The sequence below is a fragment of the Coregonus lavaretus genome (genome assembly GCF_964263955.1).
Source record: "Coregonus lavaretus genome assembly, chromosome: 23".
NCBI lineage: Eukaryota > Metazoa > Chordata > Actinopteri > Salmoniformes > Salmonidae > Coregonus > Coregonus lavaretus.
Genome location: NC_140010.1, coordinates 22,250,674 through 22,322,762, shown reverse-complemented (window position 1 = coordinate 22,322,762; position 72,089 = coordinate 22,250,674). Strand labels below are relative to the sequence as shown.

The 72,089-nt window shown below is 45.5% G+C and overlaps 1 protein-coding gene across 2 annotated transcripts; it reads left to right on the top strand.

Moving 5' to 3' along the window:
* Positions 1-16,213: 16,213 nt before the first annotated feature.
* Positions 16,214-70,119, top strand: LOC311150642 (zinc finger SWIM domain-containing protein 5-like). Of its 2 annotated transcripts, none has more exons than XM_084188133.1 (13): positions 16,214-16,774; positions 57,903-58,259; positions 59,237-59,385; positions 59,481-59,631; positions 61,234-61,410; positions 62,019-62,195; positions 62,668-62,814; positions 63,098-63,235; positions 64,888-65,145; positions 65,892-66,027; positions 67,172-67,329; positions 67,499-67,662; positions 67,810-70,119. In XM_084188133.1, the coding sequence occupies exons 1-13, from the start codon at positions 16,276-16,278 to the stop codon at positions 68,752-68,754; spliced, it is 3,456 nt and encodes a 1,151-aa protein (XP_084044259.1). In that variant the 5' UTR covers positions 16,214-16,275; the 3' UTR covers positions 68,755-70,119. The 2 variants fall into 2 exon arrangements, with proteins under 2 accessions (XP_084044259.1, XP_084044260.1); XM_084188134.1 differs by having other exon boundaries at positions 16,220-16,774; positions 61,234-61,359.
* The last annotated feature ends 1,970 nt before the right edge of the window (positions 70,120-72,089 follow it).

Below are 72,089 nucleotides of genomic sequence, written 5' to 3'. Positions count from 1 at the left end.
GATCCTAGCGACGTGTGGCACCATTCCATCAGTTGAGGTCGAAGCGGAGCTGGTACAAACACCTTTGACTCCGGGGTTTCTGGAGGGGCTGGTTCCGATTGTAGGCTCTCCTGAATAGTGTCATCGATAGCCCACCTCACAGGACCAGCACGGCAACTCCTGGGAAGGATAGGTTCTGGTTCCACGGGTCTTTCCGCAGCGCTCGAACCGTCGGGAAAGCGCGTCCGCCTTACCATTCTTGGACCCGGGGATATAAGAGACAGTGAATCGGAAACGGTTGAAGAATAAAGACCACCTTGCCTGTCGGGAGTTCAGTCGTTTAGCACTGTGAAGATACTCCAGGTTGCGGTGGTCCGTGAGCACTTGGAACGGATGCTCTGCTCCCTCCAACCAATGTCTCCACTCCTCCAGTGCTAACTTCACCGCCAGTAGTTCACGATTACCCACGTCGTAGTTCTGCTCGGCCGAATTCAGTTTCCTTGAAAAGAAAGCACAGGGTCGTGATTTAGGCGGCTCACCTTGGCGTTGGGATAACACGGCTCCCACTCCAACCTCCGAGGCGTCCACTTCCACGATAAACGGCAAGGTAGGGTCCGGCTGACATAAAATAGGAGCGGTGGTAAAGCGTTGCTTCAACGTCTCAAATGCACGCACTGCCCCCTCCATCCAGTTCAGACCGCGACCCTTGTAGCTGGTCATCACCGACAGGGGAGCTGCGGTGGTGCTGAAATTACGCACGAACCGTCTATAGTAATTGGCGAACACCAAGAATCTCTGGAGCTCTTTCACCGTCTGGGGTTGAGGCCAGTCTTGTACCGCTTGTACCTTGGATTCATCCAGTTTAACCCCGTCGGGAGTGAGTATGGCCCCAAGGAAGGAAATCGTGGTGACATGGAATTCACTCTTTTCTGCCTTCACGAACAGATAGTGGTGTAGGAGCCGATCCAGAACCTGTCGTACATGGGACACATGTTCACTCAGAGAGTTAGAATAGATGAGGATGTCATCAATGTACACTATCACAAAGCGATCAATCATGTCCCTGAAAATGTCATTCATGAACGCCTGGAATACTGAGGGCGCGTTGGTAAGTCCATAGGGCATGACACAATATTCATAGTGTCCTCGATGTGTGATGAAGGCGGTCTTCCATTCATCCCCTTCTCTAATGCGCACCAGATTGTACGCACTCCTGAGGTCCAGTTTACTGTAGATAGAGGCCTGCCCCACCTGCTCGAGGGCTGCTGGGATCAAAGGAAGAGGGTAGCGATTTTTTATGGTGATATCGTTCAAACCTCGATAGTCTATACAAGGACGCAGTCCGCCATCCTTTTTCTTCACGAAGAAAAAACTGGATGCGGCAGGAGACGTAGATGGGCGAATGGCCCCTTGCTGTAGCGCCTCATCAATATACTTGCTCATCGATTCTCGTTCTGGCTGTGACAACGGGTAGATTCTTCCACGAGGAGGTGTAGCCCCGGATAGCAGATCAATCGCACAGTCCCAGGCCCGATGAGGTGGTAATACGGTAGCCCTCTCCTTGGAGAACACCTGCGCGTAATCCTGGTATTCTGTTGGAACAACAGTAGACACCGCACCCTGCGCATCCTCCACAGTAGACGTTTTGCAAGGTAAATTGAGGCACTCTGCCCTACATACCTCACTCCAAGCAGTGATATCGCCAGATTTCCAGGAGATGACCGGATCATGGGTGACGAGCCAGGGGTGGCCGAGAACTAGCGGCTACCGTGGAGCGGAGATGACGAACAAAATGATGTCCTCATGGTGTATGGAGCCCACTTGTAACTTGATTACCTCTGTACGGTGCGTAATGAACCCAGTGCCCATGGGCTCACCGTCTCGCGCGTTGACTCGCAGGGGAGGTTGAATTGGGATAAGTTGAACTCCCAATTCCTCAGCGAGACCCATATCCAGAAAACTGGCAGCCGCTCCGGAATCAATAAGACCCTCCAATCTGCGCACTTTCTCTCCGACAGATAGGGTAACTGGCACATACATTTGTTTAAATGTAATGTTGAACACTTGAGTCTCACTAACCGGTTTGGGAGTTCCGAGGCGATATCCTGGGTTACGGTTTGGGCGTACCGGACATTGACGAACTAAATGACCCGACTGACCACAATACAGGCATAGTCCGTCTTGCCGACGTTGTTGTCTCACCGAATCTTGTAGGGGTGACCGTCCCAGTTGCATAGGTTCCTCCTCAGATTCTCTCCTCCGCTCTGTCGATTGCGTAAGACCAGTGACCGAGGGCTCCCGGACGGTGAATACCTTATGTTGCACTATCAGATTATCAATAGAGATGGCTATTTTGATAAACTCATGTAGCACAGTGATATCTCCTCGACAAGCCAACTCAGTCTGTACGTCTTTGCGCAGCCCTCTTTGGAAAACGGTGAGCAAAGCAGTCTCGCTCCATCCGCTACCGGCTGCTATAGTACGGAACTCCAAAGCGTAGTCGGCTACTGTGCGACGGCCCTGCTGAAGTTCGCATAGTTGGTCTCCCACACTACGCCCAGATACTGGGTGGTCGAACACCTCTTGGAACAGTCTTTTGAACTGAACTTCCGCATTCAACTCGGGGACCTCAACTGCCCAAAGCGCAGTAGCCCAATCCAGTGCTCTTCCCGTTAGCAGAGAAATCATGAAATCCACCCTGCTACGGTCATCGGGAAACATAGTACGATTATACGACATATACAGGGACGTCTGGAGTAGAAACCCCTGATATTTGCCAGGTTCCCCGTCGTACCTTGTCGGTAGAGAAATCGGAGGTGCATGACGAGGACTGACCGTGCTCGGGGTGGTGCCTTCAGCCGCACCAGCGTTGAGTAGTTGCAGGAGTTCATCCATCCGTTTCTCCTGTATCTCCCATCGCCTCTGTAATTCCGCTGGATCCATGGTAATGGCGAGGTATTCTGTAATGAATACTCGGACAGAGTGGTAAGATCCAATCGCAGAGTTGCGATGCTTTATTAGAGTACAGACAAGGGAATAGCTTAATCGTAGTCGGGCGGGCTGTGGTCAAAACCAGGCCAGGCAGAGACAGGCAGAGGTACCAAGGGAGCGGGCGTAGTCGTAGTCGAGGGCACAGGCACAGGGTCAGAGTACGGTAATCACTGGGATAAACAAGCAGAGGATTAAGCAATACGGGGAGTCAAACAACAAGGCACAGGTCGGGTACACGGGTAATCAAAAACAACAAACTCTCTCTCTCTTTCGGAACAAAACGCTTAGCAAGTCACAATGGAACAATACCTCGCACCGACTGAGCTTCTGAGCACACCTTATATCCTACACTAATTACTGACAGGTGTGCTCAGAACTCAGGTGAACCAGATCGAGTCTGATGACTCCCCCTCTCAGTAGATCGGGGAAGTGTCAGACTCTGTCTAGACCCAGCCAACCCCCGATCCCTTACAGTTACCTCTGCTGCAGAGGATAAGTTCATTAAAGTTACCAGCCTCAGAAATTGCAGCCCAAATAGACTGTTGGAAAAGAATTCCAGGTGAAGCTGGTTGAGAGAATGCCAAGAGTGTGAAAAGCTGTCATCAAGGCAAAGGGTGGCTATTTGAAGAATCTCAAATATAAAATATATTTTGATTTGTTTAACACTTTTTTGGTTACCACATGATTCCATATTTGTTATGAAATAGTTTTGATGTCTTCACTATTATTATACAATGTAAGAAATGGTAAAAATAAAGAAAAACCCTTGAATGAGTAGGTGTGAAACAGTCTTCCTCACCTCAAGTTCAACTGTCGGAGTTAGTGGGAGCGCCGGGGCATATTTGCCTTCATATCATAGGCCTGCAGTAGCTAAAGCTTAGTAAAAGCCACACCATAACAAACCTTCACAAACCTTTCTAAACTGTATTAGGGTAATATCAAAAGTAAGTCAAGCCATTGTTTATAGGGAAAATACGAGCAGAAGAGCAAATGTAAAGCAGGGAAAAAACGCACTACCCTCCCCTGTGCCCCCCCCAAAAAAACACACAACCGTCCCCAAAGCATTTTGGACCACCCCTCTCCCCCAGTACATTTTGATCTGTCCCCTATTAAAATCAGTTTTCCAGAATGGCCGCCAACCAGCTCCACGGGGCCAAACAGGACAGGTTTCACATGTCAGTATTTCCAGAAATAATTTGTATTGTCAGAAATGGCAGTAACAACCTCTTCCTCAACATGATCAAGACAAAGGAGATGATTGTGGACTACAGGAAAAGGAGGACCGAGCACGCCCCCATTCTCATTGACGGGGCTGTAGTGGATCAGGTTGAGAGCTTCAAGTTCCTTGGTGTCCACATCACCAACAAACTATCATGGTCCAAACACACCAAGACAGTCGTGAAGAGGGCACGACAAAGCCTATTTCCCCTCAGGAGACTGAAAAGATTTGGCATGGGTCCTCAGAACCTCAAAAAGTTATACAGCTGCACCATTGAGAGCATCCTGACTGGTTGCATCACTGCCTAGTATGGCAACTGCTCAGCCTCCGACCGCAAGGCACTACAGAGGGTAGTGCGTACGGCCCAGTACATCACTGGGGCCAAGCTTCCTGCCATCCAGGACCTCTATACCAGGCGGTGTCAGAGAAAGGCCCTAAAAATGGTCAAAGACTCCAGCCACCCTAGTCATAGACTGTTCTCTCTGCTACCGCACGGCAAGTGGTACCAGAGCACCAAGTTTAGGTCCAAAACGCTTCTTAACAGCTTCTACCCCCAAGCCATAAGACTCCTGAATAGCTAATCAAATGGCTACCCGGACAATTTGCATTGTCATCGTCCCCCCCCACCACCTCTTTTACGCTGCTGCCACTCTCTGTTTATTATCTATGCATAGTCACTTTATCTCTACCTACATGTTCATATTACCTGAATAACCTCGACTAACCTGTGCCTCCGCACATTGACTCTGTACCGGTACCCCCTGTATATAGCCTCGTTACTATTACTTTACTGCTGCTCTCTAATTATTATTATTTTTATTTGTATCTATCTATAATTTTACTTAACACCTATTTTTCATAAAACTGCATTATTGGTTAAGGGCTTGTAAGTAAGCATTTCACTGGAAGGTTTACACCTGTTGTATTCGACGCATGTAACAAATACAATTTGATCTGATAAATGAGCTTTTGTTCATGAGCTTTTGTTCAACACGAGAAAATTATACGTGTGCTTCAATGTGAAAGTGAGCAATTCTCAAGATCATACAGTATACTGGACTATTAAGTTAAATCAATGATATACAGTATCAAGACCTTGAGACTGTAAGGTTAAATCTGTGCAAAACATAGTTCTGAGATATTGATCATTAAAGTTTTCACATCCCAGATCTCAGAACTGTTTTGTAGTGAATTCTTCTTTCATAACACATTAAGGTCCTCATCTTAAAGGTACCTAAAGTGCAGAGTATCAAAATCTTAAGACATTTGTAAAAAAAAAATTGTTATGGTGGTGCAATCGCAGCTAGAAAGTTCTATCTGGCACAGAATTGTAAGGGTTGGTGTGAGGTGTGACCCAGGTGCGGTGCAGGATATACAGTAGGCAGTAGGCAGAGATGGTGAAACAAGGATCTTTACTGGTGGTCCTGAAGCCAGGATACAAAATAATGGACTTATCACAATAAAAGAAAGGCGGAGCAAATAAGTCTCAAAAAACAGGCTGACAGACAAAATACGAAATACTACCTACGACTGAAACAAATAAAGAAACAGGGAGAACACTTCTCAAGTACCTGTACATAGGTCTCCGATCAGACACTGAGTAGTACTGCTGGGCATAGAGAAACTAGCAGAGAAAACTGAGCAAGGGAACACAAGGAAGTGAGGGCATAAATACACAGGTGAACAGGTAGACACAAGTGACACCAATAGGATAATGATTAGTTCAGAATGTGAGTGAGGAGGTGCCTAAGGTTGTCGGAGGACCCCCTCCTGTAACACAGAATGTTACAATTATTACAATTTCAATAAACATTTACAGACATTTAATGATTAAATAAAGAGATTACCCTAACTTTCTAATCACATCATCAAATACGTATATTAATTCATGTTCATCACACATTTGTTACAGCGATAGTTCCCTAAAATGACAATTACACTATATCCTATGGATAACTAGCAACATTGCTAAACCTTAGCTCTGGATGAGTAAACTCATGTGTGGGGTAATTTTTATTTATTTCAAAAAACATAATTCCACTTTGACATTATGGGTTACAATTCCTTCAACCTCATGGCTTGGATTTTGCTCGGACATGCACTGTCAACTGTGGGACCTTATATATACTTGCCTTCGGAAAGTATTCAGACCCCTTTTTCCACATTTTGTTACATTACAGCCTTATTTTAAAATGGATTAAATAAATAAAAATCCTCAGCAATCTAAACACAATACCCCATAATGATAAAGCGAAAACATGCATTGTCTGCATCATAGGCCTATACAGTATATTTATCACTTTTAACAATTTATTTTCCATTATCTCTGGGACCCTTTTGACGGTAAACTGAGGGTTACTTTCAATGCCACATCAGGATGGTAACTGCATTTAGTTCATGTAAATGTCCAAATGTTATCACATACATACCTGGGAGAAATCCAATTGTTTTGCCCAACAGAACTTTGCAGCTACCTGTTGACCGACCTGTTGGGGGTTTCCGTGAAAGTTATTTTCTAATTTGATTGTCTTTAAACAGAGCTCAAAAAACAGTAGACTAGAGCATGAAATTTGTTCCTTCAAAACAGTTTTTTGAGACTTCGTACCAACATCAATGTCTTTTAATGTTCAATGTTAATGACTCTGGAGGTTAATTAGGGCTATTCACTTCGAAAGCAACTGCCACCAAAAGCAAAAGGACACAGAATCCTGTGGGCCTATTTAAGTTATGGTACACATTCAAAATGTTGCCTATTCATCTGATAAAGAATAGCCTTTCGCTTTCAGATGCTATAAAAAAAAAGATTCCGAATAGAACACTATAGAAAGCATTGCCTACACCAAACAGATGTGTCATGCTGTGGGTGGGAACAAGTCAAACAGGCATATTTGGGGAATTGTCTCCCTGCAGCAAACATTCTCCTCTTGGGGGCGCTCTTAAACCCAACCCTCCTTGTCCTTCCTATCCCTAACCAGTGGGTGGACCCATATCAGTCACGCCTCCCATATCACCACCTCCACCATCAGGATAAACCAAGGGCCTCAGAAAGCTAACTTGTGGCCACGTTCCAGACCGAGTACATTGCATATGCACGCCACGTCTACAATGTAGTTGGCATGGAACATGACCTGTGTATTAGTCATCACATGGTAACAGTGGCCAGGGCCGTGGTCGGCTGCAGTCTGCTTGTGTAATGTCTACGCATATCAATGGCTATTGCATGGTTACTGAGGGACAAACACGTTGCAAACACTGGAGCAAGTACATCAGCAATACTGAGCATTATACTAAAATGAGCAATAAAAGCAAACTGGTTGCAATCATGTCAAATTGTGAGGAAATGTGAAAACACAGTACCTATGGGAGGGTGAAGGGTCAAATAAACCTTTTACATTTTAGTCATTTAGCAGACGCTCTTATCCAGAGCGACTTACATGAGCAATTAGGGTTAAGTGCCTTGCTCAAGGGCACATCGACAGATTTTTCACCTAGTCGGCTTGGGGATTAGAACCAGCGACCTTTCGGTTACTGGCACAACGCTCTTAACAACTAAGCTACATGCCACACATTCTATTATTTCTCTGTCATTGCACTGCCAAATATGGAGGGGAAACCAGTCTAAATTGCAATGCAATGTTCTCCAAGATGATGCCTTATCTACATTGCTAATCTCGTCTATTTGTCTACTTTAAAGGGTGGTATTTATTTCAGTTGATTTCAATATACTTAATCTTGTTTGGACATGCAAATATTTGATCTGGGCATCAGCCTTGATCAAATACACACATCTTGCCTATCACCATAAAGGGGGGCTCCCCCCCCCCCTTTCCACATCCCAACATCAGCACTATTCACATAGGCCACTTTGCCAGCATGGAAGCTGATGGGGCCCGGAGGCCTGCTGGGTGTGAAATCACCTCCTAACACCATTAGAGACATCCCACCAATCAGCCTGAGACAGACAACAGCCATTTCAACACGTAATTTTAGTCCAATTCAGCCGATGCGATGTGGAATGCTGCATTTTAGACAAGAACAGAGGGGGGACTGGTCATTTCCTGCTTCTTCAGTTCAGAGCAGAGGGAGAGGGAGAGAGAACAGAGAGACACATTGAGAGCATCTCATAACAGATGGATTGCAGGGAAAGATATTACTGGAGAGAGAATTCAAGTAAATGGCCTCAATTTGTACACATTTCCCCCTTTTTCTTAAATTGCTGCTGAGGATTCTGCTGCCGTAACCATAGAGCCTCTCGGTCATCTTACTGGAATCCCAAAATAAAAGCCAGTGTCCTTTAGATAACACCCATCACTCAAGCCAGATCAGTGGCCGATCACTCCCTGTGTTTGTGTTTAGGCCTCTCTCATCGTCCTGCTAGAAATACCCTCTGGGACGCAACAATAGAGAAGGGCCTCAAGAAAAGAGAGGAGAGAGAATGAAAGGGAGAGAGAAAAGAGAGGGACAGAGAAGAGACTGAGGGGTGGGGATTAGGAGAGAGGAAGAGTACAATACAGAGTAAAAAGTGGACAGGGGAGAGCCACTGCAGTGAAGTGGACAGAGCCATTGCAGTGAAGTGGACAGAGCCATTGCAGTGAAGTGGACAGATCCACTGCAGTGAAATGGACAGAGCCATTGCAGTGAAGTGGACAGAGCCACCGCAGTGAAGTGGACAGAGCCATTGCAGTGAAGTGGACAAAGCCACTGCAGTGAAGTGGACAGAGCCATTGCTTGCAGTAGTAAGGGTGCAGACCAGGGGGACGGAGACTCTTGAAGGGCTGCTAAGAGCTTCTACCCGCTTTGGTGTTAAGGGGGACATGAGGGGCACACTGCCATGGAGGAGGGGGTAGTCTATTTTCTACTTCCACTAATTAACTTCTCATCAACCAACCAGGACTAGGGAAGTATGGCTAGTTGGGGGGGGGCAAAGGGAGGAAGTCCTCCAAGGTGAGCGAGGCACACTTGAGAAGAGCTATCTGTTGTAAAAATCACCTCCATGTCTTGTGCCTTTATGGGGCTGTGTCTTGCCAATACGCAAACACCTAATTGACACCTCAGCTTTAATCATCACACTGTCAGGCCAACAAATGCTTAGTCTGGGGCCAGAGCTCACCCGGACACAGATCAAATAAACATGTCTTATATAAACAGTAGAGGACGAAAAAGACATGTTCCTTCCCATAGACAAACATATTTTATGGCAACACTAGCCCATTCCAGAGCTACCTTCCCTTCTAGTCGAGGCATTGTGAAACAAAAGGTTGTATGGGTAATTCCCTATTCACACCGGGTGAGTAGTTGTGTTGTGCCCCTCAGTGTCCACTTAACTCTGACTCACATGGTCGTATTGATGGCTGTCTGGGCCTTCCTGATAGGTTGCTGACAGCTCTGGCCCTGAGGATGGGGTTGAGGAGGGCCTCTCTCTGCTGCCTTTGGATAAAAATCAGGCCCTACAGGTAGTGCTGGGTCCTCTATCAACACAGCCATTGTTTGCTGTACACCAACCGCCGCTGTGCAAAGCCACAACCTGCCCACAAACTGCTGACGTCACCGGGCAGAGGCCGAGGGGCTATCAAGATGGGATACGTATGGCCCCCACCGTCCTCCACCCCAACGTCCCAGGAGAATTCTCTGATGTTTCTTTCCATATACACTACCAGTCAAAAGTTTGGAAACACCTATTCATTCAAGGGTTTTTCTTTATTTTTACATTTTTTTACATTGTAGAATAATAGTGAAGACATCAAAACTCTGAATTAACACATATGGAATCATGTAGTAATATTAGGATGATTTTAGAGTTAAATGGTGTAGCTACTGTGCCTGGTTTTGCTGAGGGTACAGACCATAGAAATAGAATGGATTCTAGTTATATATTACAGACGGGCTCCTGAGTGGCGCAGTGGTCTAAGGCACTGCATCGCAGTGCTAACTGTGCCACTAGAGATCCTGGTTCGAATCCAGGCTCTGTCGCAGCCGGCCGCGACCGGGAGACTCATGGGCGGCGCACAATTTGTCCAGGTTAGGGGAGGGAATGGCCGGCAGGGATGTAGCTCAGTTGATAGAGCATGGCGTTTGCAACGCCAGGGTTGTGGGTTTGATTCCCACGGGGGGCCAGTATAAAAAAATATGTATTCACTAACTGTAAGTCGCTCTGGATAAGAGCGTCTGCTAAATGACTAAAATGTAAATGTAGTAACCAAAAAAGTGTTAAACAAATCTAAATATATTTGAGATTCTTGAAATAGCCACCCTTTGCTAGTCCATATTATGGCCATATTATGGCAAGAACAGCTCAAATAAGCAAAGAGAAATGACAGTCCATCATTACCTCAAGACATGAAGGTCAGTCAATACGGAACATTTCAAGAACTTTGAAAGTTTCTTCAAGTGCAGTCGCAAAAACCATCAAGCGCTATGATGAAACTGGCTCTCATGAGGACCGCCACAGGAATGGAAGACCCAGAGTCACCTCTGCTGCAGAGGATAAGTTCATTAGAGTTACCAGCCTCAGAAATTGCAGCCCAAATAAATGCTTCACAGAGTTCAAGTCACAGACACATCTCAACATCAACTGTTCAGAGGGGACTGTGTGAATCAGGAGGCCAAATCTAAACTGAACCTACCAAGAGGAGGAGGAAACTATATCTGCATTTCTCTCTCTCTCTCTCTCTCTCTCCCTCTCTCCCTCTCTCTCTTTATCTTGCAAGTATGAAAGAGGAAATAGTGGTCTGAAAAAAAGAATGGAATTACAAAAAAGGGGATTGAATAAGACTATACATCAATACAGATGTCATGTATTGTCGATACATCTGTAGAATACAACACAATGCTGTGGTTAGTGCATTACACACTAACCACACCATAATAACACATCCACCTGCCTGAGAGATCACTTGTATCTCAAACCATGATTTGAATATTCCTTGTTTGCCATTGAGTCATCAAACAACACTAAGCCTATATCTGTGGATGTCAATATATCAGGAGGATGACAAAGAGAGCAGTTCTGGCCTTTATCTTGTGGCAGACGAACGAGGGCCTATCGGCTTGGAAGAAGAGAAGCCCCGTCATTATGCAATTGTAATTCTCTCTGAGATATCCTTTGATAGGCTTTTTCCACTTCCTTGTCCCCTATCAATCTTTTTCCAATTACTTGTCTTGTCTCCCCTAAATGTATCATAATCGTTGCCTTGGTAACTGGTTGCATCCACCATTGGGTTTGGTCCATTGTTCTATGTAATTATGCGCCAAAAGGGGATTCTTTGAGACAGGGGACACAGAAGTATACAAAGAGAGCAGGGATGTGGTGGAGGGCGATAGAGGCTGAGGAGGTTCCAAGTACTTGTTCTAACAATGTTTAGGTAGAAATGGAGTACACGGACAAAACATCTGTTTTTTTGTCATTCAATTGTATCAATATCATAATCGAACACTGCAAGGAATAGTGTCCTGACAGAACAAAGATGAAGGGAGGATTATGGAAGAGCTGTGCAAGCGGGCACACACACACACAAACAGAGCATTAGATGGCTGGTGTCCTGTCTCTGTGGTGGGCTGTCATCCTGTCATCGTTCCCTCTATGCACTCGACTGGACCACAGGCATGCTGGGAGTCCTGTCATTACTTACTCTCATACCTGCTGTTTGCTCTGTCTAAGAGCACACCAACAAACACACATTTACATTTTAGTCATTTAGCAGACGCTCTTATCCAGAGCGACTTACAGTTAGTGAGTGCATACATTTTCATACTGGCCCCCCGTGGGAAACGAACCCACAACCCTGGCGTTGCAAGTGCCATGCTCTACCAACTGAGCTACACTGTGTTTACCCAAAACATCCTCCTGTATCACTGTCACCTCAATTATCATTGCTGTGGAAAGAGCTGTCATCGTTTTCCCCATTCAAACGCCACAAAATATCTGATCTCCCTCATGAACTATCACGATCCAGCCAGGTAAGCCTGTGCTAAAACATTATCTTCACTATACAAGGATGCCCCATATGTAGTATCTGTGGGTGTTTGCCCTTGTGAAACAAGCAAGGAGCAACACCAGTGCGTCAGTCAGCGAGCTGGTGAGAGTTGCAGCAGGCTGGAAGGACTGCTGGGGGCCACCCATGATGGGAGAAGCTTTCTGATTCCCTTTTCACACCCTTCACACAGCTCTCAGCTGGACTCCAGAACTGGCAGTCTTTAAGATAGAAAGGCTTTTATAGATCCCTGTGAGCTTTGAAGGACAATGAGGCCAGGCAATCTCATCTTCACTGACTGACAAAACAGCTCCTTGGCTGGGAGCCTCAAAGAGACACAACCTCCTCAAAGAAAAGAGAGGAGAGAGAAAAGGGAGAGAGAAAAGAGAGAGAAGGGACAACAGCAGCTTCCAGGAGTGTCCCTGTCCCTGCAGGGGAATAAGGTGAGGGGCCGGGGCCTCAAAACACACACACACACACAATTGCATCTTCTGCCTTTTGTGTGTGTGTGACATTGTGAACTAGTGAAAACGTTTCAGAAACGTTATTATATTTCATCACAACCAGTCAGGGGGAGGAGAGGAGCTGCTATCGCCTGACGACAGACATTGAGTTGCTAGCTAACAGAGTCCTCCTAATGCCAATCTCCTATTTTTTTGTTGCTGTTGTAAAAGTCTAACCTCTCTCTTCACAGAGAGGCCTGTCTGATTCTGATCCCTCTCACCCTTATTTATATTTTTCAAGGTCTGGAAAGGATCCCAAGGACATCTATGCTTTTCATCACTGACATTGATGAAGAATAATAACTCGACTTTCACAGTTTTATGTAAAATATTTATGGGAAAGGCTGGCAGAACATTTTTATGGGTGAAAATCCAGAATAGTATTAGAGTGACTATTTTTCAGGTACACAGAATGACAAAATAGGTGGTTGATCAAACATAAACCAACTGTAAATTCATGATTCCCTATTCCCTATTCACCTAGTTAGTCCTGGGTGACTAAAATGACGACTGTAAAGAAAAAAGTATATCATTGTGACAAGCCAAGCTTATGAATCTCTCAAACACACACTGCCTCATTTTGTGTGTACAGTTTGTGAATTCCCCTCGTATTAATTATTCATAACAATGTTAATTGGAGCAAATACCACTCAGTCAGTCAGTCTGGGTGTAATCGAGCATTGACAATGTTTGTCACTGTCTCTATTGATCAGAGACACTGGCTGATTTAAACTTCAATACTGGAGATAATGTGTGTGCTTATTCAGGGCTTCTAATTATATACCAGTTCTCAAAGAAATTAGTGCACAAGAGGTAGTCCTAAATGATCCATGTATTAGTTAGGTTATTTTTTACATTGGTAGTTACTCACGCCACACACGGTATTGACTATAATGTGCCAGTTGTATATACAAAATGAGTATTTTACATACAGTGTATTCGGAAAGTACCCCTTCACTTTTTTCCACATTTTGTTATGTTACAGCCTTTTTCTAAAATTGATTTAAAAAAATGTTTTCCCTCATCAATCTACACACAATACCCCATAATGACAAAGCGAAAACAGTTTTATTTTGTGCAAATGTATACAAAAAATAAAAACAGAAATACCTTATACATAAGTATTCAGACGCTTTGCTATGAGACCTCAAATTGAGCTCAGGTGCATCCTGTTTCCATTGATAATCCTTGAGATGTTTCTACAACTTTGATTGGAGTCCACCTGTGGTAAATTCAATTGATTGGACATGATTTGGAAAGGCACACACCTGTCTATATAAGGTCCCACAGTTGACAGTGCATGCCAGAGCAAAAATCAAGCCATGAGGTCGAAGGAATTGTCCATAGAGCTCCGAGACAGGATTGTGTCAAGGCACAGATCTGGGGAAGGGTACCAAAACAATTCTGCAGCATTGAAGGTCCCCAAGAACACGTTGGCCTGCGTCATTCTTAAATGGAAGAAGTTTGGAACCACCAAGACTCTTCCTAGAGCTGGCCGCAAGGCCAAACTGAGCAATCGGGGGAGAAGGGCTTTGGTCAGGGAGGTGATCAAGAACACAATGGTCACTCTGACAGAGCTCCAGAGTTCCTCTGTGGAGATGGGAGAACCTTCGAGAAGGACAACCTTCTCTGCAGCACTCCACCAATCTGGCCTTTATGGTAGAGTGGCCAGACGGAAGCCACTCCTCAGTAAAAGGCACATGACAGCCCGCTTGGGAGTTTGCCAAAAGGACTCTAAAGGACTCTCAGATCATGAGAAACAAGATTCTCTGGTCTGATGAAACCAAGATTGAACTCTTTGGCCTGAATGCCAAGCATCACGTCTGGAGGAAACCTGGCACCATCCCTACGGTGATGCATTGTGGTGGCAGCATCATGTTGTGGGGATGTTTTTCAGCGGCAGGGACTGGGAACACTAGTCAGGATCGAGGGAAAGATGAACGGAGCAAAGTACAGAGCGATCCTTGATGAAAACCTGCTCCAGAGCACTCAGGACCTCAGACTGGAGCGAAGGTTCACCTTCCAACAGGACAACGACCCTAAGCACACAGCCAAGACAACGCAGGAGTGGCTTCGGGACAAGTCTCTGAATGTCCTTGAGTGGCCCAGCCAGAGCCTGGACTTGAACCCGATCGAACATCTCTGGAGAGACCTGAAAATAGCTGTGCAGTGCTTGAGAGGATCTGCAGAGAAGAATGGGAGAAACTCCCCAAATACATGTGTGCCAAGCTTGTAGCGTCATACCCGAGAAGACTTGAGGCTGTAATCACTGCCAAAGGTGCTCAACAAAGGACTGAGTAAAGGGTCTGAATACTTATATATCCGTTTATTCATTTTTTATAAGCTGTTTTTGCTTTGTCATTATGGGGCATTGTGTGTAGATTGATGAGGGGGGAAAAACTATTCAATCAATTTTAGAATAAGGCTGTAACGTAACAAAATGTGAAAAAAGTCAAGGGGTCTGAATACTTTCCGAATGCACTGTATCTTGGTGAATATTATTATTGATATTATTTAATAAACTCAAATGTTTGAATATATGTCCTGTACTCAGTCCTGGCATATCTGTAAATGTTTGTGAATATGGTCTGTCAACTCACCAGATCTGACACTGAATGAGTATTCTGAGGATATGTATTTGTTGCATTAGAAACAGTGACATGTAAATGGTAAATGGTGTAAATTTAATTTGCAAGTCAGTACTTGTAATTCATCTCAGTCAAAGATCCCTATTAGTAAAATAGGCCTATACAGCATTGGCAGGGATTACTGGAGGGAAGAGTTTTCACTACTTAGATGTGTTCATTTTATTTCCATAATGTAATGTTTATTTCAGAACATTCTTTATGATTTATTGGACACTAATGTGGTTATTTTGGTTGTCATTCATAATTTCAATATATAGGCTAAGGTTGAAGTTGAGGTGAGCATGATATGTCTGTCTTGTTGCAGACCACACACACACAGTGCCGCCTCTTCCTATACACCGACCCAACCAACCGCAGACTACGCGCTGCGTCTGGTTTATGAACTCAGTCAGCGTCTCAGCTTACTCTTGAGAGTTAGAAAAGTATAAATACACAGGGTGCAATTTCGAAATTTGCTAGTGCATCAGCAGTTGTCCACTTGTTATGTTAGTCACTCAATTAGCCCGTGTCAGCTAATTATTTTAGATTGCTAGGTAAGGTAGTCTAGCCAGCTATCTAAATCTTGTAGTAGGCCTAATCATTACCAAATTACCGACCGGGGTTCACATGTGCTCAGGGGCCCTGACCTCCAGGGGGCCCCCATTGATTTTGTTAGTCACTCTCACACAGATATCATATGAACATGGCATAAGTCATGGCAAAATGTGTAGAATGAAATGCATGAAATTAGCTTTAAAACAGCTAAACTTTATCACCACTACACACACACGCACACACACACACACACACACTAAGAGGTCGGTAGCGGTGATGCGTTGTCAGTGCAGTATTGCAATTGGGGAGTGTTTGTTATTGATGGTGACGTATAAACCCCCTCAACCCCACTCCCTCCTCTCCCGGTGTGCAGTGGCTCATTTGTGCAATTCTGAAGCTGGTCGTCTGTTCTCAGTGTTTATCTGGACGTCATGGCGGAGGGACGTGGAGAGCTACCGCCTCAGCCGCCGCTTCATCTATCTTTACCCCCGGCCAGCAAGCGACCGTGCTTGCGCCCGGCTCCCCGAGGGCCTGGTCCGGGGCCTGGTCCAGGTTTTCCGAACTCTCGGTTTCGCTGCCCGGAATCTCTGTTAGACTGTGCCGCGAAGGCTGTAGCAGAGAAATGGGCCTTTGAGAGGGTGGAGGAGCGCTTCGAGCGGATCCCAGAGCCAGTACAGCGCCGTATAGTGTACTGGTCCTTTCCGAGGAACGAAAGGGAAATATGTATGTATTCGTCGTTTCAGTGCCGCGTCGCCGGCGAAGAGGTTCCGGCGGTGGGCACGGTGGCTCCCGCTGGATCCGGGTCTGTCCCTGGAGGGATTACCAGTACTACGGGCGCCGCCGGGGCAGCGGGCACTGGAGATGGACTGCCTTTCCGCCGGGGTATCCGACTTTTGGAGACTGGTTGTGTGGAAAATGTCTTACAAGTCGGTAAGTGGAACAAACGCAGCACTTTGCCCTTGTCCCTCTTCTCCGCTTACACGGCTTTTCATATTAAAATGTTCCAGCTAACTCGATCAAGGAAGGGTAGGGTGGCTTCTAGGAATTACATAAGTTTTTCCATACGAACAAAAGTATTGAAAACCTGGTCTATGTTGAAGCAATTTTAGCATAAACCGATATTAATTTGGTTCGGATCGAATTAAGTGACCAGAATGATCTACATTCTATTTGCAAATTCAGATGTCTGGCTAGGCTACTCTGTTTCAGTGGGAAGCAGGATACGTTGATCTGTATCAGTTTAGCTGTTAATAAATGAAAGGGCTGTCAGTTGAGGAGCCTTTATTGTACCTGCTCGTTAAATTGTGACGATTCATGTGGTTTTATTCACACGAATTGAGACAAAGTATCATTTCCGTAGCCTCGATATAGCACTGACTCACTTCACATTACGTTGTTGAGTCGATTGAGCCGACCCAGCTATGTGTTGGCAACATTCAGCACTTTTTTCGTCGTCGAGGGCTATTGTATGGAAGGCTACCCTTTCCGTGCGCGGGGCTGGCCACGGAGGGGATCTAACATACGCGGATAAAATAGATCACCATTAGTCCGTTTTACATTTTATTCTGTTACAACTCGATTCTATGTATTTTTGATAAAGGGTAGTTTATGTGTTAGACAAAGGCGGTTATTAAGTATCTTACTATAATCAAGCCAACATAAGCCGCTTTGATCCAAATCCTATATATTTTGTTTATTTGGTAGTTGGACAAGACAAAGGACTCGTATCAAATCTAGTATGGAAATGTTTTTGCAATTTAAACCAAGCATCGGACGCAAGTTTGGAAGTATTAAAATAGACCCTGATGCTTTAAATTTTACAAAATCATATTAGTGCTGGGAAAATGTATCTCAGGGTAGCCCCTCTGCTACACAATAGCTTTCCAGTTGAGATTATCAATATCCGTCTCGCATTTCCAAGGCGATCACTGCAAAATAGCCACCACTGAGGGTGATTTTAGACAAAGGGACACTTCAGAGGCCCCTCTCTCCAACGAAATATTGTTTTATTCATGCATCTGCCTCCATAAAATGTTAGACTTATCAAATCCTCATTATTATCTAAACCAATGGAGGGTTTGATTTAAACTTTTGTTAGGGGCTAGGCCTAGGAGCCATATCAACGTGGGTTTACGCATCACAACAACTGGAAACGGAATAGGCCTAGAACACGTTTTTATAGGTTACAGCAAATATTGGGCTATTGGCCTATTTGGAAATGCTTTGATTTCATATTGTTTCTCTACAATATTACTTGAAAATAATAAAAAGCACACCATATTCATATTTCCATTCTAAAACATAATAAATCATAATGTTAATTAAGGCATAAGGAAATATGAGCCTGTAGAAATATAAAATCCACATAAATTATGCAGATGTATGTCCAACAAGAGACAGTCAAATTGTGAACTCAAGTGATTTCGCTATGGAAATGTGTGGCTGAGTATGAAAAAACAACCAACATCAGCACAGTGGAGTCTGAGTTGTCCCTTGAAATAGGCTATAATGTGCCTCAAAAGAGAAGCTTACCAAAGTTAGCCATATAAAACCTCCGGGTCAATACAGGCCTGTGTTTACCTTTTTATGAGCAAAATAGAAAGCAGGTAAATGTTCACCGATGGGTCCCTGAGATTTCTATAAAGTAGAAATGAAAGTTTGCTGTCCTTGTTTTTTGGTGCATCTTGTCTCTTCGACATGATATACTTGTCTAACAACTAATACCCCAACGATTTGGGGTACATTAACTTTGTTTACACTACCAATTCTTTCTACAATGTGCATGCATTCCTATGGTATAAACCAGCTACAGATGAGGGTTGCTTGTGCCTTCAATATTTAGGATAGTTTTCTACTTACTCTCTGTGACTGCCAGAACCAACCAGCTCCCTGTATCCTAACCATGCTGTGGGACTCGTGGCATGTGATTTTTTTTATTTAGAGGGTTCTGCCTGGTGCTCCAGGCCAGCCTCAGCCTGCGAAGCAGATGGGATGTTTATAAACTAACCGCTTATATGAAGCTGTGGAGAAACCCAGAAACATGTCATCTTTGGGAATGCAGCCCATTTTCTGTTCTACCTTTTGGTATCCTCGGTGAGTCTAGATTTGACGACTGGCACTTCTTCTGACTTCTTCCTTGCTTGTTTGATAGTTCAGACAGAACATGCCACTCCTAGTCATCCAAAACCTTGTTACCTGCCTTGAGACGTTTAGCCAACTGTCAGAACAGGACAGGAGCAGACCTGTTGCTAGCTCTCTCTCCGTTGCCTCATGTCTGGATGGGCCCACCACTTATTTTCACCAGAATTGTAATTCACATGCTGCAACAGTAAGCACAAAAGTCCTTACTCAGCGCTTTTTATTTGTGTCAATGGGTGCAAACTCATCTGCAGTCAGGACAGTTTGCATGCAGTGGCTCATAAATAAATTACCAGTGTTTTGGATTTTTGAAATTAATTAGTATAGGTGTGTAATCAGTTGATGACAAGAATACCAGTTTGGTCCAGATACATGCCTTTGTCTGGTATGCTTAACGGTAAAGTCCCTTATTGCACGTGAGCTCATCATATTGCACATATTGGCCTGTGCTCATAATCAGGGCTTTAGTCATAATTAGAATAATCAAAGCTAGTTGTAGTTGTGTGTGTGTGTAATCCCCCCATCCCCCACACATGCCTAGCAGCCCCCCACGCCAGGCAGAATCTTATCAAGTCCTCAGAGAGGAGGTTCCAGCTTTGAGTCAGGCTTCAGGATTATTGGGTCATGCTTTGTTACCCAGCTGTAGAAAAAGCCCTTGTTCACAGAAGGGGGAGGAGGAGGGTCTGTGTGTGTGGTGGGGGGTGAACCTCACCACGTTGTTTCATAAAGCCGTAATAGGTCCCCCTCTTTGAAGCTTCACTGACTTCCACTAGAGACGAAGCAACGTTTATGCTGGATTATGCTTCAACAATTTAGCTCTTGAGATTCCTGCGACAATGTTTGGGGGGTTTTCTAGTCATGTGTGGCTTCTGCTCTGAAGAGAGGGTTTAAGGGCGGTAGATAGCCTAGTGGTTAAGACTGTTGGGCCTGTTGGGTTCGAATCCCCGAGTCGACTAGGTGAAAAAATCTGTCTGTGCCCTTGAGTAAGGCACGTAACCCTAATTGCTACTGTCACTAAATGACTCAAATGTAAAAAGGAAGTGGTTGAGCTTAGCCAGGTTCATTCCTAGTCATCGATGATTCACCTCAGCCGTACAGGAGTCACCCACCTCTTGGATTTTTGTGTGGCAGGGTGCGGCCTAGTACGATCATGCCTTTTTAGTTTTTCCATCTTGGCATCTCATTTGTAATGCCTGCATTGTGGAAGGCATTTTTGGGTGTTTTGTGGTTTCTTTAGAAATGACACATGACAAAATAAGTAGTGTTTAAACTAGCTGATGCCATGTTAATGCTGCGGGTAGACAGCTGTTTAATTGTCTGTTTCTCTCCTCCCATTCTGTTACATGTTGCCGCTTCTACTTCCCTACTACAAAATGAAAACGACCCATTTACTCATGACTAACCCATAGTCTACATTATAAAAAGTTAGTAAATCTGTGCATGTACTAATGGACTTATTACTTAAGCTATCAATTATTTGTTTTTGATGCAGACCCCTTCTATTTATTTTCGTGCCCTTACTGTATGTTTTCCCAAAGTGAGTTTGGAGGTTGTTTCTTGGCTGAATCCTGAATTTTCCCTGACAGTTAATTTGCTGTAGGCCTGTTTTACATGCAGCAATCAGCAAGAGCAAGTCTGCTTCTTTCCCTGACGAGGCTATTAGGCCTAGTATAAAGAAATGTCCTATAGCTTTTGTAGCCTATAGCCTATTGCGCACAGGAACAGAGAGGCTAGTGATGTGTAACCCAAGTAAGAAGCGAAATATTAGGCCATTCATTAGCTAAATATTAGGGCTATAGGCTAAATATTTAGGCCTGTCAAAGTGCAATACATTATTTTTTACAGATTAAGAAATGGCAGATCTGTTCGTTCCTCCAGCTGCGCTTTGTGGTCCCAGAGCACGCAAAGCTCCACTATCGGGGCCAGCATTATGGACGGGCCCTACGGGGCCTGGCCCGCCCTACTGTACCTCCTTGCCCGTCCAAATAAAATATTGAAATATTGATCATTTATTTGACCGAGACGCACGCCGACAAAGACTCATCAATCTCAGATAAAGCATCCGAGCGAGCGAAACAGTGCCCTTCTGTCTCAGTATGTGTAGACCACAGGAGGTTGGTGGCACCTTAATTGGGGAGCACCGGCTCGTGGAAATGGTTGGAGTGGTATAAGTGGAATGGTAACAATTGATGCCATTCCATTCGCTCTTTTCCAGCCATTATTATGAGCTGTCCACCCCTCCTCAGCCTCCACTGGTGTAGACCATGTATTGTATCTGATGCTGTCTGGACAAAAGGAGTATGGCATGTCATACTTTTTCTGGCCAGACAGAATCGGATACATGGGCTACATATAGGAAGACAGAGGGGCGCTGTTTTGCTCTCCAGTTTCAGCAGAGAGGAAGAGGCGAAGAGAGCCCACTCTCGCCAAAGTCTGTCCTGAATAAGCCCAATGCGTTTCTATGGGCATAATATGCAGACCTAAGCTTGTCGCCTGCAGACTCACATTGTTAGGGCGGAGACATGATCATCTCGTCATTATATATAGATCTCTGGTTTCAGCCACTTGCGAATTACAAAGGAAAGTTGGCGTGGTGGTATTAGGCCTAGCTGATTATTGAGTTGCGGCTGTCAGCGAAAGCATCTAAAATATGTGAAAATAATGTGTCTTGCGTATAATTTAAAATGTTGAGACAAGAAGAAGGGGAGGGTTGTGTGGTGAAGAAATCGGCTTCTTTCTCCAGAATGCATGCAATCAGCTCTCCAGAATGTGCTCCGCTGTCTCCCGCCAATTCTTGTACATTCATTGTTTCATTTGGTGAATTGTTTACCCTTTTGATTGTTTATTTTTTTATCAATTCCCCATTACATATGTAACTAGTAGGCCTAGTAAATGTATCGTTAATCCCCGTCATTTGGTTAAATTCATTACTGTTAATGCATACATTACAGTCATTTGCCGTTCTCATTCTCGGAGTGGAAACGTTGTTTGCAGAGTTCACAACCTGCTACACTTGTGAGAAACAAGTTTAGGTTTATTTCATAACCACCATTTAGGAGTTTTGTCAATTTTGTCTTTTTGTTTTGTGTTCGATGTGAGCAATGAGCGTCTGTCAAGACCGATCGAAAGGGAGGCACACAGGCGGAGTAGAGATATTTAATGCGATTGAAAGAACCTGCATTTTCATCAGGATATTTTCTACCATTTTTATTTGTCGGTTTTAGGCCTATGTATTTTACTTAGTTGAAGATGGAAGTTATAGGCCTACTGCTGCATCTATGCATTAATGTACTTAGCTGCCAATAGATCACGGTGTATCAATGTGTCCATATGGCAAAGGCTGGTGCTCTTGGATTTTTATCATTTTAATTAAGATTTGTATGATTAACCACGTGACAATAATTTTGAGAAACAAAAAGTTCTTATTGAAATGAAACTGTTTAATGAAAATGCGCATAGAACAATAATCATAACTGGCACGCAGATAGGTAGAAGTGGTAGGATAAATTGTAAGTGTCCCCAAACTTGAAACTTACGAGCTGCCTATGGTCTTTATTATAGCACACCATTAACATAATTCGTGCACGCGCAAGCGTGGTCCTGTGAAAAAAACGGGCCTGCCTATAGAAATCAATGCCCATCCAACTGATTTGTTCTGGCGCTGGCCCTGTCCACTATTGATTAGCCCTAGGCCTACATTTTTAGACAAGAAAATGATTATTTCTACCTGGGCTACAACAACAGAGTGCAATGAGGAATTTATTATTGTTGTGAAGTGAGTACACAATTAATGTCTATAGGCTGTAAACTGCTAGCCTGGCTGACTCGCAACCCACGTGACTACACAGTGAGGCTGTTGTTAGCAAGACTAGTAAACTGCAGTGATGTAGGCTAATTTGAATAACCGCTCAAACATTCTGTTTTGTTTCATTCCCAAATAACTGCAAAGCCTACAGCCTAGGCCTGATTATGCAACTATTTGGATCAGTTTGGGTCTATTCTCGACAGTTTAGAAAGTCCAGAAAGGTACATTAGCAGCCCGCTCATGGTGTATTTTGTCAGGATGTAGCCTATCAGTGTTAAGATAGGCAGCCTACTATAGGAATATATGGCCTTATCCTTTCCAACACCCAGCCGGTTCTTAATGCTGTAGCCTATTTTACATTCAGCAAGCGTGCATCTCTCCTCCAATAGACTATCAGTAAATAAAATATATCGAAATAAGTGTCCAACAAGCTTTTGTAGTCTGGCTTTTCCTGGGACCAAAATATTTAAGAGGAATAGCCTAGGCAGCAGAGAGGCCAGGTGCGTATTTGCGCAACAGAACAATGAAGACAGACAGGCTTGAGACGTATAACCTAAGTTAGAAGCGTATGGATATTAACCCATAATTTATAAACAGAATATATCCAGTCAAAAAAAAAAGTGATCAGATAATGAAATCATAAGTAGCCTATGTGCGCTCCCAGTCCCGGGGCACGCAGCTCGAAAAGCTACCCTATTGATTCCGTTTTTTAGGGACAATAAATGTATCCTACCTAGGCTACAACAACACAATGTAATGAAGAATGTTATTGTTTTCAATGGAGTAGAAAATTCTAGTCTAGGCTGTAAATCACAGTGAATAACCGCTCAAAAGCCCCGCGTTTTGAATGCATATTAATTTCAAAATAACTGCATCTAGCCTGCCTGATTGGACAACCATTTGGATCAGTTATGGGTCTTTTTATAGTCAATTTAGTCTACAAGGTCCAGGCACATTAGCAGGCCGGTAATGTGGTTTATTTTGTCAGGATCTATCGGCTAACAGGAACATGCTAATGCAGGGATTTATAGTGGCACGCATATGAATTATGACAATGGGAGAGCACGGAGGAAGTTGTTGCATAGTTTCCCTGTTTGGCTTACATGTTTATAAAAGCGTTCGAAAATTAGGTGGATATTTCTGAAGCTCTTTGTCTTTAGAGTAGTAACTCTCATTATGGTCTTTGTATTCTGGGTCAAATCTTACTGAGAACCTATACAAGTTTAACAAGGGACCACTAATTCTGCTCTCTCTCATCGCCCAGACAGACAATATTTAATCAAGACAATTAATTCCATGCCTGCAAGCCTTAAAGAAAATCAGTAAAACAAATCTTCTCTTCACACTTATTAGAACTCTCAGGTTTGAAGGGCACAGCCATTAAAAGCCTTTTCTGTCTCTATCAAAGGAGGGAAATTAATTTGGTCAGGGGAGGTTAGTGGGGATGGGGGTGCTTAAGAATGCAAAAGCCTTCATCAGGGGAGAGTACAAAATGCTCCTTCTGATAGAGCAAGGTGAACACACACACAGACACAACACGCCTACACAATGTTGCTGTGAAGTTGTGGGAATGTGTTATGCAAGCTTTAGTGACTGACACTGAGGACAGCCATGCTGACTGACTGACTGTATAGCCATGCTTCTTCCTCTCATGTGCCACATGTATTCTGATTCAGTCCCCAGTTACTGCTGCTTGTTTTCATGTTTACACTGGAACAAGATGATAACCAGCTACAGCACCGTTCACATTCCACCCCTCTCGTATACCATGTGTTGTCTGTAGCGGTTTCATAACAATGATTTACCGTGGGTTCGGTACATTCTCAAATATTGAAAATCAATAAGTGACTTTGCCCCCTTTGCATTTGATGCCCGCCGCCTGCCCAGTAATACCATCTGATTGACTTTATCAGTAATACACACTGCTCAGCCCAAATCCCACGTCTTTACAGAACTGACTTGTGTGGTAGAATATGCTGCTTGTTCTACAGGGAGTAATGGGTTTATTCATTCCACTGTCTATCACTGATCTCTAGCTTCCACCACATTGATAGGCTGGGCCCAGGGGCAATGTTTAGGTTCCTCCTCCTCTCCATTCCCTGGCTGGCGCGGAGGGCCCCATGCACATACCTACTGGTGTGTCATGTGCGTCAGTCACTAAACATGCCGCCTTTTATCTGTGTTTTATTGGAGCTAACAGCTTGCTGTAGCACACACATACACTGTTCCCTGCTCAAACACATAACACAGGGTCAAGGAAATAACTGCAAAAGTTAGTTCCTATTGAAGTCATCATGCCTCAGTGGTGAGTTATCCTGTTAGTCCTCACACCAGCAGGTATATATTATACAGTTGTTATCACAAGGTGGCTGCTGCTGCAATGCGACTCATTGTGACCAGCTTGGAGATTATTATTGGACAACATGTAACCTCAATCGCTGGGCATGTTTACTATATCTATATGGAGCCAATATGCTTTCTATCTGTTCCTGGACCAGAGACAAATGTGTAATGTTCTAGGTGGAGTTTTGTACGTCTGGCTGCGGCCCATCTATATGTCATTGTAAGATGAGCAGAGAGCAGAGCGAGGAAAGCTGCGCTACTTGAAAGAGAAGGCCCCCAGACAGGCCTATTATGGCCTCATTTGGTTGTAATTGCCTAACATGCTATGCTTGCTTCTGTGGCAAGCAACACTGAACCATGCGTGAGAGCACCAGATGTTCTGGACGACTGTGTGATCGCGCTCTCCGTAGCTGATCGGAGTAAGACCTTTTAAACAGGTTAACATTCACAAGGCCACAGGGCCAGACGGATTACCAGGACGCGTTCTCAGAGCATGCGCTGACCAGCCGGCAAGTATCTTCACTGACATTTTCAACCTCTCCTTGACCCAGTCTGTAATACCTACACATTTCAAGCAGACCACCATACTCCCTGTGCACAAAAACGCCAAGGTAACCTGTCTAAATGACTAGTGCCCCATAGCACTCACATCTGTAGCCATGAAATGCTTTGAAGGGCTGGTCCTGGCTCACATCAATGCCATCATCCCAGACACCCTGGAACCACTCCAATTCACATATCACTCCAACAGATACACAGATGACGCAATCTCTATTGCACTCCACACTGCCCTTTCCCACATGGACAAAAGGAACACCTACATGAGAAGGCTGTTCATTGACTACAGCTCAGTGTTCAACACCATAGTGTCCTCCAAGCTCATCACCAAGCTAAGGACCCTGGGGCTGAACACCTCCCTCTACAACTGCATCCTGGACTTCCCGATGGGACGCCCCCAGGTGGTGAGGATAGGCAACAACACATCCACCATGCTGATCCTCAACATAGGGGCCACTCAGGGGTGCGTGCTTAATCCCCTCCTGTACTCCCTGTTCAATCACGACTACGTGGCTGTGCACAACTCCAACGCCATCATTAAGTTTGCAGAGGTGGTAGGCCTGATCGACGATGAGACAGCCTATAGGAAGGAGGTCAGAGACCTGGCAGTGTGGTGCCAGGACAACAACCTCTCCCTCAACGCCAGCAAGACAAAGGATCTGATTGTGGACTTTAAGAAACGGAGGGGATGTGCACGCCCCCATTCACATTAATGGGGTTGTAATGGAGCGGGTCGAGAGCTTCAAGTTCCTCTGTGTCCCCATCACTAAGGATCTAACATGGTCCAAATACACCAACACAGTCGTGAAGAGGGCACGACAACACCTCTTCCCCCACTGGAGGGTCGATCCATGTCATTTCAGCAAGCCATGACACCAAACATCTCAGATTGTTCTGGAATCATTTCTGTAGTTAGAAACAGATAAGATTAGCATTCCTGCAGCATTATTTTGTTTGAATATAATTTAATCTCTAAAAAATTAAGCTAATTGATTGCACTCAAATTGGCCATTTTAATTTATAGGATTAATATAATATTCAATACAAATATTACCTAACATCCGATTTGGACCAAACTTTTATTTAATAATGAGTAAGACATGAGGAATCCAAAGAAATTGTCAAAAGTCACCCACAGACGTCCCCACACCAATCCCACCCCACCAACAAGTATACAGTATCAGCTCTCTATGTCTGACAAGTAGTATGGCGCTGCAGCTCAGAGTATGGTTTCTTCATCTTATGTAATGTATTCTCAGTGAATTTGGTCATGTTTATTTCCCCTGTTCAGAGAAATTAGTATTTGAAGCATGGGTTGCTGTCATACAGTACCTTATCCATAAACTGCTTACAGGGAACGGAAACCGATATGTAATTTTGTAATTTGGGTGAACTATCCCTTTTTAACGGTGGGGGTGGGGGGAGATAATAGAAAATCAACTAACAGCAGGAACAGCACCATCTAGTGGTCAGATCCTGGTAATATCAGGATGTAGGATGGACATAAACCTAACTACTAAATTACTAATTTCTCTGAACGGGGGGGAAATTCACTGAGATTACATTACATAGGATGAAGACACAATACTCCGAGCCGCAGCTCCATACTACTTGTCAGACATAGGGAGCTGATACTGTATACTGGTTGCTGGGGTGGGATTGGCGTGGGGTGTGGGAGGTCCGTGGGTGGCCTTTTACCATTTCTTTGGATTCCTTCGTGTCTTACTCATTGTTAGAAAAATGTTTGGACCAAATAGGATGTTAGGTACTATATTTATAGAAATATTATATGAATCCTATAAATTAAAATGACCAATTTGGGTGCAATCAATTAACTTAATTTCTAAGAGATCAAATTATATTTCAACAAAATAATGTTGCAGGAATGCTAATCTTATCTGTTTCTAACCACAGAAACAATTTCAGAACAATCTGAGATGGTGGGGATCGAAATCATCTTTCTTGTGCTTTTCGGGGTGGAATGACTCTGAAGAGATTTGTCATGGGCCCTCAGATCCTCGAAAATGTATACAGCCGCACCATTGAGAGCATTTTGACTGGCTGCATCACCTCTTGGTATGGCAACTGCTTGGCATCCGACCGCAAGGCGCTACAGAGGGTAATGCAAACGGCCCAGTACATCACTGGGGCCGAGCTCCCTGCCATCCAGGACCTCTATACCAGGCGGTGACAGAGGAAAGCCCTAAAAATTGTCAGACTCCAGCCACCCAAGTCATAGACTGTTATTTCTGCTACCACACGTCAAGCGGTACCGATGCACCAAGTCTGGAACCAACAGGACCCTGAACAGCTTCTACCCCCAAGCCATAAGACTGCTAAATAGTTAGTCCAAGTATCTATTTTGTTCACTATTTAACTATCTGCATTTACATGTACTAACTTCTTTTGACTCATCATGCTGTCCCTTTATTCCTAGCTATATGTACACATCTACCTCAATTACCTCAAACCTCTGCACATTAACTCGGTACTGGTACCCCTTGTATATAAGTTATCCTTCCTCATTTTATTTTATATTAGTTCTCTATTTTCTTTCTCTTTGCGTGGTTGGGAAGGGCCCATAAGCATTTCACTGTTAGTCTACACCTGTTGTTTACCAAGCATGTGGCGAATACAATTTAATTTGATTTGAAATGCAAAAGATCACCAGGGGTAACAAAAAGGCCATGGAAATGGAAGGCAAATCAGCCAAAGGAATGGAAAAAGTGGTTGGGATACACAAATTGAATAGAGAGTAGGGAGAGATCAATCAACCCATATCCTGGGCTGCTAAAGGATTGTGCGTAGGCAAGCAAAAAGTCCTCTGACTTCCCTTCTGTCCCAGTCTTCAAATTTAGAGAGAGTGGCATTGGCACTGGGAATGTAACATAAAACTGTGAGAGGAGGAAGTGCAGCCACAGAGCAACCAGCCTCTCCCATACAAGCCTTTTATCCAGCTGAGTTTTTGTGAGCTGGGAGTTTTGTGGCCAGTTCACATGGAAACTTAATTTTCTCCATCTGGACTGCAGGAAAGGATAATGTGTTGAAGGGGTCAAATATCCTGCCAGAGGGTAGAAGACAGGACAAAGGGAGAAAGAGAATGAGAGAGTGGCCTCTGTGGCAGTCAGCTATGTGTGAAACAATATGCACATTTCTAATGGGGAGACAGAGATTGTTAAGATGTTTCAGTTATGTGAAAATCCTCTCTTATACGGTACATGCTCTTCTTTTTGCTTGCTGGTCAAGTGACCAGTCTGGCATTGATTACCAAGGGATCCTTTTGGTGCAGTGCACTTTAAGATCCTTTCTTAATTTGATTGACAAAAATAAAGAAATATCTTCAGCCAATATTTGCCAGTGTTTCATTGAATGAATGGGCTACATCTGTTTTAACATCTCTGAATATCGATCTAAACTAAACGATTCAACCACAGCACGTCTCTGCGATAACATGCTTGGTATGGCCACAAAGTGGAGGTCGCAGTTGCACACGTTTTTTTCCGAATCCACTTGATGCCCATTTTTCTGTCTGGGATATCTTGTGTAATGGCTGTCCATATAAATGTTAAACTATCGCCCTCTCTGTACTTTGACTGCTCTAGAGACTGAGGCTGCGTCCCAAATGGCACCCTATACTCTATAGTTTACTACTTTTGACCATAGTGCACTATGTAGGGAATAGGGTGCCATTTGGGGCGCAGCCTGGGATGAGGTAGAGATTGCAAGATGAGCATCAAGGATTTTTTGAGCCAATTAGATTTGGCCTTTTAACTCTGTCCATTAGAGCTGTGTTTGGTCACCATTGTTTGTTCTGTGTTTCTGTGTGGAACAGCAAATGTCAATGTCACAGGCCGTTACAGTGCTAACTCTTCAACCTTTCCATAGAAATGAAACTATTTCCCCCCAGACCTGAAAGCCAATGGGTAATGCTATTTGTAGTAATTTCAACAGATTTTGGTCAGAAAGTCAGTTTCCCTTTCACATTTTATAAAAAAACGGGCAGTTACTATTGCAATGGTCACGTGGTGCACTGGAGGCCTTGACAATGGGATGCTATTACTATAAACAAGACAGAAACTGCAGCCCATAGCTCCTCATTGTGGAGTACATAATATAATAATATGCCATTTAGCAGACGCTTTTATCCAAAGCGACTTACAGTCATGTGTGCATAGATTTTTACGTATGGGTGGTCCCGGGGATCGAACCCACTACCCTGGCGTTACAAGCGCCATGCTCTACCAATTGAGCTACAGAGGACCACATTAGCATGACGTTCTGTAAAGCCATTTCCAGTTGTCATAGAAAATGTCTATTAGGTCCTTCAGTATGACAATTGCTGATAGTTAAGCGAGAGGAGGGAATAAAATGACCATGTGCACTATGGATTTCACCTCTGTCGTCTTGTGTTTAATGGTAATTTGTCCACCTTTGTCGTCTCTGAGTTTATAGGTGTCCATGTAAGTGAGGTGTTTTCACAGATGAAAACAGCTTATTATTGTCAGAGCATTAGGGTCTGCTAGCAACTCGATTTAGAAACACAAAGAAACAGAAGCAACACAATATAACAACACAACCACAACACCCGATACACACCACAACATGCCTACACCTGTCCATGAACGCACAAAAACACACAGTAACTCTACGCCAGCATCGCTCAATTGTCAGTTATTAGGCCTACGCCAGAGACGGGGGAGTGAAAATCTAGGTCTAAGTTATTCAAAGCAGTTAAAGCCAGTCCCTGTTTTTGCATTGAAAAATTGTACTCCCTGTTAAATATTGATAGCCTCCTCAAGCTAAAGCCTGGCCAAGTAGAAATGGTGCATAATTGTATTGTGGGGCTGCTACTCATTACTCAGGCTTGTCTATTAAATGAACACAATATAAATACCAATTGCTCTGGTCTATCTCGCGCTCTCTCTCTCTCTCTCTCCTTCTGCCTACCGGCTCTCTTTTTCAATATGGGCTAATGACAGGCCTGTGTTTCCCTGCAGTGGTTCTGCTGATACGGCCCATTAGGCACTTGGTTCTCACAGCCAGGCAGCTGAATGAACAGATGACTGCAGGAAAAAGGGGTGGACGGTAGAGGAGGAGTGGGGAGAGAGGGGGGGAGGAAAAAAGAACTAAAAGGTAAATATGAAAGGCAGAGTAAATAAGCAACCTGTCACCTCCTAAACCAGCGGTGACATAAAAGCTACGGCGCCCCGGCGAAGGAAGCTGGCATCAGAGACACCTCATTAGTCTCCCCCAGACCTGACCGAGAGAGCGAGGCAGCGGCAGACAGACATGCAGAGAGAGAGAGAGGGGACATGGACAGAACAGCCAGTCCGTCTCCTGCCCCACCCTGCAACATGATTAATGTGGGCAACAGCCGCGGGGCTGTGGGCTGCGTCTAAACTCCTAGCCCCCACGCTCTCTTTCACAGCCCCCTAACCCCAAGCTGCACCTCCTCCTCCCGGCTTTCCCCAGTCGCTCGGCTCACTAACAAAGGTGGTGCCGCTGAAGACGCAGTCTGGAAATGGAATCCAACATGGCCTCTGACTGACTGCAGCCTGGCTGCCCTGCACTGGAAGGAGACGGAGGTGGAACTCACTGGATGCGTCTAAATGGCACCCTATTCCCTACATAATACACTACTTTTGACCAGGACCTTTATGGCTCTGGTCAAAAGTAGTGCACTTTAATAGGGAATAGGGTGCAATTTCAGAAACAGCCATCGGCTTGGCTCAGTTCAGCCACTTCAGATTAAGTACACCTCTTGTTCCCCCACAAATACTGTGAAACCAAACCACAAGGTTGGCTGTATAAATTGAGCTCAGGAAGTGTAGTGACTCCTCTGGACATTTATAAATGGTACTGGTATTCCCCTGTCATTTATACCGAACCGGTACTTGAGAACTCCCAATGTGTCTAGTTTCCTGTCCTACATTTTACACTGCATTTACAGAGTTTCTGCGCTGTACAGAAGTCATGTATGTGGAGTAAGGGGGTAGACAACCTTGAAAAGCCCCGGCATGCCTGCCCAGCGCTGCTGACGGCCAGAGGTGAAGGGGAAGGGGGGCGACCCACCCGGGTGAGTATGTGGTTGAATGGAGGGATCCTGGTAGATGTCATGGTGTAACAGGATCAGGCTGTAGAAACATTTGAACAATGAGGTTACGCAGGCCGTTTGAATCGATGGTGCCATGTGAGCACTGAGCGGCCTGTTTATGTTTCGGGGCGTGTAAGTAGCTAGCTAAAAACAGTGGTCCAATTTGTTCTGTTGACACTGTTGCTGTGGTGGGTTTGAGGGTAGAAGAGAAGCAATATCTTCTCTTTGGCATCCTATCTGACTTCCCCCTCCCCCATCTATTTTCATGCAGTCCCCATACAGTCCCAAACTCTATCCCTCCACCACCACTTGATTTTAAATTCAAATTTTTACCTAGTTTAATTTTGCCTCAGAAAAGAGGGGGAGTGGCGCGCTAAGCACTTTTTGTGCTGTGGCAGCAGAAAGAAGCAGCCAGTGTGCGTCTGGAAAATGTAAATCAGTGTTGAAAGTGTTGTGCGTTATCTTGGATGAAACTGCCTGCTTCAACAATGGGATTAAAGCACAACAGATGAAAGAAGCAATTAAACATGATCTGATAAGATTACCTCTGATCTGAAGTTCCCCCTCTTCTTATAAGGTGTTCCACATCCTCTTGAGCGGTAGCGGGGAGAGTTTCTGACAGGTAAAACACGTGCAGGGTTTGAGCTCTGGAACATATTTCATACAATAGTAATGCAGTGATCAAGAGAATACACAAATGTCAATTCACACACTAAGTCTGAACCAATCATTTACCCTTTCTCTGAGTTTCTCTGATGCTGTGAAGGCCAGATCAGAACTTTCAATGTGAAGGGCTAGTGTGTGTGTGTGCGACTGTGCTTGCGTGTGTGTGTGTGTTTTTAGAATTGTTCTGCAATCTCTTACCTTTATGTCCAAGTGAAAAATCATTACTTTGAATCAAATGTGATATTAGTCCTCATGGAAACCTATAAAGAGAACATTTCAGAATGATAGATTTCCATGGCAGTACATTCAGTACATTGAGGTGATCCATCTGGGTATGCATTGAAGCAGCCCATACACATTTTGTTTTCATAAACAGTAAATGGCGGATTACCCTAGAGCCACACAAAGGCTGGCTAATGAAAGGCTATGGCTGTGGCCTTGCTCATCACACACACAACTAAACCTGGCTGAAAACAGGTGTTCCTCTCCGACCGATCGTGGCTGCATGGGGCTGGGGAGAGGAGTTTTCACACTGAAGGATATATATATATTTTTTAGCTAATATTCATGACCGCTACCTTTCATCATTTTTCATCTCTTGATTCCGGGAGCTGTGAAAAGAAAGGAGGAGAAAGAGGGGAAAAAACAAACCTCAGCAAGTAAATCAGTGGGTGATTTTCAAGAGGCCTTTCCTGGATAATTCCGTTTGATTGGAGACTCAGGCTCTCATTACTGGCCCTGCCCAACAGCGAGATGAGAAGGAAGGCCCATGCCTAAATGGCCCTCTCTCTCTCTCCTACACACCGCTGCCCTAGCCCCTTTGTCCTCTCCTCTGCTCGTCACCACAGTATTATGTCCATCACGACTGGGCTCTGACAGAGTTAGCAGGAATACACTTCCGGATGCATGCTGATGATAAAGCTCACCTTGGGCAGAATGGTTGCAGTTAGAGTTGATTAGGGTTTGTTTTCAGTTCTTTCCTGCTTTCAGAATTAACGGTTTCCGATTTGTCTTCTGTGAACGGCATTTTGACCATATTAACAGAAGCCATGCATATTGAAGTGTGACTTCCTCTGTGGCTGTGTCTCACCTGGTGCTTACGTAATCTGTTTCCAGTCTACTTCTGTCCTGTTTGTCACATAAACCCATACACTTGAGGAAACAGGCGATTTATGATCCATTTTGAGTTGTTTATCTCCTCATTACATTATATTCAAATTGCATTAACACGCTCAACAACAAGCAAAACAACAACACGTCTGTTCATCTAATTATGGCTGGTCCAGTCCTATTTTAGTGTGGTGTCCTTTTGTGTGTCAGAATAGTCATCCTCCCATGGCAACTGATGTGCACTAGTTACATTTACATTTTAGTCATTTAGCAGACGCTCTTATCCAGAGCGACTTACAGGAGCAATTAGGGTTAAGTGCCTTGCTCAAGGGCACATCGACAGATTTTTCACCTAGTCGGCTCGGGGATTAGAACCAGCGACCTTTCGGTTACTGGCACAACGCTCTTAACCACTAAGCTAGTGCCTCTAGGCTGGTCCAGTATTGCAGCTGAAATAGCTGTGATGACTGAGGCTTTGAAAGTTAAGTTGTGCCATGCTATCCACTCCTGGAACAAAAGCAGTCATGCTGGGAACTCCCCCAGGGAACTCAGTCTGCAGTCTGGGGTCAATAGTGAAGCTTTGTGGGAAACCTTGAACTATCATCTGACCTGCTCAATTGTCCAGTCCCGCCCCTTCCTCCCTCCCTCCCTGCCTTTCTGTCAAGTCCAACATAATTGGGCCAGCCAGCCAAACACATAGCTAATTGTGGTACTAACCTTGCCTTTTCTTGAACAAATGTAGTTATAGCTACTGGAAACTGCCTAGTGAAATATAATAGTCTTTGTCTGTTGCTAGGTGCCTTTGCTAGGCCACTACTAGTGAAAAGAGAGCTGTCCTGCTACTGCTAGCCTTGACTATGTGATTCAAGCCTTGAAGAATGCATTTGACATCGACTACAACCAGCTCATATCTCCATTCAGTACCACTGTCTGACGGTGGACATTAGTCCAGGAGGCTATATCTGAGATAGAAGTAAGACAAAGCTAATGCGTGAGTTAATCTCTCAACCTCTCTCGTATTCCTAGTAGTCTTCCAGATCATGTCTGCCTGGGGAAAAGGGGTTTTCCCTGCCTGTCTCCCTGCTCTCCCTCGGGTCCTCACTTCCCATAGAGGTTTAACCCGCCTCAAATGGCGCACATGTGTCATAAACACTCCCCGAGCATTGAAGTCAATTGAGCTCCTACAATGGTTGCCTGCCTCTCAATTTACCCCAGTTTGAAAACCGAGAAACCTCTTTTTTTTTTCATGCAGCCTTTGTGCCAACCCCAACCCCAAATTCAAAGTATATAGTTTCACTCCAGTTATGGAAGACTGGGTTCCTATTACAGTAATGTCAATGGTTTATAACATACAGTGCCTTCAGAAAGTATTCATACCCCTTGACTTATTTCACATTTTGTTGTGTTACAGCCTGAATTCAAAATGGATTACATTGTTTTGTTTCTCACCCATCTACACACAATACCCCATAATGACAAAGTGAATACATGTTTTTGCAAATTTATTGCAAATGAAATACTAAAGGATCTCCTTTACATAAGTATTCACACCCCTGAGTGAATACTTTGTAGAAGCACCTTTGGTAGTGATTACAGCTGTGAGTCTTTCTGGGTAAGTCTTTAAGAGCTTTTCAGACCTGGATTGTGCAACATTTGCCAATTTTTTATTATTTTCAAAATTCTTCAAGCTCTGTCAGATTGGTTGTTGATCAGCTTTTTTCTCTAAATTTTTTTTGCACAAATTTGTTTACATCCCTGTTAGTGAGCATTTCTCCTTTACCAAGATAATCCATCCACCTGACAGGTGTGGCATATCTAGAAGCTGATTTAAACAGCATGATCATTACACAGGTGCACCTTGTGCTGGGGACAATAAAAGGCTGCTCTAAAGTGTGCTGTTTTGTCACACAACACAATGCCACAGATGTCTCAACCAGAGCTGTTGCCAGAGAATTTTATGATAATTTCTCTACCATAAGCCGCCTCCAACATCGTTTTAGAGAATTTGGAAGTACATCCAAAAGGCCTCACAACCGCAGACCACGTGTATGGCGTTGTGTGGGCAAGCGGTTTGCTGATATCAACATTGTGAACAGAGTGCCCCATGGTGGCGGTGGGGTTATGGTTTGGGCAGGCATAAGCTACGGACAACAAACACAATTGCATTTTATCGATGGCAATCCTGATGAGATCCTGAGGTCCATTGTTGTGTCATTTATCCGCCGCCATCACCTCATGTTTCAACATGCTAATGCACGGCCCCATGTTGCAAGGATCTGTACACAATTCCTGGACGCTGAACATGTCCCAGTTCTTCCATGGCCTGCATACTCACCAGACATGTCACCCATTGAGCGTGTTTGGGATGCTCTGGATCGACGTGTATGACCGTATGTTCCAGTTCCGCCAATATCCAGCAACTTCGCACAGCCATTGAAGAGGACTCTGCGTAGGAGATGTTGCGCTGCATGGGGCAAATGGTGGTCACACCAGATACTGACTGGTTTTCTGATCCACGCCCCCACCTTGTTTTTAAGGTATCTGTGACCAACAGATGCATATCTTTATTCCCAGTCGTGTGAATTCCATAGATTAGGGCCTAATTAATTTATTTCAATTGACAGATTTTCCTTATATAAACTGTAACTCAGTAAAAGTAAAAAATAAAAGTAAAAATAAGTATTCTGTAAAGGCATCCTTCTTTTCACTCTGTCAATTAGGTTAGTATTGTGGAGTAACTACAATGTTGTTGATCCATCCTCAGTTTTCTCCTACCACAGCCATTTAAACTCTGTAACTGTTTTAAAGTCACCATTGGCCTCATGGTGAAATCGCTGAGCGGTTTCCTTCCTCTACGCCAACTGAGTTAGGAAGGACGCCTGTATCTTTGTTGTGACTGGGTGTATTGATACGCCATCCAAAGTGTTATTAATAACTTCACCATGCTCAAAGGGATATTCAATGTCTGCTTTTTGTTGTTGTTGACCCATCTACCAATAGGTGCCCTTCTTTGCGAGGCATTGGAAAACCTCCCTGATCTTTGTGGTTTAATCTATGTTTGAAATTCACTGCTCGACTGAGGGACCTTACAGATAATTGTATGTGTGCGGTACAGAGATGAGGTAGTAATTCAAAAATCATGTTAAACACTATTATTGCACACCGAGTCCATGCAACTTATTACATTTACATTTAAGTCATTTAGCAGACGCTCTTATCCAGAGCGACTTACAAATTGGTGCATTCAACTTATTATGTGAGTTGTTAAGCAAATTTTTACTCCTGAACTTATTTAGGCTTACCATAACAAAGGGGTTGAATACTTATTGACTCAAGAGATTTCAACTTTTCATTAAAAATATAACTTTCTGAAGGCACTGTTAAGTGACTGTTCAACCCCAGCCGTCCATTTACTAACTGACCTTTTGATGCTGCTAGGCTATTTTCCACCCCCCATCAGCTAGTAGTCATCCCCACGATCATTCAACCCCAGTATCCATTTGTAGACTTAGGCTACTCTGGTTTCTGGATATGAATATTGTGGAATTCAGAAATAACCACACTGGCAGTATTTATTTAAACAGATAGACCGCTAGGTCACAGCCACGCTGAAGTGCGCCCAGGAATTTGTATTTTGTTGTCTGATTTGTGCTCTATCCTTCACGATTGGACAGAAACAAAAATCCCCCTCTCATCAAATCCCTCTGTTAATATCTGCAGAGCACCCCTCAGCCTCCCCTCCCTGCCTGCCTAGCCTGCATTATTAATGAGCCCTCTACCAATTAAAATGGATGAAACTGCTCTTGAGGGTATTTGATCAGGTAAGATCTCTGATTAGCATATCTGATGGATCTGCCTTCACACGCTGATTAGAACCTTCCCAAAGGCCCCGGGGCCACTTTAAAGGAACAACTCCCGCACAAATTAGACGTAGACCTAGAGCATACTGGGTTGCTGACTAGCCTAGATGCCCCCCCCCCCCCAAACCCCCGGGCCCACTTAGCTGAGCCCCAGCCCAGCACCACCGCTGCCTCCTCCCCTTCTGTGATGAAGCTGGCTTTTCATTAATTTCTTATTATTTGGACGTGTATAACAGGATTAGTCTTAGTATTTGGGAGCCAGTGTAAAGAGAGGCGCTTCCCTCCTCCCACTGTAACAGTGAAGCTCCCTCCCGCAGACAATGGTTGAGACATTGGGCTTGCGTGCGTATGTGTGTAGCTGCTAAATGAGGCCAGGAACACAGTCCCAGTGTTAGGAGATAAGGAGGGATCTCCTGTGTATGTGTGCAGGCCAGATGGGACCTGTGCTGCCACAAACTCTCCTCCTTTCTTTAGGAGTGTGGGAGGAGACAAGCTTACTCTTTGGGCCAAGTCCAATCCTCCTTGCACGGCTTGGATACTAGCTCTCTGTGCTTGCCAGCTCCAACGCATACTTTTGGGATAGAGTACGTCAGTCTCTGCTTGTGGCTGGTTAGCCACAAGTTCAAAGAATAGGCCTACCTAGTAGACATACCGGGGACTGATAATGTAATTAACACTATGCAACCCAAATAGACGTGTAATGTCACCTATTTTTGGAGGGTGATTTGCACTTCTAGGGCTAAAGCTTATTCTTAGACGTTGGCCCGTTCTAAGAAGGCCTACTTAGATTCTCATTGTATGGGCTGAGGTGCTGAAGGGCTCAGCAGTAGGTAGGATAATCCTCCTCCAAAGCTATATGTCAGTGCTTGTCAGAGTCAGTGGTCTGACCATTACTCACCCTCCGTCCGTCTGTCTGTTCAGAGGGGGAGAGGTAGGATAACAAGGTGTGTAGGACATCTAAACTGGTTTTAGTTGGGCCTGTGGTATGATTTCAGTTTGTTTCCTAGAATGTGCGTGTGTGTAGGTCTGTGTCTTAAGTGTGTGAGCCAGGGTTGACCTGATTGCAGCAGATAGAGCCACTCCGTAGTCAACTATCCCACCTGCCTCTAATCTAGCTCTGTGGGCTGCTGGCCAGGTCTGGCAGGCAGCTGTAGCAAGCCCCTGTGTGGTTTTGATGTCAGCACATCTGAAGTGTCAGGTACTGCAGAGGCTAATGAAACCCAGTCTGGGTACCGCTGCCTGCTCCATGCCTCCCAATGCCTGGCACGGGGAAAGAGCAGCCAATTAATAGCTACAGCAACACCTTGTTACTGGAGCATGAGGCTAACTGACTGTCTGCCATGGTGCCTGGTGGAGAGATTGGCTGAGCTGAGATTATCTTTACTGTGTTTTCACAAAGGAGTTTGGGTCAAAATACTGAAAACATTGTGTTGTGTTGCAAGGTAGTTTAGAATGGTGCACTGCACACTGTACGTTGTTATTCTGTTGTATTTCCTCCTGTATCGGTGTGTTTCTCTCATTCCTATACCAGTCATGGCCTGTCAGTGTCATGGCCCTATTGGTTCTCTGTGTAGAGGGGTTGTGTTGCCAGCCGTCTCCTATAGCCCACTAGAGAGCAACCCTTCACCTTCCTTAACCTCCGACTAGTGATGATTGAATTGCCCTCACCCCCTGATACATGACAGACTAGAACACTGCCTCTTGTCTCTCTCTCCCTCCCTCTCTACTTAACATTTCTCTTTCTTCTTTTTCTTCTTTGTATTGTAATGCCAGATCTTGGCTCAGTGCCCAGTTTCATCCATTGACGTCTCCCTCCCTACTCTGTCCAAAGTCCAAACTCTCCTCTCGCTGCTGCTGTGGCGAGGGAGGCAGCATGCCTCGTTGGAATGCAAGCATGCACATTCCTACACACACACACACACACACACACACACACACACACACACACACACCCCAGCCCAGGAGACACCCACCCACCACCCACCCAACCAGTGCCCTGGCAGCTCTGTGGGTCATTGTGTTTGGCACGTGGCCCTGGGTAGGGGGGTGTCCCACCACCCTGCATCCCCTCTTCCCCCTGCCTGACTCCACTGGTCCCTTGCAGACAGCTCCTGCTGAGTAAGGAATGGAGCCTCTCTTTTGTTCTGTCTGTCTGTCTGTCTGTCTGTAGTCAGGCTAAACTGATAGGCAGCTACCGCCACTGCTATGACCATGCCCATCATTTTATATTCTGGAGGGCTGTGGGGGGGACAATCACTTTCATTACCACGCTCCTCCATACCCCATGTGGTGTGGGAGTTCATCCCTCCCCCTTAAACAAATTCAAAATGTTCTTCAATAATCCATAAGTCAATTATGTTTTTGAGAAATACCAGACTTTTAATCTAGTTGTGGGATCAACCTTTTCTCCCTCATTTCACATAGTAACCCTACCCTGGCTCTCCTCTCCAGGTGATATGTCTGAACAGACAGAAAATCTGTTCAAGATGGAGCTTCCTGGCATTCGTTACCCCACAGCATAAAGGGGTTTCACAATCTACATTCACGACATTCGTGAGCATAGTCCTCTACTCACAGTGTGTGTGTGTGGTGTGTTTCATTGCCTGGTGCTGGTAGTGTGTTGTAGTACTATTAGCTGTGTTTTGTTGTAACTGGAGTGGCCAGTGTTTGTCTAACAGCCTGCCAGGTCCTGGTCTGAGGTTTAAAAACGTACATTTTTAACTAAGGGGCAGCTAGCCAGCCCAGAGCCCAAACGAGAGCCTTTGTTTTGCCTATTCCTCCTAAAAAAAGAATAATGAAAAACATCCTCACTTCTCACAAGGAAGGAAAATAAGAAAAGGTTTATTTGAGTGAGGATCCTTGAAAACTTTTCTGTACCTGGAGATTTGTTGCTGTATTGCCCAGCTAACAGCTAACTCAATCATGGACGGACAGTGACGTGTGCCAAGTCAGGCGGGTCCAGCTGGCACACATTTGTTGTTAGCATTCACTGTCTTTTTGTGATGGCAATGACCTTGATGTGAGGAGGGAAGCAGGGACTGGGAGGAGGTGAACAGAACAGCCTGTATTGTAACTAAGCCGTGTTGATGAGATGAGCCACTGTGGTTTAAGGCACCGGAAGGAAACCACTTTGCCACTGTCAGAAGCTAGTTAAGGTTATTACTAGTTACTAGTCCTCAGCCAGCTTAAGTATTTAAAAAAAAAGAGGATGAGCACTAGTAATAGCCTAACCTTTCAATAACCTGAAAGTCCTCAGCCTTTGTGATGCCACTTCCTTTGGAGTTAGCTTATGTCTGTGTGACACTGGCTGGAAAACGTCTCCATCCACTGCAGTATGATTGCTATGGGTCTTTAAGCACAGAAGGTTATTACATGCTAAAGAGACAGAATGTCAGGAGAAAAGTTGAACTATTTCATTATTCAGTGGAGAGGAGGCGGGTTCAAGCCAACTCAGAGGAGTTGATTGGTTGGCTGTCTCTCTGTGCGGTGTCCTCTGGTAGGTGAGGCACTTTAACCAGTCTGGAGTGCTGCTTTATGAATATTCACCCCAGCATCCCTTGTGACCAAAGCAGTGTTTAAATCTACATAATTTGTCTAAGTGCCTTTCAGACGGCTTTTTCCTTTCTGTTGCTCTCCGGAAAAGGAGCCATGCTTATTAATCAAGCTCTCTTTGTGAGCGAAGGCTACGGCTGGTCCAAAAGCTACTCAAATGCTCCCGCTGGATGAAGCCAAAGGCCATTTTTAAAGCACTTGTATCAATGTCCCTTCTCTTCAGCTTAAATTAGATACTTTTGGTCATGTAGTGTATGTGGACACCTGCTCGTCGAACATCTCATGCCAAAATCATGGGCATTAATATGGAGTTGCTTCCCCTTTTGCTGCTATAACAGCCTCCACTCTTCTGGAAAGGCTTTCCACTAGATGTTGGAACATTGCTGCTGGGACTTGCTTCCATCCAGCCACAAGAGCATTAGTGAGGTCGGGCATTGATGTTGGGTGATTAGGCCTGGCTCGCAGTCAGCGTTCCAATTAATCCCAAAGGTGTTCGATGGGGTTGAGATCAGGGCTCTGTGCAGGCCAGTCAAGTTCTTCCACACCGATCTCAACAAAACATTTCTGTATGGACCTCGCTTTGTGCACGGGGGCATTGTCATGCTGAAACAGGAAAGGGCCTTCCCCAAACTGTTGCCACAAAGTTGGAAGCACAGAATGGCCTAGAATGTCATTGTATGCTGTAGCGTTAAGATTTCCCTTCACTGGAACTAAGGGGCCTAGCATGAACCATGAAAAACAGACCCAGACCATTATTCCTCCTCCACCAAACTTTACAGTTGGCACTATGCATTGGGGCAGGTAGCGTTCTCCTGGCATCCGCCAAACCCAGATTCGTCCATCGGACTGCAAGATGGTGAAGTGTGATTCATCACTCCTGAGAACGCGTTTCCACTGCTCCAGAGTCCAGCTTTACACCACTCCAGCCGACACTTGGCATTGCACATGGTGATCTTAGGCTTGTGTGCGGCTGCTCGGCCATGGAAACCCATTTCATGAAGCTCCCAACGAACAGTTCTTGTGCTGACGTTGCTTCCAGAGGCAGTTTGGGGCTTCAACACTCAGCGGTCCCGTTCTGTGAGCTTGTGTGGCCTACCACTTTGCGGCTGAGCCGTTGTTGCTCCTAGACGTTTCCACTTCACAATAACAGCACTTACAGTTGACCGGGGCAGCTCTAGCAGAGCAGAAATTTGACGAACTGACTTGTTGGAAAGGTGGCATCCTATGACAGTGCCACGTTGAAAGTCACTGAGCTCTTCAGTATGGGCCATTCTATTGCCAATATTTGTCTATGGAGATTGCATGGCTGTGTGCTTAATTTTATACACCTGTCAGCAATGGGTGTGGCTGAAATGGCCGAATCCACTAATTTGAAGGTGTGTCCACATACTTTTGTGTACATTGGAGAATGGGTGGAGAGAATAGAGAACGGTAGGTGCTGGATGTGTGTAGTGATGTGCATATTTTAATTACTCAAATTATAAAGCACTAGTTCTAGCTTGTCTAATGATAGATGCTTCAGGATCTCTCCCTCCCTCCCTCCCACACTGCAGCATGACACACACTGCTCAGCTCTTGGATTTCCACACTGGCCATGCTTGTTTTAACTGGCACCCATTGTCTACACATCCAGAATTGTAAAGCTTGCATCGTTGTTGGTTTAGTCTGAAGTTGGCTTTCTCCACTGGTCTATCTGGTCTGTTGTTTTTGGGGTGTGCCTATAAATACAGGCATCGCAGCCTAATGGGCACTGAATGCATACCACCCCCTGACTCTCTGATCTGCCACCCCGATGACATGGCTTCTGTCTGCCGTGAATGGAGCGCCATGGAAAGCCTCTATTTACCCATAGATATAGCCTACAATGTAGAGCCGTCTATGTGGGAAGAGAAGGAAAGAGTAAGTAGAACATACCTCCCAGGCAACATACCTCCCAACACTCGTATCATGGCTCAGGCTCACATGCTCTGTGGGTATTGTGAGGTTCCTCATCCATGTCTCATGGACTTTTGTTCACAATGTTTTCTGAATGTTGGGTCAGTATGAAAATAGGGAAATCGAGGGAAAGATTCAACAGGACTTTGTAGATGGACACAAAGGTAGACGGAGAATTCTCTGTCTGTCTCCATGCAGGCTAGTTTCTACTAATGACCGTCCCTCTGTCTGTCTCCATGCAGGCTAGTTTCTACTAATGACCGTCCCTCTGTCTGTCTCCATGCAGGCTAGTTTCTACTAATGACCGTCCCTCTGTGTGGAGGGAATTTGGTACTTTAGAATGTTGGTCCGGCCGGTCCATTGAGTGGGCTGGCTTTATGTGTCCCTCAGCGCTTGCCTTAGAGGGGCTGTCACTGGTGAGCTTCTCTTTGCAGAGTGTCAGGGCCATGTGAATGAATCATGGCTGTCTAGGGATAGAGCCTTTTCTTTGTAAACACAGCAGAGCCAAAGTGCATTGTGTGGTATTGTTTACTGAGCCTTGCTTTTTATTCTGGCTGCATGTGTGAACGCTTGACATTGTTTGGTGCGCGCCTGAATGAGCTGGTGTCAGTTTTATCACATCCCCCAGGTTATTGAGTTCACTTGTTTTTGTGTTCTAAAATAAACTGACAACAGAGACAAATCCCCTGTTATAATCTTTATAATATGGACGCCACATGTTGTTTTCTGCCGAAGAGAGACTGATATTTCACTTACTGAAACTGGCGGCAAAGATGCAAGGTCGGTTTAGTGACTGGTGAATTACTGTTGAATTGTTGGAATGTTTCACCGCAGTGCTAGGTAACCGTGGGTGATTGTGTTCCGAGCGCCATCAATGCCTTTTGGCACCTATCTTATTTCTGTTCTCCTCCTTCTCTTTCTTTGCCATGCAGCATCTCAGTGGAAGCAGCAGTGGTTTCCAAGGCCCTGCTTCCAAGCTGACGCCTGCTAACCGCTGTTTAGGCTTTGTGGGCAACAATGGCAGGCCAGGCCCCTGCCTGAGGCCTAGACAGACCCGGCGAGAACAAAGGGCCCCTGTGAATCCTGGGCCCAGTGGGCAGCCGGTGCAGGGGGAATAAAGCAGGTCACAGTGAGATTAAGACTGCACTGTGTGCGTGTGGAGGGGAGCGGGGAGCGAGCGCATCATTGGGCTTTTTTCAGGGTGCATGCCAGCTCACAAGGCAAGGCAGTCCCCTGAAAGAAAGGGAGGGGTGAAAGAAGGCGGCCTAGAGAAGGGGGCAGACAATGGAGGAGGAAGGGAGGAGGGGGGAGAAGGGGAGGAGTGGTAATTAGAGATGCCGCCATTACATTGCCTTCGCTTCAGCTGATCTGAAGCCTGTCTTTACAGAACACAACACACCTTCAGGGTCCCAGGCAGCATCATAATGCATGCAAGACAAAGCTTCATATCATGCCCCATCCTTTGTGTCAGGCCCTCTGGTTTTGTCCTGGTCCATATGCTATGCTTGGCTTGATGAGCATTTTATGAAGTCGACCAGAAGCCCAATTGCAGATCGGTTATTTCTAGCTTGTTATTGGACCAATGGAGATGTCATCTCGCCTCAGCCGTACATTTGCTCTTAGCTGCCGCGTCATTATGGCGGTTATTGTGCGAGAGAAATGGTTTGACTTGTGGGGTGGGGGGAGGATGAGGTTTGAGTCCCGACAAGCTCACAGTATCTTTAGACTTTCTAAGCTTCTTATAAGTTTCTTGTCCTTCCTTGAAGTTTCCTTTGTTTTTGTTTGTTTCCATCTGAGACTGGTTTACAACTGAAGGTAAATAAGTTATGCTAGAAATTGTGATTATATACTGAGTGTGCAAAACATTAGGAACAATGCTCTTTTCATGACAAAGATTGACCAGGTGAATCCAGGTGAAAACTATGATCCCTTATTGATGTCAGCTGTTAAATCCACTTCAATCAGTGTAGATGAAGGGGAGGAAACTGGTTAAAGTGTGGGAAGCATTGGAGTCAACATGGGCCAGCATTCCTGTGGAACGCTTTTAACACCTTGTAGAGTCCATGCCCCGATGATTTGAGGCTGTTCTGAGGGCAAAAGGGGGGTGTTCATAATGTTTTGTACACACAAATGTTTTACTTTGTGCTTTGTCAACAGAGCAAATGTTAACATCAGAGCCTGTTTCTGTCTTTAGTCACTTGCCATTCTTTGCACATTTTCACATTGGTGACGGGCAACATTTTGCTTTTGTGAGTAGTTATATGAAAGACCGTGCTTCAAGAAGAAACACGCCTCAAAAGAGGCATTGTGCCACCCTGACTGCCCCTTGTCAATCACAACAAGACGGTGGCAGATGGTTTGGTGCGTGCTTGTATAGTAAACAGGAACCCTTACATTTTAAGGGCACACATGACAAAAGGCCAACGTGCCTTAAAAGATGAGTGATCCAGTGTTAGATGGGTGCTTTAGGGGCCATTCTGTAGAGACTGGAGAGACTATAGGTGGTTGATATGAGCATCGTGGCAGGGTAGTGTTGAGGGGCTGAGCTGGCCTGATCTAACAGTAATTGGGGGATAAATGCAGCTTTGTGACCTTTGGGAGCTGTCAGCTTCTCTTCTGGCCCCTCAGCTAGCCGCTAACCCGCTAACCGCAGCTCCTTCCCTCCACACACAATGCCAAAGCACAATGTGAGGCACGCAAACAAAGGCTGCAAAACACCAGATCTCTATCCTTTATTTATTTGGCCTTGGGTAAGAGGTTTGCTCACACACAGAGGAGGGAGGAGAAGGCTGGCCAGTTTATGTACACACCACCAAGGCCCCGTAAGAGCTGTACTGTGTATTGATTGGAATAACCCAGGTGTTTGTTTGCAAGGAACATTGGATATACTGCATTTTTCCCCCGTTTGCGCTCTGCCTGCACATTGCACAGCGCCATTCAAGGGGAATTCAATTTACCCTCCACACACAAGGAACCTTCACTGTTGTTGCCCCACTACAACGTCTTGACTTGGTTGGGGAAAGGGTTTGAATATATGCTTTCTCAACACTGCTTTTAGTATGGCAGCCATGAAGACCTTGAACCAAAATAACAATGAGGGGATATCCCCCTCCCATTCTGTTGGGCTCGTCGTTGAAGAGTTGACTTTCTTGAGCAGGACATCTGTATGTACTTACGGCCCATCCCAACGTGCTACTATTCATCTTCTCCTTTCTCTCTTGCTCTCACATTTCTCTCTTGCTCTCATATTTATCTCTTGCTCTCATATTTATCTCTTCCTCTAAGACTTCTCTCCTGCCTGTATCTATGAATGATCAGCAGTAGAATAAAGAGATTTTAGCCAGGTCTGGTTTGCATCAGGTGCTAAATTATTGTTTTGATCTTCCCAAGTGCTGCGTTGTTAGCTAATGCTCCCCCCACACACCACCAACCCAACGACTAGTCTACAAGCTCAGTACACATCACAAGGTAATTGGAAATTGGCTGAGGCATCTTATCATAGATTTTCATAGATGCCAGTGTTTAAGGGACGCCCAGTGAAAGGAAGTTGATTAAACTCCCCTCCTTTATTCCATGCAGTATAATTCAAGTGAATCAGAAATAAATTGAATATGATCATGACAAATGTTATTATTAACCTTTTTTTTTATCAGGGTGTCATATTGAGACCAAGTGTCTTTTTCAATGAGCCCTGCACAATACAAACACACACATCAATACAAAACACAATCAAATACTTAAATTACAAAACATGATCATAAAAAACGAACACAATCTTCACTTAGAGCATTCCCCACAAATGGCTCCCAGTGCTGGGGCCATGATGGTGCTGTTGGGAAATCACAAATGAATCAATCAGGCCTTTATCTGATCAGTGGGGCCGGGGCCTTGTGTGACGCTGAATGTGTGTGTCTGTACATATGCATGCATGTTGTGTGGAGATAGACGGGTGGGGGGCAGGGGTGGCTGTGTTAACCTCCTTGCTGCTGGAACAGATGGAAGATGGGCTGGGGTAGACTGGGCTGGGTAGAGAGAGGGGGGTCCTAGGCAGTACTGTGTGTGCTGTGTTGGCCCTGCCCCATCTCCCTGCCTGCCTGCCATACAGATCTCTAGCTCAGCCTCCACGGCTGATTAGAGGTTAATGGTTTAAGAGTAGGGAGGGACTGCCCTCTGATTGGTTGGCGGGTCCCGCGTGGGCGGGCCGGCAGAGTGGCAGATGGTGCAGACCCAGTGAGTGGAGCGGGGAGGGAGGGAGGGAGGGAGGACATACATATGCACACACACTCTACACACACGTATGTATGGTGGTATTACAAATGTTGTATTTTAGATAGTGGTGTAAAGTTATATCTACGGTTTTGTTGTATTTTTGTTTTTGCCTTAATTTGTTTGGACCCCAGGAAGAGTTGCCTTGGCAGTAGGTAATGGGGATCCTTAATAAATACAAATACAACTGAGGGGGTTCTCTCGCTCTCCTGTCATCTTCTATCCTCCTCTCTCTCGTTCCCTTCTATGGAAGGCCTACGCGTTTAACCCCAACCTCACCACTGCATCCAGCGAGCAGCCATCGTTGCAGTAGACAGATGGTTGGTGGGCTCAGCAGAGTAAATGAGTCTAAAAGCCCAGGCTAGCCCAGGCTACAGACTGAGGGAGCTGCATTAGCAGCATCCCCCTCAGATTAATTATTATGACTATTAGACACTGCAGCATACGGATCAATGAGCTGATCCCAGACGTCTCAATGTCTTACTGCCTAACTCCGCCTAGATCCTAGTCAGACATATGAGGACTCGTTTTACCTATAAAGGTGTAAACCAAGTCGCTTGGGATGGATGGATAGATGGATGGATGGATGGATGGATAGATGGATGGATAGATGGATGGATGGATAGATGGATGGATGGATGGATGGATGGATGGATGGATAGATGGATGGATGGGATAAAGTGTAGAGTAAGATGAATGAAAGGAACCCCCTCCCTCCCCTGGCTCAGTCATATTGTTCATGTAGCATCCATGTAGGCTGCGTCCATCCAAGCTCCTCCCCCACAGCACAGTTCTTCCCCAGGGGCATACAGCCATGTGCTTCTCCTGAGGATCAAATCAGCTTTGTGGAGGCTGGCAGCGCTCCCAGAACCATACATTAATTTCACCATTGTTAGAAATTCATCTATTTAGGGGCTTTACCCACCCGGCCCCTCGATTACAACAGTACCGAAAAAAACAAAGAAAAATAAAATTCTATATCGAATTGTGTTGCTGTGATGGTTTTGCATATCTCTGTCATAATGAACAAAGCCAGTGTGGTGAGAAGGGTAGGGACCTCTAAGGTGTGATGTCACTGTCCCAGTACTGTTCTGGAGAAGAGAAAAGGGAGGTTCAGCTGCTTCTCTTAGATCTGACCCCTATAGCTGATTCAGACCTGGTGATTTTGCAGTGCAAAGGGCCTCTTACTGTAGTTAGTGCTGCAGTGACTAGGGCGACCCTGGCCCGGTCTCTGACGGAGGCCTCACATGTTTTTCTATAGCCACTTCTCTGCTGTTTTGGTCCGGCCCGCACAAGCTTGTATACATGAAACATTATGCCACATGGTCCCTCCTCCTCCTCCTCCACCTTCTTCCTCCTCATCCCTCCCCAACCTCCAAAATCAGCTGTCCTCCTCTATGCCTGGCCATGGCATCCTGCTGGGACTCTTCTAGGAGACAATTGAGAGTTGTCACAGAGTGTGCAGAGTGACAGTCTGATCCATATTAGCAGTGGCAGTGTGTTGATTACTACTCCCTGACTGACTGACTGACCGACTGACCAATGCAGCAGCGTCTTGCCTTGTGACTGAACTGACACCTCCACTCCTTTTGCTGACGACACCCAGACCCTCCTCCTCAGGACACACACACACACACACCTCGTCTAGAAGAGCATCAGTGTTTACAGGGTCTGGGCCAGGTACAGGAAGGACACACACACACACACACAGTGCAGAACGAAGGAGGATTCAAAGAAGAGGGGGATTGCATTGCTCTCAGCTTCTAGAGAAAGACCGAAAAGAAAAGAGCAGCGGTAAGGGACGGCAGGATCACATTCAGCATCGCGGCCGGCCAACAAAAGACGGGCCGAGGGGGCGGGGGTTGGGGTGGCTAGGGGGAAACGGGAGCCCCTGGCTGAAAGGCGAGGAGGACCCTTCACGTCCATCAGCGGCAGATGTCTGGCTCTCTACTGAAGGGAGAACTGTGAAAGGAGATGAGGAGCCACCCTACCCTGCCTGCCCCTCATAACCCCAGCAGCAGGCTGTGGCACTGCAGCAACTGTCAGATTCAGACACACACTGCAGCACAGATATGGGGCCTCCTAGTCATCACCCCCAGTACAGGCCCCTTACTGCAGTCTGCAGCCACTCGGCATACACTGACTGACCGCAGAGGTGAGAGAGGCCCCTGGGTCTAACTAATGACTCTGTAGAAGACCTGCATAGGTGACACATTGTAGTGGTACTCTACATATAGTTGTCAGGCCTTGTTTTTTCTAGTTAAAGAGACATCTTGATATGATTGTAAACCCATGCACGTCTCTTCTTGTGCAACTGCCAAAGACAATGATGGGCGTCAGCCGTATTCTACGTACGCGTTTCAATTCATAAGATCACGTTTGTTCTGTAAACAAAACCTTTCAGTGCAGCAGTTCTTTCCTCTCATCAGCTCTCTGGAGGCTAGATCCCATCTCTTCAGAGCTGTAAAACAGTAGAGAGTTAAAACACATTAGTCACCCCCTCTCGCTCGTCTGTGTCATCTACTCCGATGTTGTTCACTCTGATGGCTCACTGTTACATCAAACTGAACTGCCATAGAGCATGGTGATGAGCATTAACAGAGTTGACATGAGGGATGTAGCTCAGTTGGTAGAGCATGGCGTTTGCAACGCCAGGGTTGTGGGTTCGATTCCCACAGGGGGCCAGTATAAAAAAATAATGTATGCACTCACTAACTGTAAGTCGCTCTGGATAAGAGCGTCTGCTAAATGACTAAAATGTAAAATGGGTGACATGTCAACTCTGTTAGTAACAGAGATGACTCGTTTTTACCTTATTGTCTCTGGTGGGTTCCTTAGGATTGTTGGAATGTTTAATTATAGGTTGCTAATATTATTAGGTAGGTTAAGGTTATGACATACATACGTACTGTAGGTTTGCTGTGAAATAACTCAAATCCTTACAACAACATGAGAACTATCATTCTCCATTTGAATCTGCTCATCTGCTGAAAAACACAGATTATCAGAAAGAATAGTATCCCACATCTTACTAGTTAACTACTTTGTTCACTACTTTGTTCCCTCACATTGATATACAGCACCAGTTTTACAACACTGCCTTGAAAATAGACAAGAGCATACTTGTACAGTACAATATTTGATTGCCGATGCCTCGAAGAAAAATGTATGCAGTAAACACAAGTCCGCCATTTTCTCCACCACAAGGTTTCCATGCATCGTTGTCTTTCACCAAATTCACATTGAACTCTGCATTGTGCTGCAAGTAATTTGCAACACATAGGGGTAGCCCCTTTCCTTTTATTTTATCAAAATGAAAACAGACATCACCATAAACTCCCCTTAATCAGATGGGCCTGTGGTTTTGGCTCTGCCTGAAAGGGCTTGGCAGTAAATTGGACGTTGGATTTCTTTCCCCAGAGGAAAAAAAAGAACTGGGTAAGAGGGGGGCTAGTTTCTCAGAAGAACTCGTCTGGAAAAGCCTTTTGTGGGATTTGGTAAGAGGACGACAGGCTTTACTCATGCTTATTAGGCACCCCTGTCTCACTACTCTAACCCTAGAATGAATTGTGTGTGTGTGTGTGTGTTTGTGTGTTAGGCATTCCAGGTCTGTTACAGTTCACTTGCTATGGTAGCAGTGCTCTTCTGCCGCCAGACAGACAGGACCCCATTTGGTGATAATTAGCTTAGCCTCGGCTTGCTGAGCTCACTAAGTTTTTATTTTTTTAAATATAATCATCTATGGTGTGTTAGTGTGTGTAGTGTACCCTCTGTTCTGTGTGTACTATGGGTAGCCAGGTATGCTACCATAGCCATGCAGCCAGTGAGCATAGAAATGAAATGAGTAGAGTGTGTTTAAGGTCAGGAAACTCTCTCTCTCTCTCGAATTCAATTTAAGGGCTTTATTGGCAAAGTGAAATAAACAATAAAAAATTAACAGTAAACATTACACTCACAAAAGTTCCTAAATAAAGACATTTCAAGTGTCATTATGTCTATATCAAATCAAATTGTATTTGTCACATGCGCAGAATACAACAGGTTTAGACCTTACAGTGAAATGCTTACTTACAAGCCCTTAACCAAGAATGCGGTTTTAAGAAAGAATACCCCCCAAAGAAAATGCTAATAGTCTGGGTAGCCATTTGATTAGATGTTCAGGAGTCTTATGGCTTTGGGGTAGAAGCTGTTTAGAAGCCTCTTGGACCTAGACTCCGGTACCGCTTGCCGTGCGGTAGCAGAGCGAACAGTCTATGAGTAGGGTGGTTGGAGTCTTTGACAATTTTTAGGGCCTTCCTCTGTCACCGCCTGGTATAGAGGTCCTGGATGGCAGGAAGCTTGGCCCCAGTGATGTACTGGGCCATACGCACTACTCTCTGTAGTGCCTTGCGGTCGGAGACCGAGCAGTTGCCAGATCAGGCAGTGATGCAACCAGTCAGGATGCTCTAGATGGTGCAGCTGTAGAACCTTTTGAGGATCTGAGGACCCATGCCAAATCTTTTCAGTCTCCTGAGGGGGAATAGGTTTTGTCGTGCCCTCTTCATGACTGTCTTGGTGTGCTTGGACCATGTTAGTTTGTTGTTGATGTGGACACCAAGGAACTTGAAGCTCTTAACCTGTAGTCCACGATCATCTCCTTTGTCTTGATCACATTGAGGGAGAGGTTGTTGTCCTGGCACCACACGGCCAGGTCTCTGGCCTCCTCCCTATAGGCTGTCTCGTCTTTGTCGGTGATCAGGCCTACCACTGTTGTGTCATCGGCAAACTTAATGATGGTGTTGGAGTCGTGCCTGGCCATGCAGTCATGAGTGAACAGCGAGTACAGGAGGGGACTGCGCACGCACCCCTGAGGGGCCCCCGTGTTGAGGATCAGCGTGGCGGATGTGTTGTTACCTACCCTTACCACCTGGGGGCGGCCCGTCAGGAAGTCCAGGGTCCAGTTGCAGAGGGCGATGTTTAGTCCCAGGGTCCTTAGCTTGGTGATGAGCTTTGAGGGCACTATGGTGTTGAACGCTGAGTTGTAGTCAATGAATAGCATTCTCACATACAGTATCTCACAAAAGTGAGTACACCCCTCATATTTTTGTAAATATTTGAGTACATCTTTTCATGTGACAACACTGAAGAAATGACACTTTGCTACAATGTAAAGTAGTGAGTGTACAGCTTGTATAACAGTGTAAATTTGCTGTCCCCTCAAAATAACACAACACACAGCCATTAATGTCTAAACCGCTGGCAACAAAAGTGAGTACACCCCTAAGTGAAAATGTCCAAATTGGGCCCAAAGTGTCAATATTTTGTGTGGCCACCATCATTTTCCAGCACTGCCTTAACTCTCTTGGGCATGGAGTTCACCAGAACTTCACAGGTTGCCACTGGAGTCGTCTTCCACTCCTCCACTCCATCACGGAGCTGGTGGATGTTAGAGACCTTGCACTCCTCCACCTTCCATTTGAGGATGCCCCACAGATGCTCAATAGGGTTTAGGTCTGGAGACATGCTTGGCCAGTCCATCACCTTTACCCTCAGCTTCTTTAGCAAGGCAGTGGTCGTCTTGGAGGTGTGTTTGGGGTCGTTATCATGTTGGAATACTGCCCTGTGGCCCAGTCTCCGAAGGGAGGGGATCATGCTCTGCTTCAGTATGTCACAGTACCTGTTGGCATTCATGGTTCCCTCAATGAACTGTAGCTCCCCAGTGCCGGCAGCACTCATGCAGCCCCAGACCATGACACTCCCACCACCATGCTTGACTGTAGGTAAGACACACTTGTCTTTGTACTCCTCACCTGGTTGCTGCCACACACGCTTGACACCATCTGAACCAAATAAGTTTATCTTGGTCTCATCAGACCACAGGACATAGTTCCAGTAATCCATGTCCTTAGTCTGCTTGTCATCAGCAAACTGTTTGCGGGCTTTCTTGTGCATCATCTTTAGAAGAGGCTTCCTTCTGGGACGACAGCCATGCATACCAATTTGATGCAGTGTGCGGCGTATGGTCTGAGCACTGACAGGCTGACCCCCCCACCCCTTTAACCTCTGCAGCAATGCTGGCAGCACTCATACGTCTATTTCCCAAAGACAACCTCTGGATATGACGCTGAGCACGTGCACTCAACTTCTTCGGTCGACCATGGCGAGGCCTGTTCTGAGTGGAACCTGTCCTGTTAAACCACTGTATGGTCTTGGCCACCGTGCTGCAGCTCAGTTTCAGGGTCTTGGCAATCTTCTTAAAGCCCAGGACATCTTTATGTAGAGCAACAATTATTTTTTGTGTGAGAGCGATGACACCAACTTTAACACACCTGCTCCCCATTCACACCTGAGACCTTGTAACACTAACGAGTCACATGACACGGGGAGGGAAAATGGCTAATTGGGCCCAATTTGGACATTTTCACTTAGGGGTGTACTCACTTTTGTTGCCAGTGGTTTAGACATGAATGGCTGTGTGTTGAGTTATTTTGAGGGGACAGCACATTTACACTGTTATACAAGCTGTACACTCACTACTTTACATTGTAGCAAAGTGTCATTTCTTCAGTGTTGTCACATGAAAAGATATACTCAAATATTTACAAACATGTGAGGGGTGTACTCACTTTTGTGAGATACTGTAGGTGTTCCTTTTGTCCAGGTGTGAAAGGGCAGTGTGGAGTGCACTAGAAATTGCATCATCTGTGGATATGTTTGGGCGGTATGCAAATTGGAGTGGGTCTAGGGTTTCTGGGATAATGGTGTTGATGTGAGCTATGACAAGCCTTTCAAAGCACTTCATGGCTACAGACGTGAGTGCTACGGGTTGGTAGTCATTTAGGCAGGTTACCTTAGTGTTCTTGGGCACAGGGACTATGGTGGTCTGCTTGAAACATGTTGGTATTACAGACTCAGACAGGGTGAGGTTGAAAATGTCAGTGAAGACACTTGCCAGTTGGTCAGCGCATGCTCGGAGTACAAATCCTGGTAATCCGTCTGGCCCTGCGGCCTTGTGAATGTTGACCTGTTTAAAGGTCTTACTCACATCGGCTATGGAGAGCGTGATCACACAGTCGTCCGGAACAGCTGATGCTCTCATGCATGTTTCAGTGTTACTTGCCTCGAAGCGAGCATAGAAGTAATTTAGCTCGTCTGGTAGGCTCGTGTCACTGGGCAGCTCGCGGCTGTGCTTCCCTTTGTAGTCTGTAATAGTTTGCAAGCCCTGCCACATCCGACGAGCGTCGGAGCCGGTGTAGTACGATTCGATCTTAGTCCTGTATTGACGCTTTGCCTGTTTGATGGTTCGTCGGAGGGCATAGTGGGATTTCTTATAACCTTCCGTGTTAGAGTCCCGCTCCTTGAAAGCAGCAGCTCTACCCTTTAGCTCAGTGCGGATGTTGCCTGTAATCCATGGCTTCTGGTTGGGGTATGTACGTACAGTCACTGTGGGGACGACGTCATCGATGCACTTATTGATGAAGCCAGTGACTGTGGTGTACTCCTCAATGCCATCGGAAGAATCCCGGAACATATTCCAGTCTGTGCTAGCAAAACCTTCCTGTAGCTTAGCATCTGCTTCATCTGACCACTTTTTTTTATTGACCACTGGTGCTTCCTGCTTTAGTTTTTACTTGTAAGCAGGAATCAGGAAGATAGAATTATGGTCAGATTTGCCAAATGGAGGGCGAGGGAGAGCTTTGTACACGTCTCTGTGTGTGGAGTAAAGGTGGTCTAGAGTTTTTTTCCCTTTGGTTGCACATTTAACATGCTGGTAGAAATGAGGTAAAACAGATTAAAGTTTCCCTGCATTAAAGTCCCCGGCCACTAGGAGCACCGCCTCTGGATTAGCGTTTTCCTGTTTGCTTATGGCCGAATACAGCTCATTGAATGCGGTCTTAGTGCCAGCATCGTTTTGTGGTGGTAAATAGACAGCTACGAAGAATATAGATGAAAACTCTCTTGGTAGATAGTGTGGTCTACAGCTTATCATGAGATACTCTACCTCAGGCGAGCAAAACCTTGAGACTTCCTTAGATATCGTGCACCAGCTGTTGTTTACAAATATACATAGACCGCCACCCCTTGTCTTACCAGTGGCTGCTGTTCTATCCTGCCGATACAGTGTAAAACCCGCCAGCTGTATGTTATTCATGTCGTCCTTCAGCCACGACTCGGTGAAACATAAAATATTACAGTTTTTAATGTGCCGTTGGTAGGATATACGTGCTTTTAGTTCGTCCACTTTATTATCCAGCGATTGTACGTTGGCCAATAGTACCGATGGCAAGGGTAGATTAGCCACTCGTCGCCGCCTCCATATCAAGCACCCCGATCTCCTTCCGTGATATCTCCATCTCTTTCTCCTGCGAATGACTGGGATGAGGGCCCTGTCGAGTGTCTAGAGCAAATCCCTCTCGTCCGACTCATTAAAGAAAAATGATTAGTCCAGTTCAAGGTGAGTAATCGTTGTTCTGATGTCCAGAAGCTCTTTTCGGTCATAGCAGTAACATTATCTACAAAATAAGTTACAAACAACGTGAAAAAACTAACAAAATAGCACGGTTGGTTAAGAGTCCATAAAATGGCAGCCATCCCCTCCGGGCGCCATATTTATCATTACAGTGTTGTAATGATGTGCAAATAGTTAAAGTAAAAAAGGGAAAATAAATAAACATAAATATAGGTTGTATTTACAATGGTGTTTGTTCTTCACTGGTTGCCGTTTTCTTGTGGCAACAGGTCACACATCTTGCTGCTGTGATTGCACACTGGTATTTCACCAAATAGATATGGGAGTTTATCAAAATTGGATTTGTTTTCGAATTCTTTGTGGGTCTGCGTAATCTGAGGGAAATATGTGTCTCTAATATGGTCATACATTTGGCAGGAAGTTAGGAAGTGCAGCACAGTTTCCACCTCATTTTGTGGGCAGTGTGCACATAGCTTGTCTTCTCTTGAGAGCCAGGTCTGCCTTCGGCGGCCTTTCTCAATAGCAAGGCTATGCTCACTGAGTCTGTACATAGTCAAAGATATCCTTAATTTTGGGTCAGTCACAGTGGTCAGATATTCTGCCACTGTGTACTCTCTGTTTAGGGCAAAATAGCATTCAACTGCAGTTTTTTTTGTAAATTCTTTCCAATGTGTCAAGTAATTATCTTTTAGTTTTCTCATGATTTTGGTTGGGTCTAATTGTGTTGCTGTCCTGGGGCTCTGTGGGGTCTGTTTGTGAACAGAGCCTCAGGACCAGCTTGCTTAGGGGGCTCTTCTCCAGGTTCATTTCTCTGTAGGTGATGGCTTTGTTATGGAAGGTTTGGGAATCGCTTCCTTTTAGGTGGTTGTAGAATTTCACGGCTCTTTTCTGGATTTTTATCATTAGCGGGTATCGGCCTAATTCTGCTCCGCATGCATTATTTGGCATTTTACGTTGTACATTTTTGCAGAATTCTGCATGCGGAGTCTCAATTTGGTGTTTGTCCCATTTTGTGAATTCTTGGTTGGTGAGCGGACCCCAGACCCCACAATCATAAAGGGCAATGGGTTCTATAACTGATTTAAGTATTTTTTGCCAGATTCTAATTGGTATGTTGAATGTAATGTTCCTTTTGATGGCATAGAAGGCCCTTCTTGCCTTGTCTCTCAGATCGTTCACAGCTTTGTGGAAGTGACCTGTGGTACTGATTTTCTCTCTCTCTCTCTCTCTCTCTCTCTCTCTCTCTCTCTCTCTCTCTCTCTCTCTCTCTCTCCCTCTCCCTCTCCCTCTCCCTCTCCCTCTCCCTCTCCCTCTCCCTCTCCCTCTCCCTCTCCCTCTCCCTCTCCCTCTCCCTCTCCCTCTCCCTCTCCCTCTCCCTCTCCCTCTCCCTCTCCCTCTCCCTCTCCCTCTCCCTCTCCCTCTCCCTCTCCCTCTCCCTCTCCCTCTCCCTCTCCCTCTCCCTCTCCCTCTCCCTCTCCCTCTCCCTCTGTGTATGTTATGTGTGACTGTAGCAGGCATGGTTGCTATGGTTTGGTGTGATACTGTGTTATAGTGATCCATCTCTGTTCTCCCAGCCCCCTCTCTGGACCTCCCTCCGTCATTAATAATTTACCAGTCAAAGTGAGTTGCCAGACTTTCTATCGGACACACACTTCCCTTTCCCATCCCCCTGCTGCATGCGCTCCCTTTCTCCCTCCCTTTGCCCCTCACTGACCGAATGACTGACTTCAAGCCTCAAATATGTCACAATCTTGCAGGCAGGCAGTCAGGAGCATTTCCTGTGAAAATCTTTCATGTGGTCCAGACGCATTTAACTAGTATCAGCTTTCAACTTCACTATCTTATCTACTCCCTTTTTAGTTAAGTTAACTGATAAGATAATACAAACCGTTTCTTTTAGAGTCCCTTTATGAACTGTAATCTGCCCTCACTGTTTTATTATTGTAAGACCATTGTGTTACGTGGCTTGAACTTCTACCTTCCCTTGAACTGTTTGTTATACTGCTACCTCAATCCCAGAGTGCCTTATGGTAGATTAATTGTTTTCGTTGGTGCTCGCTTTGTAAAGGTTAACTCTATCACATATTACTACGCAGGATTCTTTCTATGGGTTTGTGGGTACGTTGCCAGAAAGGTTTGATAACCCCTTCATTGCTCATGTGACTTTTAGAGTGCTGAGTCACAACTATCTTTCATCTGAGCTAAAGGGGAAGATGTGAAATCACAGCAGTCATTTAAATGTTGATCAAGTCTGCTGACACCAGTCTTCTCCGTCTCTCCAGGGTTCCACCTCAGTGGCACGGTCATGGAGCCCGCCTCCCAGTCGGAGCCTGAGGTCACCCACAAGGTGGCCATCAGCTTCGACCGCTGCAAGATCACCTCGGTCACCTGCGGCTGTGGCAACCGCGACATCTTCTACTGCGCCCACGTGGTAGCGCTGTCCCTGTACCGCATCAGGAAGCCGGAGCAGGTCAAGCTGCGGCTGCCCATCTCAGAGACCCTGTTCCAAATGAACAGAGACCAGCTACAGAAGCTGGTGCAGTACCTCATCACAGCCCACCACACAGAGGTGCTGCCCACCGCCCAGAAACTGGCCGACGAGATCCTGTCATCCAACTCTGAGATCAACCAGGTCCATGGTAAGAAATACACACACCACCAAGACATCAGTTGTTGGACATAACATAAGGTCGCTGTGTTCAAATTTGGTGAACAGTTTGTTCACGTTTAGCACAGGTGTTTAGACCTAGAACAACAGGGTTTCAGAGCTTATAGGGCCTACAAGTCACAAGATGGCCACATATTGTGCTTCACCCAGAGCCTCTGCTAGTCCCTTACACTCCTTAGTTTCTACCCCAACCATCCTCTGGTGGGCTTGAACAGCAAGGTGTGCCCAGTCTGACAGAGCCCTGATTTGCAGTACCAAAGCAGCAGCGAGGACTCAGAGGCTTCAAACAGCCTGTTTGATGTCTGTCTCCCAGCCTGCTGGTGCTTTGCATTTCTGAAAGTCTGAAAAAGAGTCAAACGAAGAAGAAAGTCAGTCAGACACCGAGCCAACGTTCTAACATTCCTAACTACTCTAGCTCGGCATGAAACCCCCTGTTATCCCCCTAGTCTGAAAAACAGAGGAACTCTGCAGTCTGCTATCTCTCCACATCACTCTCTAAATATTTACCCACCCCAGCCTCTTAACAAAGAAGTCCATCTCCCAGTCTACAGGTTTTGTTGCTATGGGGAGTCAGTGAGTTGAAGTGGGAGCCCCCTTGACAATGCTATGAGTTGAGGCTTTCATTGTGGAATGTGAACATTCGGATGCAACAGTGCCTTGGCAGGACTTCAGTTGGTAGTTCTAGGCAGATCAAATGGGTGTTGGGGCTACCTATAGGACGCCTACGCACCTAGGGGTCACACTCTGTTCCTGTTCTTTAGGTGTTTGCTTAATTAGAAAAATATTGAACAAACTCCTGCTTTGATGTCTTATATGGGGTTAGTTTTGAGATGTGTTTGACAGTTTGTGATTATTGATATAAGGCATGCTTTTGGAGCCTAGCTTTTGGTTATTATGTGTTTCATTAGTCCTTGGTCTGACATTGTCTCTTTCTGTTTGTGTTCCCAGGGGCCCCGGACCCCACGGCAGGGGCCAGCATCGATGACGACAACTGCTGGCACCTGGACGAGGAGCAGGTCAGGGAGCAGGTCAAACTGTTCCTGTCTCAGGGAGGGTACTACGGCTCCGGGAAGCAGCTCAACTCCATGTTCGCCAAGGTACGCCTGTCTGTCTGTCTGTCTGTCTGCATGAACATTCAGTATCAAAATCAATCCCGGATGACTTACTGTATATTAATGAATGTTTTCTGTAGGTGCGGGAGATGCTGCGGATGCGCGACTCTAACGGTGCCAGGATGTTGACCCTGATCACGGAACAGTTCATGGCCGACCCTCGCCTCTCTCTGTGGAGGCAGCAGGGGACTGGCATGACAGACAAGTGCCGGCAGCTATGGGATGAATTGGGTAAGTCCCTCTCACTTTCTTAAATGTACAGTGTAGAGCTCCAATTCACACAGAACACAGTTCTAGATGATTATGAGCAGCTATTAGTGCCTATGTTGTGCGTTATAATGCATTGCAGAAGGCTATACAGGCATACATAATGCATTATGAAGAGGGTATTCATAGGGAGTGTAACTGACCAACTGTCTCATTGCTGCTTGGATATTATTGATTTGCTTCAGTTTAAACCCTTGTCCAAAGCGCTGTGTTTCGTTCACAGTTGGTTCACAGCAGGTACTGAAACACAGCTGGAAATCCTTGCTGCTCAAAGAGCAATTCCAAACGGAATGTGGCCTCACCACATCGATCAGCACAGCTATGTAACTATTACCTATCTGGAAAGCCACCGTGATACACGTAATGTCAGGTATCTCTCTCTGCTGTGTGTGTGTGTACACTGTGACCTGCCCGTTAAAGCCCCATGCATACGGCCATATCAGTGGATCAGTCAGTCAGTGGGTGACTGTGCAGCAGTCCAGCAGTGCATACATAATGGCCAAGCACTCGCCTCGATTGGGATTGCATGAAAAAGGGCTGGGCTCAATGGGGTTTTCAACCTCCCTGGTATTGATTGGAGCATTTAAAGGGGTCGCTGACTGCACACTACACAACCCGAGGAGGTTAATTGGAGAGCAACAGCAGAGCAGAGAGAGGTTTGCTGTGCCTCTCTCCACCTCAGGATGAACCCCGGCTCAGGGGTTATGTTTAGTTACTGGGGAGCGACAGGACAGGGCTCTCTGATTGGCTAGGACTGCCACAGGCTGTCAGCATGATCACCAAAGTGCCCAATCAAAGGTGGTGTTGTTGGAGGGTTTAAAGCAACCGTGCTGCACTCTAATGGGCTGTTAGTGCCAGAAGCGGTCGGTGTGATCAGGAGTGAGCACCCTAACAGAGCTCTGAAACAAGGGTTTAAAAGGAAGCAAACAGAAGGGGGTGAATTCTGGTCATTTATTACCTGGTGATAGGGTAGTGAAAGGAACTGAACTAGTTTAACCCTCACATTCCTTAGGCTATACTAAAGACCTGCCAAATTTCCCAATATACCCTGTGCCTTTGTTGAAAAAATTTGACTTTAATACAGTCCAACCTGGGTTACAAATTACTTTAGGACTCTATGCCGGATTAAAAATGCTTTCTGTATTGTATAGGTCCTCGACTCCTCACTCCTCCATACCCAAATATACATTAACATAGGAGAACTAACTGCTGTTGTGGATCCTCCTCCATACCCAAATATACATTAACATAGGAGAACTAACTGCTGTTATGGATCCTCCTCCATACCCAAATTAACATTAACATAGGAGACCTCTGTAGTTCAGCTGGTAGAGCACGGCGCTTGTAACGCCAAGGTAGTGGGTTCGATCCCCGGGACCACCCATACACAAAAATGTATGCACGCATGACTGTAAGTCGCTTTGGATAAAAACGTCTGCTAAATGGCATATTATTATTATTTATTATATTATAACTGCTGTTATGGATCCTCCTCCATACCCAAATATTCAAACAATGGTTATTCCGTCCATTGACCTTTGCCCTCTGACCTTTGTCCTTCTCCAGGTGCCCTGTGGGTGTGCATCGTGCTGAACCCGCACTGTAAGAGCGAGGAGAAGAGCGGCTGGCTGAAGCAGCTGAAGAAGTGGGGCGACATGGACATCTGTCCCCTGGAGGACGGCAACTACGGCAGTGAGTTGCCCAACATTACCAACGCTCTACCACAGAGCAACCTCGCCCAGGGTCAGTCACAGTCTGTAGCTATAACACACTGGTATACCTACACATAGGGTACTCACACACATACACACACTGGTATACCTACACATAAGGTACTCACACACATACACACACTGGTATACCTACACATAAGGTACTCACACACTGGTATACCTACACATAGGGTACTCACACACATACACACACTGGTATACCTACACATAGGGTACTCACACACTGGCATACCTACACATAGGGTACTCACACACGTACACACACTGGTATACCTACACATAGGGTACTCACACACTGGCATACCTACACATAGGGTACTCATACACACACTGGCATACCTACACATAGGGTACTCATACACACACTGGTATACCTACACATAGGGTACTCACACACATACACACACTGGGCCTGTACACTTCCACTTGAGTTACAGCTACATCCCTTACCTATCCCAAACCATGGTTCTGATGCACTGTTTTTGTTGTCTTCAGATTTGGTTGTCTCTAGTAAAAGTAGTCAACCTGCTTGTGCTGTACTCAAAATATGACTGTAATAAACATAATTAGATGACAGTATTTTTCTAACTGTCTCCCTCCCTGTGTTCCCCCTTCCAGACTCCCTGGCCCGGCCCAGACGGACAGTGTTCAAGCGGGCCATGGAGGCCTGTAATCTCCACTGGCAGGACAGCCACCTGCAGAGGATCATCAGCTGTGAATACTACATGTCCCCAGCCTACCAGAGAGAAGGAGAGAGTCTGCTCTTCAACCCCCAGGGCCTGCCTCTATGGCTAGGTGAGAATTACACAACCAGATTTTATCTGGTCTGCACAGTACACACTCTTAGCGCTAGATGTTAAATGTTATATAAATTCAAGGTGGTATCGGAAGGCCACCTCAGTATATGTATTTAAACCATATACACAGACACATGCACATACACACACACTGGCCCAGCTCCTGGCAGTTTAAGCTCTGCCATGATAGTGGTCAGTTTGTCCAGTCCCAGTGCTTGGGTTTGGGGCTGGAATTTTCCTCTCTAAACACCACCAATGTTTAGTGTTATAAGCCTCCTTTAATTCCAGTTCCACTGAATCCTGGAGCTGGAGTAAGCAGGTTCTGGGGGAAGATTTGTCCACATTCTACAACTTAAGCCTGGGTATCAGAGTAGTGGGTTTCTTTCTGCTGAGTCTGCATCCTGCCTGCCAGCCTGCCTGGACGTTGTGTTGCTTTGTGCTGAGCCCGTGTCATGTGATTTGTGCCATAGATCACGTCCCCACGGCGTGTGCGCGGGTCGATGCCCTGCGTTCCCATGGTTACCCCCGCGAGGCGCTGCGGTTAGGCGTGGCCATCATCAACACCCTCCGGCTGCAGCAGCACCGCCAGCTGGACATCTACAAGCACCAAAAGAAAGGTAGCGCCCCCTGTCTGCCTGGAGACAGTTCACTGTTCTCATTAGTAGAGCCTCTGGGCCCTACATAACAGAATGAATGCATTTGATTTTATAATACGATGTACGGTATGTTGGTGTCTGATCTTGTTGTAACCTTGTTGTGTAGCCTATAATTGGGGCCCTGCGTTTTTATATGGTCAGGAAAATATCCTATCCCTACATAACCTGAATACTCTTCTAAGTTTGTTCATGTGATAAGATGTATGTATGACGGTGTCTGATCTGGTGTTCCTGTGTGTGCCAGAGCTGCTCCAGAGGGGGGTGACCAGCACTACTAACCTGGAGGGCTGGGTAGGACACCCCCTGGATCCCATCGGCTGTCTGTTCTGCACCCTCACTGAGACCTGCCGGGTGGAGGATGACAACGCTATGGACACTGGAGGTACGCATCTGGACAGGCCCAGGCAAATGGGGTCAGTCCAGCAACCATAACTGATCACCCATACAGTACAGTCCCATACAATTTGGCCCAGGCAAAGGCAACCAGCAACCATTTCACTCTACTTAAACCAGACTGGTCGAAAAAAAAAATATATATATATGTATCAGTCAACTATCTCATGTTGTCCCAAAACTAATCAAGACCATCAGATGGTAAACTCACCCATTCAATCCAGTCCTCGTCTATCCAACCCCTCCACCCCCTCAGGGTCCTCTTGTAAACAGCCCTGAGATGAATGGCTGTGCCACAGAAAGGTCATCCTGTCCCAGCCCACACAGTGGTGGAAAATCAATCAACATTTGCATCGATACATTCTTTAGCCCAGCCAAACGGAGAGCAGGGATTTGGTACAGCCTATTGTGACAAACCTACAGGGAGGCATTGTGTGCTGGAACAATACTGGCGAGTGGTATGGTGATTTGGGCGTGAGCAAAGGAGAGAGAGAGAGAGAGAGAGAGAGAGGGTGTGTGTGTGTTAGAGAGACCAAGAGAGGGAGCGATGGAGTGTGTGGCTTATGACTTATAGGGCCATCATCATCACAGTCCTTTGTTTGGTTCTGGTGAGTAGCTGTAAACATCTGGTATGGGGGCAGGACTTAACTTGAAATTCTGACCAATCAGGAAGCAGCTGTCCACAGTCTTTACACATCAGACCCAACAGCAGCAGCTGGCTAGCAGAGCCAGAGCCATAACAGTGGAGGGAGGGAAACATGGAGGCTAACTACTGTGGTTGCAGTATGAGAACTAACCCGGGCCGCCCAGGATTCCACATGGTTAAATCCACCTTGGCACTGATCTCACACAACAAATGCCAAAAAACCTAGAAGCCCGAGGCTTACGTCCACTCATATTAAACCCCCTTCACATGTAGTTAGCAACACCTACAGACAAAGAAATTCTATAGCATCTATCCAGTGTTGCCTAAAACATGTTTGTATATTGTATATTTTTGAAGTAGATACATACAGTATATTCGATGGGTACAGTACATAGACAGTGTAAATGGGTCAGAGAGGTCAAATGTACGAGAGGTCAAATATTTCTAGAGGTATGACAACAAAGCGGCGTGTTATTGAAAAGACAGCTCCTGGACGCTACATTGGAGAATAGAGGTTGTTTTGATCCAGCGGCATGAAGAGAAAATCCCCCCCCCCCCTCCCCTCCCCCCGTAAAAAACAGGATTGTCGTAGGGAGGAAGGGATAATTTGCCAGGGGGGTTTAAGCGTAAGCCGCCCGTGGGTTGGATCTGAGTCCCTGTCAGCAGATGTTAGTGTTTTTCTTGGACCTCAGGGACACCTCTCTCTCTGGTGCTGCCTGGCATCCACAGCTGCCTGGGTGGGAGATGTGGAGCTAGCGAGAGGCTCCTGTCTGTGGCAGCTGCTTCCACACCCAGCACCTTTCAGGGATTTTCTTTCAAAACTTGGCAGCCATTTTGGATTAGTGTTAGCATCTAGCAATGTTTCATAATCATTGCAAATGAGAATTGGTTCTAATTGACCAAACAGTTTGAATGAAGGTTTAGTAAAGTAGAATGAAGTCTCACTTCCATGACCATCCATGTAAACTAAAAACCTCTCTTTGTCTCTTCTTCAGACTCTGGAGAGCCCAAGCCGCCAGTGTACCACCATGTGCCCGTGTGGGGTTGCCCGGATGGCGGGGAGTCCTACCTGGCGCTGGCCCTGGAGGTGGCGCTGATGGGCATGGGGCAGCAGAGGGTGATGCCGGAGGGCCTCTACGCCCAGGACAAGGTGTGTCGTAATGAGGAGCAGATCGTGGCCAAGCTGCAGGAGATGGAGCTGGATGATCTTCTGGTCCAGACGCTGAGGAAACAGGCTATCCTCCTACTGGAAGGTATGAAGGCCAGTTTTAGTTTTATTATTGTCCTCTGCTTGTCTCCTTTCATCGTCTATCTCTTCTCTGTTGCCTTCAATCTCCCTCACTCTTTGTCTCAGTTATCCTCCCTTGATGTCCCATTCTATTCTTTCACCCTCCATATCCCTCTCTCGATCTGCCCTGCTTGCGGCCTCACTCTGTTTCTCCCTGCCTCCATCTCTTTTCCTGTCACCCTATCTCTTTAGCTGTCCCATCCCATCCCTCTCTCCCACCTGGCTGCCCTCCAATGATCCTGCCTCGCAACACCCAGCTGAAAATGGATCTCAGCTCTGGCCTTTTAACACTATGTCTAACCCCCTTCCTTCTGCGTCCCCATGCTAGCTATGCTATAGCCCTCCCCCATCTGGGGATAAGGGGGAATGTTAGCTGTGTAATCCTAGAGCGGACATCTGTCGCTGCTAGGGAGGAGAGATGTGGTTAATACCCAATGGGCAGTGAGTCTATGGTTTCCTGTCTGCTCTCTGTCGCCCCCATCGGGTTGGGAGAGGTATAACATAATATTGCTTTTATTCACTGCTCTACTTTGAGCCATTGCCTTTTTATACTGGTATACTTTGACTATTCACCAAAAACAGAGCCAAATCAGAAATGGACGGTTCCTGTGTATGTGTGTGTGGCTGGACTCCAAGATATGAATGACAGTGACAATTCTGATATACTTTGTGACAACAAACAGTGACAACTCTCTGTCTGTGTGTGTTCAGGAGGCCCGTTCAGCGGCCTTGGTGAAGTCATCCACAGGGAAAGCGTTCCCATGCACACCTTTGCCAAGTACCTGTTCTCAGCCCTGCTGCCCCATGACGCAGACCTGGCCTACAAACTAGCACTGCGGGCCATGAGGTAAGATCCCCCAACCTACATTAATATCCAACCCTATTCACAGTTTCAAGCACCTGTATGTGTCTCTGGCATTCAAAACCATTTAGCATCTATTCCAAAAAGAAAACACCATTTTACAATTTACTATTAACACTTAGAATCATATCATGTTTTTCTGTCAACATAATGTGATGCTTCTATCTGGCTGCATCACTGTGTCAGTCATAGACATTCAAATCAGTAGATAGTGATAGCGCTGACGTCATCCACATATTCCTATGGAAAAATCCCGATGGCGCATGAAGCCGGAATTATTTGAATTTGAAGCGTGCCATATTACTGAATGGGGCTAAATGGTACCAACAATTGCTAAGGATCAGGTGAAAGGGACCGTAATTAGCAAAGGATCATGGTCGATGTAGTCGTTTTCATCCTGCCGGAGTCAACCGGGAGCCTCCTCGTAGCCTGTCGGCCCGTGATTGGTCTGTGTCAGCACGTGGTCCTGTGTGACGACAAATGTAGTAGTCAGAATGGATCACTATTTAATTAAATATCTTGATTTGTAGCGAATTCACCGTGGGGATCAAACTTGATAATAATATATTTTAGAGCACAAAACTGCCGTCAAAATTTACACAGGCTTTCTAGGGCAGACCAGGGCTTTTGGCACTGCAAGGTTGCTACGCATTAGCCGACCAGCCGAGCTCATGACTTCACACTCCAGACCGGACACTGGGGGCCTGGTCAGAGGAGAGGCTCCATCCCTCTACTTGTATCTATATATTGAGAGGCTGAATGATGAATCCCTATGACTGCATAATCCCGTCTGTCCTGCAGCGTGATTATCCTACGGAGACTCCTCAGGGACCTGGCTAATACACAATCGATAACAGGGCTTAGGACTGCACACACACACGTGCAAGCTCGGATGTACACACACGCACACACACACATGCGTGCATATGTAGACAGGGGTGGGCAGAGAACTCTAATGCAGCTATACAGACTTAAAATTGGATGAGCCAGTGTAATAATGCTATAAGGAATGCATAGGCTGTATTAGGCTTGGAAACCTTTTTCAGTTTCATTTTGAATGGGAAACTTTATCTTATCATAATAACTAATCTCATCACTCTCTCTGTCTCTCTGTCTGTGTGTCCTCTAGGCTCCCTGTGTTAGAGTCGACTGGGCCCTCGGGAGACTTGGGTCACCCCCACCATGGCATCAGCATCGTGCCCAGCCGCTACCCGCGCTGGTTTACCCTGGGCCACCTGGAGTCTCAGCAGTGTGAGCTGGCCTCCACCATGCTCACCGCAGCCAAAGGTCAGCTGAGCTCTACTTACAACAATGCACACACAGCCCATCTGTCAAAACACTATCAGATAACACTCCTAGGCCTTGTCCACCACTACAGAACACAACAGTACACATATAAACTGTTGGATGACAAATGTTGTTTTTCAATCTAATGCTGTATTGTTTGTACCTCCAGGAGACATGCTGAGATTGCGGACGGTGCTGGAGGCCATCCAGAAAAACATCCACTCCTCCTCCCTCATCTTCAAACTGGCCCAGGATGCTTTCAAGATTGCCACTCCGGCTGACAACCCCCCAGACATCACCCTGCTCAATGTAGCTCTGGAGCTGGGCCTGCAGGTACTGAGGGATAGGTGGATAGTAAGCACTGTGACGATGTATTGGGTGTGAGGGGATGTGTTTGATGAAATGGGCTGGTAGGTGGGTGTTGAAATGCTGTGCATTCTGCCTTGCCTAACATGTTTCAACATGTCTCTCTCTCCGCAGGTGATGAGGATGACTCTGTCCACTCTGAATTGGAGACGCAGGGAGATGGTGCGCTGGCTGGTCACCTGTGCCACAGAGGTGGGTCTGCGAGCGCTGGTGAGCATCCTCCAGAGCTGGTACACCCTGTTCACCCCCACCGAGGCCACCAGCATTGTAGCAGCCACCGTCATGTCCCACAACACCATCCTGCGCCTCAGCCTGGACTATCCCCAGAGAGAGGAGCTGGCTAGCTGCGCCCGGACCCTGGCCCTGCAGTGTGCCATGAAGGACCCCCAGAACTGTGCCCTCTCCGCCCTCACGCTCTGCGAGAAGGACCACATCGCCTTCGAGACAGCCTACCAGATCGTCATTGATGCAGCATCAACAGGCATGACCTACTCTCAGCTGTTCACCATCGCCCGCTACATGGAGCACCGTGGCTACCCGCTCCGAGCCTTCAAGCTGGCCTCGCTGGCCATGACCCACCTCAACCTGGCCTACAACCAGGACACACACCCAGCCATTAACGACGTGCTGTGGGCCTGCGCCCTGTCCCACTCGCTGGGCAAGAACGAGCTGGCTGCCATCATCCCCCTGGTGGTGAAGAGCGTGCACTGCGCCACCGTGCTCTCGGACATCCTGCGCCGCTGCACCATGACGGCCCCAGGCCTAGCCGGTATCCCCGGGCGACGGAACTCTGGGAAGCTCATGTCCACGGACAAGGCTCCACTCCGGCAGCTGCTGGACGCCACCATCAGCGCCTACATCAACACTACCCACTCCCGGCTCACACACATCAGCCCCAGACACTACGGAGAGTTCATAGAGTTCCTTAGTAAGGCCAGAGAGACCTTCTTACTGGCCCAGGACGGACACATCCAGTTTGCCCAGTTTATAGACAACCTCAAACAGATCTACAAGGGCAAGAAGAAACTCATGATGTTGGTACGGGAACGCTTCGGCTGACCCCCGGGGGTCCCCCAACAGGACAGGCAATATAGGGAACTACTTTTATTTCTACTTAATCATTTATTCACGTTTTCATTCATTTCCATATTTTTTGTCATTTACGTGGCAAATTCTGTGTTTGTCCGGTTTTTTTTGTCCGGTTTTTTTCTTGTGAGCGACAACCAATGTTTGTTTGCAATGTTACTCTGCTAGGTAAAGACTGCGGAGAGGGGAAATCTGAATACAAAATCGGTTGAAAAAGATTATGATGATGATGAAAAAGCATTGAGGTGGCACATAATGAAAACCAAATGATGTATAGGGTATTTTGAGCCAGGGAATGATGTCTGCTGCGGTGAGATACTATGGGTTTTTGAAGGAAAGAAAACTTGTCATTCCAAAAACACTGACGCACATAGTGTTAAATAACTGTCATACCTCGATCGTATTCCAAGGGTCAGCTTTAAACTTTTCCTGTTAAAAGGACTCGTTTCAAGGCATCATGTATGGAGGAGGTGAAATGCTGAACTTGGATGTGTGTCCCACAGGTCCAGAACCTAATAATACATTCACCAGACTCATCAGGTACATACAGAGTCCTCTGACTTGACCAAGCCTCTCACACATATATTCTCCTCCTCCTTTCTTGAGTGTAGCCTGATCGATTTGTCTGGTATCTTGTATTATTTCTAGTGAAGGTACCTTTCAAAAAGAGACAAATGTACAGAGAGCGAGACATGTTGCGTCAGATTGATATTTGGATTAGATCACGGAGAGATGGATTGACTGGCCTGAGAGTGATACTGCCACTGTGGGTTTTGGACTGTGAGGAGTGGCTTGTGTTGTCAGGATTTGGGTTTTATAACATGTTGAAATACCATTGCTGAAAAACATCTTGTATCTTTCAAAGCAAAACGTGTATGAACGTGTACTTTTAGACAACATGCCTTGGTGTAGCCGGTGGGGTTAGTATTCCACATACAAGCCTAACTGTAACTATCTATCGACCTCTCAGACCCTGTGGGAAAGTTTTATATTAGCAGTAGTACTATTGTTATACAAGCACTTCACACATTTTATGTACTCAACATCATTCTGTCTGCTTGAGCAATTATTTATCGACCATTAGAATAATCTGTGTGTGAATGAATACTAGGAATACAGACAGCATAATTATATTTAACATACAAAAAATAGTAATATTAGACAGAAGAACGTTTGAGGACAAATTGAGGCTATGAAAACCGTTCCATGTCAGCTTCCACATTCCAGGTGGCCTATGGCCACAGATGTACACTGTCTGTATGTTTTGAAGTAATACAGTAAAGAAAAAATGACGAAAGAGAAAAGAGATGCTAAACTCAGTTCTCAGGGAATCACTTCAAGAAACAAAAACAAAAAAGTAGTAGCATAAGCATTTAAGATATTGTAAATATGAAAGTGTCAATTAAGAAAATTGTAAAGTTATAATTATTTATGATAACTGTATGTTTTTGTGGGATACTTGAATTTGTTGTGGGCTGGGAATGTGAGGGCAGTTAGAGGAAAATACTTCAAGACATTTCTCAGGTGCTCCTGTGTACATTATCTGAGTTTTGAGTTAATTTTTTATTTGTATGTTTTGTTTTGTTTTTGCAAAGTTTTCTAAGAGGAAGCAATTTATTTCGAAATTAGAAAGCAGGCATACCATTATGAACAGAAAGCAACCCGACTATGCAGAAACCACTTGGTGGTTTGGTCCCCTTCTCTGGAGTCACCCAGACGAATGTCTGAGGGGGGCTAGCCAATATCCTAAAGAGAACAGACGAGGCAAGACACAGCATGTTTGTATTTGTAAGTAGCCTGCACATGCTGCAAATTGGGACAGACTTTGCCTTTGACCGATTTTTAATGTACAATTACTCTCTTTGGACTTAAGCCTTTAGTGTCTTCTCAAAGTACCTCTGTCAGAGCCTGACATGGTAATGAGAGTTTAAGGAGAACAATGGTCCAAAAGAAATGAAAATAAAAACCCTGCATGCCCCACGCTAAATAAGGAACTGGCAGAGAATATGAATGGGGGAGTCTGTGTTGTCCTCCTACCATCCTCCCTTGTATTTCTTCATGCTTTTAAGCCTATTCAGTTCTCTTCACCTGAACGACCATGGCCATGCTCCTAACTGTTCTCTAAAACCCTTATGGAGCAGTTGTTATTCTGATCCTTCCTTCCATCGCTGGTCTTTATTCCTTCTGTCTTTTAAAATATTGCATTTACTTCCTCCCAATCGTTAGTCACAGGATTCAGTAAGACTGCAGCACTGCGTTTGCCAGTGTCATATGCGCCACAACATAACACCTGCTTTCCCAACCAACCTACGGCAGCCTCCTCTGTTTTGTCATTCACTAGCTACCACAAATATTAACCACTACTTAAATCTGAGATTTGTGAGTTACGAGTGGACAAAACAAGATTGCAGTTTAATGTAAACCTGCCTGTTATATACACACGTCAAACAAGCATTTTCTGTCGCTGAAGTAGTTGGTTCTACGGCATTTCAAAAAAAGTGGGGGGAAACTCCTCTGGCTTTTAATTTCTCTCTCTCCCATACTCCGTGTCAATGTGTTAACTGTACCAGTGTTTTGACCTGTCGTTAGTATTTAGAAGGAAGTAATAATAATCGCTGGTAGATTGTTCACTAGTTCATCTACTGTTTGATTATTTTTTTATTTAAGGGAAAGTGTTTGTTGCCTCTTTGTGCTACTGATTTATAAAAAAAAAAAGTTAACCAGTATTTGTTGCCACAGAAGTATAGTTTATCAACTGTTTGTTTGTGCAACCTCTTGAGCTAATGTCTATAAAACAACAATTTATTACTATTTATGTAACGCTACTACCATTTTATATAATTTGTGTTGGAATCTCAGTGCTTTTCTATGAATAAAGTGTGAAACACATATATTGACTCCTGTTACTTTCTAAAAACTGGCTTCTCTCTCTTTAGGTGCAACTCTATCACTGTTCGTGTAGTTCTGATTTCTCCTCTAATAAGACTCTATATCTCATCTATCTCATTGCAATTGTCATTCATTAGGGCATTCATGGAGCTAAACCTGTGAATCAGGCCATAAAGAATCCTAAGTGTGTGTGAGAGGCAGGCAGCACGTCTCGGGCCCAGATTGATTGCCTCTCTAAATGAGCTTATTAATTATTGCAGCGGTAGCAGACAGCTCACCACTGTCTGATTCCCATTCTATTCTTAATATAACACCCCAACACCACCTCAATTTGTTCTGTTACCTCACCTTCCTACACAAATGGAATTGGACTGACAGTGAATTCTGTGAATCGCTTTTGGGATTCAGTGGTGACCAAA

What these genes read in the sequence shown, in the direction of transcription:
- LOC311150642 (XM_084188133.1), top strand. Translation starts at nt 16,276, where the DNA reads ATGGCGGAGGGACGTGGAGAGCTACCGCCTCAGCCGCCGCTTCATCTA. An exon ending in GGAAAATGTCTTACAAGTCG is followed by an intron (nt 16,775 to 57,902) that starts GTAAGTGGAACA and finishes CCGTCTCTCCAG; the next exon opens with GGTTCCACCTCAGTGGCACG. An exon ending in CAACGCTATGGACACTGGAG is followed by an intron (nt 63,236 to 64,887) that starts GTACGCATCTGG and finishes TCTCTTCTTCAG; the next exon opens with ACTCTGGAGAGCCCAAGCCG.